At 43.9% G+C, this 58,824-nt stretch overlaps 1 protein-coding gene across 1 annotated transcript; it reads left to right on the forward strand.

Annotated features, from left to right (window-relative positions):
- Window positions 1-12,106: 12,106 nt before the first annotated feature.
- On the forward strand, window positions 12,107-24,137 carry kcna4 (potassium voltage-gated channel, shaker-related subfamily, member 4; the record flags this gene model as incomplete). Its single annotated transcript, XM_080730346.1, is given in 7 exon segments — window positions 12,107-12,507; window positions 12,634-12,733; window positions 12,735-12,770; window positions 12,772-12,864; window positions 12,866-13,421; window positions 19,593-19,987; window positions 23,547-24,137. Coding segments are annotated over 7 exon segments (2,172 nt in total).
- Between the last annotated feature and the right edge of the window lie 34,687 nt (window positions 24,138-58,824).

The following is a 58,824-nucleotide window of genomic DNA, read 5'->3' on the forward strand; positions in this document are numbered from 1 at the left end:
ATTTTGCGGATTGCAAAGCACTCTGCAAATGCAAATAAAAAAAAAACTTCAGATGGGCTGGCTATCTTGTTCCCTTGCCTTGTCAAGTTATGGCTCAAGCAGACACTCTATATTCAAACCACTGCAAAAAAGCCAGTCTACAAGCTCCTAAGATTACGCACGGCAACACGCCGTGAGCTTGTAGATCGGCTATATTCACGGAAGACATTTAGTGTAGAGCGAGCTCTGGGGGCTTCATGGTCAACTAAGTATAGGCTCTAAGACAAGTGGTCAAGTGCTAAATCAAAGTAAGTGGCATGAACCCCATAGTTTAACGACAGCGTAAACGGTCAAGTAAATAGAGTGAGAATAAATCAATTGGTATTGTTGACCATTCCGCTTAGAATTAATGATGATTGCTGAACACAGTCTGGCATCGTTAAAACAGGAGAGATTTCAATGGTCTTTTCATTCATGGTCACCCTGGAAATGATTGTGTGTCGTGAAGATCAGTGGACTGTCCAGGAGATGTAAGTATGAAGTCTCTTTTGCATCTAGCTTGATTTGGTGGTAAGACATCCACTGTGACTTTAATCTGTCTGTCTATGATCTAACTGTCTGTCTGTCTGTTTCAGTATCTGTCGGTCTCTCTCTCTGTGAGAAGGAGCCAGTACAGCGACCACGTAGTCGGGTCACAGCCTGAGGTTCTGTGACCATCCTTCCAGAAGGATGGTCACAGAACCTCAGGCTGTGACCCTACTAACGGTGTATTTATTCACCAACATATAAAAACATGACAAAAGTCGCACCGAGTCCCAGTGTGAAATGAGTGGTGCTTTTTATGAGTTCATTTCATTGAGAGTCCCAATGTGCTGCCTAGTGTGGGACAGACAAAGCCAGGTGTAGGAGCAGCTCAAAAAGCACATGAGCCTTCCACCCACAACAACACAGTCTCCATGCAGTCAACTGGCAACCCTTCATGCTCAGCTGAGCCCATAAGCCTGGAGCGGACCGTTCCCAGGGGTGTATTCTAGATCTAGATAAGTGTGTAATCATATTACACATCTCATTGAACTACCGGTGGTTAAGTAATGATTCTTCACACTACTAAAACCAGTGGTGGAATAAGTACTCAGTACTCACATTGTTTACTTAAGCAAAAATATCAATACGGCAATGTATTGATATCAAGTAAAAGTCTGGAATTCAAAATGTACTTGAGTAAAAGTACAAAAGTATTGGTATCAAAATGTAGGCCTACTTAAAGTAACAAATTAATTATGCAGAATGTCCCATTTCACAAGTTTTCAAATGTAAAACCTATGTATGAAAATCTTTTGAAAATAGAAGATTTACAAGCTCACAATGTGTCGCATCGCAGGGAAGCGGGACCGCCACAACCTTTCCATAGATTCCATATAGTTTCATTGTTTGACAGCACAATCATCAGTGTGTTTTGGATTTTCAGATATTTAACCACTTGAACCGTCAATACTTAATAAACTTGACCTTCACTCTGTACTTAGTCTGCTCTTTTTCCCCTCAACACCAAACCTCTTTGCCAAAAATAGCCAATCCACAAGAGCTTGTAGATCATCTATGTTTGGCTAAAGTTCTCAGAATATGGACGCTAGGGTTCAAGTGGTTAATACAGTATACTGTAAAAATGAGAAAAAAAGTTTCTATCATACAAAGATTTGGAGGACTCCCTGTAGTAACTCTGAGGACCCCCTGTTGAAGACCCTTAGTCAAATGTAATCCTGGGTGCTACACTCCCTCTGCCAACCTGGTGAGAGCGACGGACTGACCTCATGCTTCCTTCTATGCATGAGCAGTCCAAGCCGCTTCTTTTCACCTGACGGGGGGGGGGTTCCCCATTTGGAAGTAGTGCATGGAAGGAACATGTTATTCCAACCAGTTCCTTTCCCCTCCATAAGTGAGGGTACCTACCCTAGGAGACACGGGGAGAACATGCCGACTCCACACAGTTAGGCCCTTTAGCCAAACTTACCTATAGGGTATGGGCACTGATGACGCGGAGGAGAGAACACGCTCCCCAGCGCCCACAGTGTCCACAGCAGGAATCGAACCCAGGACCTATAGCTGTGAGGAGGCAGAGCGCTACGACTGCGCCACCGTGCCCCTACTAGCATTCAGTCATCACTTAACATGACTTATATTACACGTCTCATGGGCTACTTATTGCACTTACTATAGTCTCTGTTGCTCTCAAAACATATTACACATTATTGCACCTGTCCATCATGATTACCAACAAACATTTCTGTCTCCACAGGTGCAACTAGTTGGCTGAGTGGCCAGCTCCGCTTGGCAGGAAACACCTCAACATGTTTCCGTTAAAATGTGTTCAATAAACAATGAAATATTGACTGTGCATTTCTTTTACTGTGCAAAGTACAACTGTGCCAATTACACTGTGCAAATGCCTCAACGTGCCAACATGCTGTGCCAGTATCAATCCAATCAATCAGGTTTACAATATACATGTGCAAAGAGGGGTGTGCTCATAATTTCCGACATCCCATTATTCCGACCATTAGGTCAGTGTGAGCTGTGAGGTTAGGGTGAGGGCCGATTCATACTCCACTTTTAGAGCCTAATTTATTTCTGTTCGGTTTGGGTTGTATGCATCGGCCCTTAGGGTTAGGGCCGATGCATAATCCAGAGACAAATTTATTTCGGTTCGGCTCTGTCTTAACTACAATATGACATCATTCAGAGGTTCGGGTACCGTCCTTAATTTGGCTGTTCGGTGCTGCTGAGACTCCCCGAACCGAACCGAAATAGACTCGGCTCTAAAGGTGCATTGGCATTTGGCCCTTAGGGTTAGTTATAATGACTATTAGGTTAGTGTGAGGTTATAGGGCTAGACATAGTTATAATGACCATTAAGTCTGGCACCTGTCGGATTTGACATTTTATTTGATTTTCCTTTTCTGTCTCTTGAAAAAATGTCAACTTAATCTCAGAAGAGGAAATACATTATCGTCACTGTCGGGCAGAAACCTTGTATCTTCAAGTTTCAAATTTGCAGTAAAGCACTGCTTCATCATTCAAGGCCATCACACAAAAGTAGTGAAAACAGCCGATCTAGAACATGCTACAAGCACACAACGCCTCGCACCGCGAGGCGTTGTGTGCTTGTAGATCTGCTGTTTTCACTAGTTTAAATCAATTTAAAAAATGATAAATACAAAACAAACGGTTTTGGACATACAAGGTTTCCACCCGACAACGACAATATGGTTTCAGAAACAGCCTTTATGTCAACGTTTTATCGCTTGCAATAGATGATGGCTGTAGCCACTTGAGACCTAAATACAAGCGGTGCCCAAAACAAAGCAATAAGTGTATTTTGAACTGCTTCGGTAGTTTGTGATGAGCTGATTCTCTTACAATAAAAGTGGTGTTTAGTGATTTAGTGGTCCCAGTGTGTGCTTCCTAGAATGACTATGAGTAGAGCCTTTAAAGGAACACTTCACCCATTTTCAACTCACTTTTTGGGCTTATAATTCACCCTTTGTTAGCCTTCTGGTTGGTCCCTGACTGACCAACCAGCAGGCTCTATCTGCCTTGTCCCGCCCTGGTTCAGCCTTTTTTACGTTGAATTTGCTAAAACCTAACTTTTGGAGAAATAAAAACATTTAAAAACATGCCGAGTCACTATACTGCCACTGAGCAGCTCCATTTCACTGAAACCAAGTTTGAAATGAGAATGGACGAGTACCGGCTCCGCCCCCTCCAAAAGCTGCCTCCGCCACTATCACAGCGCGCCGCTATTGGCTTCATTCACTTCAATGGGAAATACGGCGGATTGTACACACATTTTACACATTAAATACTAATTCAGTGTTGGACCCAGAGCTTCGAAATCTCTTCCTGGCATGCGCTGGAGGAAGGTGTAGTAGCCTACACGGCTAATGGAACAAAACTATGGAACAAAACCGCAGAGGAATATTTGGGGAAAAAAAGGGAGGAAGCCCCTGTCTGTTGGACCACAGATCGCCGTTTTTTATATAAAAAAGCCGATTTAAATATGAATACACTGTGTTGGCTAAAAGGCCATTGACCATGACTACAACACCTTATTTGTTATGTAAAATAGCTGCTGATAAAGTAGCCTAATGATGAATGAACAACGCGAAGTGTATTTTTTCTGACATGCAACAGGATGCGTGCAGGTGCGTCACAAGAGGGGGGAGAGGGACTGAGTTACTAAGGCCCAAGGTGGAAGGGCCTTAATTATTTTATACGTTAGCTATTGAAAAATAGCAGATTATATAAACTCGAGAGTGCCGCGCTGCGAGCTTGTATATCTGCTATTTTTGAAATCCCCAGATGAAGAACATTCATGTGGGCCCGCAGTGAATCCTTGTACCCAGGGCCCAGAATTTGGTGCGACGACACCCTTGGCTGTATTTGCGACTCGCTGCGGCTAAAACTTTTCGGAATCGAGACGTTTTAACGCCAGAGATATCATTTATAAGCAATCGACATGATAAGAAACATGTAGGCCTAGCCTACATTTGATGCAGTTTATTCTGGTTGTTGTGAAATAAGGGAAATAGACAGAGTAGGATACTGCCTACCTCATTCGTCGCTATAGGCTGTTTAAACACCATCATCACAGATCAAATAAATACATTAACACGCCGCATCAAATTCACTGGTAGGTATATTTATTATATTTATTTGTTGTCTTTCTTACCTTATGTACACAACTGTCCAGTCCAGTCAGTGATAAGTTGCTTTATATCAGATGAAGTAGCCTATTCCTTGGTGCTTCTTCATATAAACACATAGAATGTTTGTGTTGGTATAAATGAGTAGCCTACACATATTTTCTCAGTTCATATGACTTGATGAAAGTAACTCATATTCCGCCCAGGTCAATAACACTAATCATTATAATGGCATGAATCGATCTAAACAAATAAAGTCTGTGCTGATAATGATGATGGTAGTATGCTTATGGTTTATGTTAGGCAGGCCACTTAATAGATATATAGATAGAGAGATATCTTTATTATCCCAAGGGGGATAATCAGTAGCTATTTAACATAACAAATAAGGTGTTGATGTTATAGTCATGAGCCATTTAGCCAATACAGTGTATTCATATTTAAATCTTTCCGAGTCAGTGTAAAACGGCTCTGAATCCAGCAGAGAACTTCTGTATTCTCTGCTGCTTTGTTTTAATAGGCCTACATATTTTTCTAATTTCATGCCAGGTCTTGTTGAAGGATTTGGAAGAGATTTCGAGGCTCTGGGTCCAAAACGCGACATGCAGTGTGTCTGTGTGTGACATTCTCCTCCATCGTGCTGACAGTGTTGTTGAATGACTGAGTGAGGAATGTCGGACTTCAAAGCAGTAACGTGGAGGGAAAGGTGGGGGCGGAGCTCCCGGTACTCGTCCATTGAACACACAGAATAACAATACGAAGCAACTGAATTACAATGGCAGTGGATGGAGTGTCCCACCAAATGTCCCACCAAGACACAGCAACCAATGGGTGTGAAGAGGAGCGGGACAACGGGCGGGACTTGACAAAGGGTGAATTGGGACTTTAACCCCTTTAACCGTTATTTTATGCTTTAACTATTAAAAAATAACAGATCTACAAGCTCACAGTGCTGCGCTGCGAGCTTGTAGATCTGCAATTTTTTTGAAAAATTGTGCACAAATTGTCATAATTTTTTTTTTAAATCTTTGAATATATCTTTTTTTAAGGCGAAAATTTGTAACTCAAAATATATGCTTCTTCCTGACATAATATTTTGAGATGGGGGTTGACATGAAAATGTTTGAGCACCACTGACATAGAAACATGCGTTTTTCAATGCCTTTAGAAGGATTTAGAAGACATTTATAGAATCAGGTCAAAAATAGCCTTGCGAAAATAGCAGATTTTAGACCCAGAGCAATAGCCCACCTATCTCCCCGACTCCTTCCCCAGTCAGAGTTCAGAGTTTTAATGAATGTCGAATTTTGTGCAAGATGTAATTTGCGATAAATGAGCTAACTTCATTTAATTGACCACGTTTAAAAAAAAAAGATTTGTTTTGAAAATAAAAGTCCTCTCTCTCACACTTCTGCCAGTGTGCCGATGAACACCTTCCCCTGTGCCAATGTTGACACCCGTGCCTAAGGTTGCCCACCCCTGGGTTAAAGTATGTGTAATAATGTGTTCCAGGTCTTAATCTAAAATAGCAGACCTTGGAGCTTGGAGGTCAGCAATTTTCTGTGCTTGATAACACACTGAACCAAGCATAATCAATTCATTACTAGAGGTGTGGCGTATGGCATGCAATTCTTTCAACATAAGACCCTGCGTTCAAGTTCAGGAGAGTTTGGATAAGGCAATTCTCTTGAATGCTGCCATTCATGGTCTGGAGAGGGTACTTTTTACAGAGGGATAAAGGGGCAGAGGCTCAAGCCCCCTTTGATATCTATGTGTGCACGTGCCTGACACTAACTTTCAGGAAGACATAGGGCCGTGGTTTCTATGAACTTGGAATCTCCATCGATTGTGTCATTGGTTTCTGAACCGTCCATAAACCCACCTCTGAGACACAGAGTGAGTAGACAGACATGTCGCCATCATCTTGTAATGTGCATGATTGAGGAAGACTACTGATAATGAAGATGAAGAACCTTCCTCACGTTTTGGTCCATGAGGTAGACACACCTCTCTCTGCGTTTTAGACTGGCCTACCTACACTTGTCTGGGACTATAGCCCTTATAGCTATGTATGCTGCTAACATTGCAGTGGGACTTCCCATGGCTCACCCAGGTCCTCTCCTCTCCTCTCCTCTCCTCTCCTCTCCTCTCCTCTCCTCTCCTCTCCTCTTCTCTCTCTCTCTCTCTCTCTCTGTAAGTATAGCTTGTCCTCCCTTCTCCTCTCCCTCTCCATGGTATGCAGAGACAGATTAAGACTCAAGGAAGGAAACCCCTGGGCCAATTCATTATCTTTAGATGTGTGATCCTCTGGCTGTGGATGGAAGGTTTCCATGGAATACAGGGGGTGTGCTGCAGTGGATTGTTATTACAGTTGACATCGTTGTTGTTGTTGTTGTTATTATAAGTGTTACTATTGTTTTGATTATAAAGGCCAGTCCATACGCTCACCGAAACCAAACCTTTCATCGGAGAGTTCCGACTTCCCGAAGTGCAGCTTTCCGAACTCTAATTCGGGGTAAAGGCTAGTACATACTCTCTCCGAAACACAAACCTTTCGTCGGAGAGAACTCTAATTCGGGGCAATGCGTTTCAGAAGTTCCGAGTGACGTCATTTTGAAGTTGAACCGGACCTTTCCGACGAAAAGTTCTGTTTCGGAGAGATTATGGACAGGCCTTCAGTGTTCATATTTGTGTCTCATCTCTCTCTCTCTCTCTCTCTCTCTCTCTCTCTCTCTCTTTCTCTCTCTCTCTCTCTCTCTCTCTCTTTCTCTCTCTCTCTCTCTCTCTCACTCCAACAACACCCTGCAAGCCAAAAGCCCATATGGAGATGATCTTGACGTCATTACCAGGACGTCATATGGACTATAGGATTATTGTTATTGTTTGTAATGTTAGTTTGAAATATGAGCATGTAAGGTTATATTCTGAGACATATCTGACTACTAGTTATGATATTTATCTGGCCTCGATCGGACCCTCTCTGATTAATCCAGGACGTCCGTTTTCGTGGGCAGGATTTATGTTGGTTGAAATCAGGTGATATTCTAGGCCAGATCTGATCTGGTTGAAGCGCTACAGGTGTCTCCCCGTTAAAGTGTTTTGTCGCCACGCTGTCGCCAAGCACGCCTCCTCCAAATTAATTTTGTCGTGATTTGTCATCATTACCATAAAATGGAGGTGAAAATTGAATTGAATTTATGTTCACCTCTGTAAAACAAAAAGGGGAATCTCAGCACACTGTGACTATATGCTGCCAAGCTGTGCCCATTGTGTCCCTGGCACACTCCATCACTCCTTATTACTGTACTCCGTTCCTGACCTTACAACTCCCCCTGGTGCTGAGAAGGAGTTTGCTGCTGCAGAAAATGCTAAGCAATGGGAGGGAGGAGAGGTCTGTGTGCAGCATGCAGTGGTGGAAAGTAACTACATAGTATAACATTTTACTCATGTACAGTGCATAGACTGTAGGAGGTACTGTACAATTCTGAGGTACTTCCATTTTTGTATATGTTTTACTTTTACTCCAATACATATCAGATCTAATCCAATATTGTACTTTTTACTTTTTCTTTTTTTCTTTTTTTTTAAGAAAAAAGATACAAACTTTAGAGTTACTTTGTAGATTTGGATTATTATTACAAAACATACATTAATCACTTCAGCCGTATTTAAACTTTGGCTATTTGAAAATAGACGATTTGCAAGCTCACAACTTGCTTATATGCTTGGTGTGATTGCGACCGCAGGTCGCGGTTTACTATCAGAACCGCCACACTTTCCGTGTCTGTCGTCCGGTCGTCCTGACGGGTAACACCTGACACTGTGCTCCCCTGACACATCACTGTGACATCACAGGTGACATCACAGTGATGTCAAATACTCAGAGCAGGGATCTCCACATATGGGCATAAAGGGGATTCTGTTAGGGATCTCCATATATGGGCATAAAGGGATCGTATCCCAGATGATGCCCTGTTAGGAGAACCACACTAGCAGATATCCATATATGGCCAAGACAGATGGCACGACCTCGCCCTTTAGGGCTTTTCTCCCTTAGGCGTCTTACTGGTGGATAGAGTTAGTAATATTTTATACTGTATACATGCTAGTGGCCAAGAAATAGGCTAATGTTTTAAAATGATTTGTATTCAGACAGTGTTTGCTTGCATAGGCTATGCATATGGCTATGCAGTCTGGGATGTCGGCAGCAGATAGACATTAAAAGTATACTGTAATATCTCATGTACTTATAGGGGGTCATATCATATTGTTATTTAGGTATTCAACAACATTATCAATAGAATGTTTTCCTAATATCGTGTAGCCATAGGGCATGGATTCTCAACCTTTACAAGTTTAAGGATCCCCAAGTTTGATATGCAATACGTACCCCATTTGATACTGTTATTACCAGTAAGTCGCCCTAAGGGCGTGGGCGCGTGCACATGGGCACGTGCACACATCCGCCTGGGTGACAGCAGACTGCCGGGCGAGCGCTGACGCTTTGGCATGGGATCAACTTTGACCAAAAAAATGCACCGACCTTGTTGGTTGTTTAAGTTGGCCAAAATGTGGGTCCAGGGGGTCCCCTGCAAAATGAGTCAGGAACCAATTGGACCCTACAGAGTACAGACGTGTAACCTCCATTGTGTCCTGTTTGTACACTCTTAATGGTTAATTTTGAGGATTTTACAGATTGGGGGGGTCCATGCTCAGGGGCAGCATAGCTCAGGGGTAGAGAAACCGTTATTAGAGCACGAAGGGTTCCCGAAGGGTTCCCAGTTCGAATCCGGGCTCCCCCTGATTCCCCTGTCGAAGAGTCCTTGGGCAAGACTCTGAACCCCTAATTGCTCCCGGTGAGTAGGTTGGTGCCTTGCATGGTTTCCTCTGCCACCGGTGTATGAATGTGTGCGTGAATGGGTGAATGTAATGCACAATCTATGTAAAGCGCTTTGGATAAAAGTGCTATATAAATGCACCATTTACCATTGCCAATATCAAACTGAGGGTCATTGATATGAAAAGGCTTGAGAATCAATGGATTCAAGAATCAATGGACTACATCGATGGATTACAATTAGATAGACATATAGTTTTATCAGGAACAGAGCTGTAGAGTTGTATCGCTATTAAAATGCATACACAGACGACTCCTATAGATAGACATATAGTAATATCAGGTAGGCCTACAGAGCTGTATAATATGCAGAATGCAGGCAGCCAGCAGGTGCTCTGCATTTTCCATTCAAGGGGAGCAGCAGCTATACTGTCTATCTTGGCTTCGGTTGAATCCTAGTGACATTATAGCTATATGAAGGACAAAATGATGCTGCTTTCTCAAAGTATGGGACTGCACCAGACACGGACGGACAGACAGACAGACAGACAGACAGACAGACAGACAGACAGACAGACAGACAGACAGACAGACAGACAGACAGACAGACAGACAGGGTGCGTAGTGGCCGCTTATATCCACTGGGGGATGATCGAGCACTGCCTTGCGCTGCGGTACCAGCTCTCTCTCTCTCTCTCTCTCTCTCTCTCTCTCTCTCTCAGAGAGAGAAAGAGAGAGAGAGCGCTCCAGCAGCGGCAGACAGATGTGTTGATGTGATGGCCAGACTCACCGTGCAGGGCTGATGATATCTCACATGTTGTTGTCACCAACTTTCATTCATCCCCGCATCTTTTAGTAAACTGGGCGGAGCTGCAGCTCGATGCACACCTGGCTTCTTTTTTAGGATGATGATGACAAGCCAGCTAGAGGAGGATCGATGCGGGATATCGATGCATCTTTCTTTTTGCGGTAAAAAAAAGGAGGGACGAACGGAACACGCAAGTGGTGTGATGGTGTGGTGATGGTGGGATCCTGTTGAATTGAGAGACAAGACAAAAACCGTCGACACTCAAACGCCCCCCCCCCCCCCCCCCCCCCTTCCCAAAACAAGTGTCACATCCTCGAGGAGTGCGTCAGACCATAGAGGAGAGACACACACGCACACATACACATTACACACACACACGCATCACACACACACATATACAGATCACACACACAGACAGCGCGGATGTATAGTTGATATGTTCGGTGGTTGGGTAGGATACGGCGATGGGATTTTGAGATTTCCCCCAAATAACAGGACGAGGATCTTTTGGGCAAAGCCAGGAGGAGGAACCGCAGCATCCATCCTCTCCTCCAGCTCGTTTTGGAGAAGCTCTCCTCCTCTCAGATCAGATGTAAGTAGACGAGGAGGATGTGTGTCAGTGTGTGGTCATTTTGGACACAATGAATGCTGTGCGTAATAGCCGTGCTGCACATCATGTGTCCGTCTTCCATGCGTCCGTCTCCTGTTACCCTGCTGTTCACATGGATCATCATGTATTAATAACAGACATATTAGGCTACTAACTATCTAGATTGCCTACTATTACTAGGCTACTACTACAACAACTAATAATAATAAGGGTAATAATAATAATAATAGGCCATCATTTGTATTATTCATATATTCTCATGTTAATAATACAGTAAATGCGTAGTGGACTAGCTATAGTTACACCCCGTCGCCAAAACAACGGGCATTAATGTTGAATATAGCCTCATTTTTCATCTTGTCCTTTTCTTTTCTCTCCCCTCCTTTTCTCTCCTATAGCTCTCGAGGGCGTCAAGGGAACCGAGTCACACTGCTTCAGCGGAGACGTAACAAAACACAATATGTCATTTTATTATTATTATTACTATCTCCATAAAATGGCAACCACGAGTGACCACCACCACCACATCATCATCATCAGAGACTAAAGAAAAAGCAACGCATTTTATTTGTGGCTGCAAGGCAAGCAGCCGCCGGCCTGGCGGAGACATCGTAACCACCTGATGGGCACATACATAGCAAGAACAGCTCTGGGATAAAAAAAAACATCGACCCGTTTGACGAAGAAGCGACTTATTGATCTATACGTGACTAAACATTAACACGGGAGACGCTACAAGTTGGACTGACATCAGAGTCACGGCAGAGGCTTTGAGGATCCATATGGCATAATTTTACGTTCGAGGCTATTCCACTCCTCACGGTGATGGTGTCATAAAGACTATATGGGGATATAAGCGAGAGGATATTAACATCCAGCACGTTATGGCGTGTGAGCATGGAGGAGAAGCCAGCATGGAGCTATCATCATCATCATAATAATAGCACGTTGTTTTCTACCCATGGCTGAGCAAGAAATGCCACCTGTCGATTACAACCCATAGCCCCCCCTGGACCAGTGTGCGCGCTGCGTGCCCCTTTTTAGCTTTGCGCGCGCGCGTACGCACACACATATACACGCACGCGCGCGCCAGCACCGTGGAGAGGGTGGGGAGGTGAAGAACACCAACACTCACACACGCACACCACCACCAACAACAGCACCTTAACATGGAGTTCGCCATGGTGGGCGCGGGGGACGGCTGCAACAGCCACCTGCCCTACGGCTACGCCGCCCAGGCGCGCGCGCGGGAGAGGGAGTGCGAGAAGGAGCGCCAGCAGCAGCAGCAGCAGCAGTCAGGTGGAGGAGGTGGAGGAGGGGAGGGTGGAGGAGGAGGAGGAGGAGGACACCTCCTCAACAACCAGAACCAGAACCAGAACCAGCATCAGGCAGCAGCAGCAGCAGCCTCTTCTCGCGCCGCCTCTTCGTCGTCCAATGCCAACAACAGTAGCGGCGGCTCGCGCCCCTCCTCCTCCAGTTCTTCCAACTCCTCCAACTCTTCTTCCTCCTCCTCCTCCTCCTCCTGCTCGCCACTCGAGCCTGACCAAGTTCTCAGAGAGCGGAAAAAGCTGCGAGAAGAAGAAGCAGGAGGAGGAGGAGGTGGAGGAGGAGGAGGAGGAGGAGGAGGAGGAGGCGGCGGCGGCTGGAGACGGAGCCACCACCACCACCGGCACCACCGCGGCCGCTCGTCGGGCAGCGGCGGCGGCGGCACGCTCGGCGGCGGCCACTCGGAGCTGGCGCTGCTCGGGTCCCAGGACGACATGATGATCGAGGAGGAAGAGGAGACCGAGGAGGAGGGAGGAGGAGGAGGAGGAGGAGGAGGAGGAGGATGCGAGGGAGAGGAGGAGGACCAGGAGGTGGTGGAGGAGGAGGCGGCGGCGGCGGCGGGGAGGAGGAGGAACAGCGGCGGAGCGAGAAGCCACAAGCGCCGCTCCAGCAACTCCTCGTTCCTCCTGCTCCACAGCACCATGTTGGAGGATCGGGAGGAGGAGACGCGCCGGCCTCGCTCCGGCTACGAGAGCGCGTACATCAGCGACTTCAGCTGCTGCGAGCGCGTCGTCATCAACGTGTCGGGGCTCAGGTTCGAGACGCAGCTCAAGACCCTCTCGCAGTTTCCCGACACGCTGCTCGGCGACCCCGACAAGCGCATCCGCTACTTCGACCCGCTGCGCAACGAGTACTTCTTCGACAGGAACCGGCCGAGCTTCGACGCCATCCTCTACTTCTACCAGTCCGGCGGCAGGCTCAAGAGACCCTCCAACGTGCCCTTCGACGTCTTCTCCGAGGAGGTGAAGTTCTACGAGCTGGGCGAGGAGCACATCCTGAAGTTCAGGGAGGACGAAGGCTTCGTGAAGGAGGAGGAGAAGCCGCTGCCGGAGGACGAGTTCAAGCGGCAGATCTGGCTGCTGTTCGAGTACCCGGAGAGCAGCCACCCGGCCAGGGGGATAGCCGTGGTGTCCGTGCTGGTCATAGTCATCTCTATAGGTATGTTCATGTTTAATATTATATTATTATATAGGCTAGTTATAGTCATCTCAATAGGTATGTTCATGTTTAATAATGTATCATTATTATATAGGCTAGTTATAGTCATCTCAATAGGTATGATCATGTTGTATAATGTATTATTATTATTATTATTTTCTCTTTCTTTACCAGTAAATTAAGGGTGTGTGTGTGTGTGGGGGGGGGGGGGATATAAAAACCTATGCTATGTACTGAAAAACATGCCATGTTCAATAAGTCATATCCAAGCTTAATAAAAATAACATTAAAAAAAAGGTATGATCATGTTTAATATGCTTTATTATATGGCTAGTTATAGACAGTCATCTCAATAGTTATGTTTAATAAGGCATTATTATATAGCCATAGTCATCTCTATATGTTTAATAAGGCATTATTATAGCCATAGTCATCTCTAGAGATGTTGATGTTTAATATGCATTATTATCGTCATAGTCATCCCTGTATGCCTGTGTTATGTATGCATTATTTTAATATGCATTATTATCTCTATAGGTATGTTAATGTTTAATAATGATTTATTATAGTCATAGTCATATTGTCATCTCTGTATGTTAGTAATATGCATTATTATAGTAGTCATCTATATTATGTTTAATTGTTGTTGCGACCGATGGTCGCAGTATACCATGAGAAATGTTGCAGCTTGTCCGTCCACCTCCTCCTCCTAACTGGCCCAAGAGCCTGTTTTACTCTGATTTACACCCTATCTTCCCCGGAAACGTTAATATTAAGTCCATATGGATATATAAAGGATAAAATAAATATACATACTTATACAGTATGGGCATTCCCAGATGATGCCCTGTTAGGGTATCCCCTTATGCCCATATATGGAGATCCCCAGGCACCAAAAGAAGGCCCTAACTTGCCAAGGCCCTGCTTGGCTTTATACGTTTTTTATGCCCATATATGTCCCTGCGTCCCAATGTCATCAATATCCCAAATATGGGAATGCCCATATTTGGTAATGCCCATATATGGGCATGTTTTGACATAACATTCTTGACTATCATGCAGGGGTCTCTCCATATATGGGTAACTGGTCCGATATACATCACTGGCCAGATGGCCAAGAATTGGCTCAACCTCGCCCTTTTCGCATGTCGCCCTGAGGCGTCTTACTAGTATTATAGTCATCTCTGTATGTTAATGATATATGCATTATTATAGTATAGTCCTCTCTATATGTTTAATATTATAGTCATCTCTATAGGTATTTCAATGTTTAATTACGCATTATTGCGACCGTTAACTATGAAAACTGGCACATCTTGTCCATATCTTGTATCTTGTCTGTGAGTAACACCTCAATGTCTATCGCTGCTGTTGATATTGTGATTTCACATTTGTGACATCACCTCATCAACGATCAAACCCTGGATATCCATACATGGAGACAACTGAATCATCACCTAGATCTCCATATATGGGGCTGACCTCTACATCTGATTCCCAGATGATGATGAACCACACTAATAGAATCCCTTTTATGCCATTAACATTAAGCCCATATCTGGGAATGCCCATATGTATTGTGTCAGTTTAACCAGTGTGGTTGCCACACCACAAGTCACACTCGCAAATGAATTACGTCCTTATCCCTTTTATGCCCATATATGGAGATCCCTGTCCTCTACATCTGATTCCCAGATGATGCCCCGTAAGGGCAACCACACTAATAGAATCCATTTTATGCCCATCAACATTAAGCCCATATCTGGGAATGGCCATACAATAGAATCCCTTTTATGCCATCGATATTAACCCATATCTGGGAATGCCCATATATGGACATATTGTATCAGTTTAACAGGAATTCGCAACCGTCCTGTGTGAATTCCGTCCTGTGCTTTTCGCCCTTAGGCGTCTTACTGGTTATAGTCATAGTCATCTCTATAGGGATGTTTCATATTATAGTCATAGATATGTTAATGTTTAATAAGGTATTATATATATATATATATATATATATATATATATACATACATACATACATACATACATACATACATGCATAGATACATACATACACATATATATATATATATATATATATATATATATATATATATATATATATATATATATATATATAGTCGTAGTCATCTCTATTTAAAGGACAACTTTGTTTTTTTACAACAAGGGTTCATATTTTAGATAGTCATTATTGTTTAAAAATACATATTTAGCCACTTTTCTGCATGCACTGAAATCACAATATTAAAATCGCAAAAGAAAACCCAAAAAAACAAACAAACAGAAAGCAGTAAATGAAAAGATTTTAACACTCATCTTTTCTTTTCTATAATTACAATCTAAAATATGAACCCTTGTTGTAAAAAACGAAGTCATCTTTATAGGTATGATTATAATGTCTCTAGGTATGTTAATGTTTAATATGCATTCATAGTCATCTCTATAGCAGTGGTTTTCAACCCTTTTCATATCAAGGTCCATTATTTATTAGGCATTTGAGCCATGGACCACCATTTGATGACATTTAGCCTCTCAGACCCCAAACTTTGTTATCATTACTTGCACCAGCAGAGTGCACAAGTACTATGTTCGGTGGCATATCTGTTTGCCCAGTGTTATTTATGTCAGGTCGCACTTGTTGATGGTGATGTCACCAAGAATGCTAGAATGTACCCTTACAGGCACAAGTACTGCGTTCAGACACTGCTCCTACAGATTTTGCCCTAAAATCACGAAAATCACTACACAGTATGTCTACACTCATGTCATCAACATGGATCAGGAAGATTTTGGAAAAACAAATTTTTGCCCTATTTGTGGAGATAAGTGACCTACGGTCGCTTATCTCCCGATTAGGGAGTCTTACTGGTAGTAGGTAGGTAGGTAGCTGTGTGTGTTTAAGCTCAATCTGTCGTAGCAGATCATGTCCGTCCGTCACGCCTCATGTGTAATGGAAGTTTTTGAAGTTACTATAAGTAAGTTAAACAAATCAGGAAGGTGCAGGACTGCATTGTCAGGAATCAGACTTCATACTTTATTGTAGATCTCATCACATCAGAGAGAGAGAGAGAGAGAGACTTGCGTCTCCCTCCAGAGCTTCCCCCGTCAGCCCCCAACACCCATGTCCCACACACATTTATACATAGGCAGGAGATGTACAGAAAGGTAACAACAGATGGTCACTCCTTACATGGTCTCTATTCTATAGTTACACACACACACACACACACACACACACACACACAGTCGGCATATTGTTGATAGATTTGTGTGAGTCGTCTGTTTGTAAGGGGTTTGTCAGGGAGGAACAGGTGATGATGTAAACCCTGCAGAGGGTTTAAATTGCATCTACTAATACATTTAATAAATCAATACCACAATGATTGTTATATGAATTTTGCTACCACATTTGTCACACCTCATGTCACGCTCCATATATGGCCAAGATCCCTGATGTCGTCAGTATGAAGCCCATTTGGTTCTAGTTGTACACTCTCAGAGTTACAGACCTGTAAGTGTCCATTTGGTTATATTTGTACACTCTCAGATTCTCAGGTAGGTTAATACATATGAGTTTGTATGAATCTACTGTACCGGTATGTACCTGGGACAGGTAGATTCCATTGGTACTCTTGAAGAGAATAGAATGTGTTTATTGCGACCGTAGGTCGCATTTACTATCAAACCCTGCACAAAGTGTAAGTCAGTCCGTCCCTCCCTCCGTCTGTCTGTCACACCCCCGGAGCTCCAGGGACCCCCATGTCCCTGGGGGACCCCCAGATGTAAAAAAAATCCAAAATGTGCAAAAATGACCAAATGACCACCCCAACCGGCCTGCTCACGGGGAATTCCCGGGGACCACCAACTCCTGCTGCTCCACAACGCATGCACAAGTGGTGGCGCCCCCAGTGGAGGACCCCCTACACTGCAGCTCACATAAAATGCCGTAACTCCGGCTAGGAGCGACCAGGACAGCCGGGGCCGGTACCTATTCGTCCGCCTTGCCGGCGCGGAGACCCCACCCCTCATTTCTCACATGGCCCTCTTCTAGCGCCACCATGAGGCCGATTCTTGCAAAACACATTTTTGGACACTGCTCCTACAATTTTTGCCCTAAAATCACACAAATCGGTACACAGTATGTCTACACTCATCCCATCAACATGAATCTCTCCCATATAGCGCCACCTCCAGGCCGATTTTTAAAAACACATTTTTGGACACTGCTCCTACAGATTTTGCCCTAAAATCACAAAAATCACTACACAGTATGTCATCAACATGGATCAGGAAGATTTTGGCAAAACACATTTTTGCCCTATTTGTGGAGATAAGTGACCTACGGTCGCTTATCTCCCGATTAGGGAGCCTTACTGGTTATGTGACTTGGAAGAAATTCAAAATTAAATGAAAAAAAAAAATGAAAAAAAAAAAAAAGATTGCTGTCGATTATATGAGGACATTTTAGTTGTAAAATGTTGTGTGTTGTTAGGACCGTCAGGGAGCAGACATTATGAAAATGTCCAGCTCATGTCCGTCACGTTCATGTCCGTGAGTCACGCTAATACACAACATTTCGTTACCTATCGACTTCAGTTCCTCCCTCCCTTTCCGTAACACATTTGGTGTAACACTCACTCACGTGGGTCTGTGGCGCGTCGCTGATTGACTATAGACCTTATTCACACCGCGGCCATCTTTAATCACATGACCACGTCGGGTGGCAAGCAGCCAATCAGAAGCTTCCACGGGTGGGTCTTGCCTTACCCAAAATGCTGATTTGAACTTCTAATTGGCTGCTTGATACCCGACGTGGTCATGTGATCAAAGATGGCCGTAGTGTGAATAAGGTCTATTGCTTTCACAGGCTTTAACACACTGTTTAACAGAACGCAGCTCTGACAACTGGGGCGCAGTGTGTGTGTGTTTGTGTGCGTACGTTGCCAGATTAATAGATTAACCAGTAAGGCTCCCTAATCGGGAGATAAGCGACCGTAGGTCACTTATCTCCACAAATAGGGCAAAAATGTGTTTTGCCAAAATCTTCCTGATCCATGTTGATGACATGAGTGTAGACATACTGTGTAGTGATTTTCGTGATTTTAGGGCAAAATCTGTAGGAGCAGTGTCCAAAAATGTGTTTTTAAAAATCGGCCTGGAGGTGGCGCTATATGGGACAGATTCATGTTGATGGGATGAGTGTAGACATACTGTGTACCGATTTGCGTGATTTTAGGGCGAAAATTGTAGGAGCAGTGTCCAAAAATGTGTTTTGCAAGAATCAGCCTCATGGTGGCGCTAGAAGAGGGCCATGTGAGAAATGAGGGGTGGGGTCTCCGCGCCGGCAAGGCGGACGAATAGGTACCGGCCCCGGCTGTCCCGGTCGCTCCTAGCCGGAGTTACGGCATTTTATGTGAGCTGCAGTGTAGGGGGTCCTCCACTGGGGGCGCCACCACTTTTGCATCCGTTCTGGAGCACCAGGAGTCGGTGGTCCCCGGGAATTCCCCGTGAGCAGCCCCGTTGGGGTGGTCATTTGGTCATGTTTGCGCATTTGGTCATTTTTTACATCTGGGGGTCCCCCAGGGACCTGGGGGTCCCTGGAGCTCCGGGGGTCCTTGGAGGTTGTAGTTTGGCAGCCAAGGAACGTGTGTGCAAAATTTGGCATGGATCGGGGCAACGGTTGCGGAGATATAAGCAGGGAAAAAGTGTGACGTGTGAGGTGTGACAGACAGACTGACAGACAGACGGAGGGACGGACGGACGGACGGACGGACGGAGTTACTTACACTTTGTGGTGGTTTTGATAGTAAAGTGCGACCTACGGTCGCAATAACTCCTGCTTCTTAAATGTGCCGTATTTAGAAGCTCTGTTGTTTCAGCGCGACCTGGTGGTCGCTTCTCGGCCTTAAGGAGTCTTACTTGTGTTAACCTTTTCTTGGTTAGATGGGAGGCACCGCCTAGAGAGCTTAGGAGAGCGAGTCGCCGTGTCGAACGTTGCGAAGTCCGCTTGAGCCGACTCCGAGTAACGGAGTCTATATATGATTTACACAATATGACTTTTCAGGGTTTTCTATATTGTACACCAATGATTTAGATGCTGTGGGCTGGGCATGACACATATAAATAAATCTATCTATCTTTCTGTCATAGTCATCTTCTGCTTGGAGACGCTGCCGGAGTTCCGGGACGAGAAGGAGTACCTGCAGCCGAGGACGGGCAACTCCTCCCTGGAGCCGGACCACGGCTTCACACCGTTCAACGACCCGTTCTTCATCGTGGAGACAGTCTGCATCATCTGGTTCTCCTTCGAGATCATCGTGCGCTTCTTCGCCAGTCCGAGCAAGACGGACTTCTTCAAGAACATCATGAACAGCATTGACATTGTGTCCATTCTGCCTTACTTCATCACGCTGGGCACGGACCTGGCGCAGCACCAGGGCGACACCAACGGGCAGCACGCCATGAGCTTCGCCATCCTGAGAATAATCCGCCTGGTCCGGGTGTTCCGCATCTTCAAGCTGTCCAGACACTCCAAAGGTCAGTTGGTGGAAAGCTACTACAGTTTGGCTACATTTTACTCTCAAGTTGCTGCACTTATAAGAACATTTTGATAAACCTTTACTTTAGACTTAAGCCCCTGATACACGTAGCAATGTTTTCATCAATATCAACCAGGAACGACCAGAGGCGTAATTGGGTTTGGCTAGGTATGGCAGATGCCATACATTGGCTAAAGGGGAAGAAAATAAAATGTACCACTAGAGTGCGCCATCGTAACACTAAAACCTTCAGAAGAAACCATCTTTAAACCATGATTAAAGGATGGGAAAGTGACGTCACTCCATTGACTCACAATGGGAGATCTGCGGCCCGCCATCTTTGCTCAATCCTGTTCAATTCGTGCTTGGTCGTCTAAAACCACCATCGGTCTGGGCAACGGAACGTATACAGACGCCACACAGAACGTTTCCGAATCAAAATCCGACCTAGTGAAGCTGCGTAAGGGTCGGATGGTTTGCATTGAGCCTAACTGCTAGCAGATGCTATTGTAAACAGGAAGGCCTGGTCATAATCGTATCCTTTTTTTTTTCACGGTCTCGTGACCAGAGGCGTAATTGGGTTTGGCTAGGTATGGCAGATGCCATACATTGGCTAAAGGGGAAGAAAATAAAATGTACTTCCTAATATAAATTCATGCCTGTTGATAAGGTATGGCAACATGACTGGTGTCTTGCACGCGTGAAGGCACAAAAAGATTAATCCAATGACGCTGCCAATGGCCATACCCAATTGACGCCTCTGGTCGTTGCTGGTTGATATTGATGAACAAAATGCTATGTGTATCTTTATACAGGCTTAGCCTTGCATAGCCAGACATTATCACCGCGTGGATATTAGTTTGGTTCTTCTCTTTGTTATTATTTTCTTTTTTCTTCACTTTCACAGAGACATTGAACAGCGTTAGTTAAGGCTACTAGTTTGCTTAGGATACTTTGTATATTTAAATTATTATTACAAAACGTATAGTAACAGATTAAGCCCTATTTCATACTTTGGCTATTAAAGAAAATAAGAATAATGGGACATTTTACTTTTAATTTTGGTAGTCCCAGTCCCACTTTATTTTTATGCCAAAACCTTTACTCAAGTGAAATGTTGCATATACAGGACCTTTACTTGATTTAAACAGAATATATCCACATTGCGGTACCATAATATGGTAAAGTAGCAATAGTATTGTAGTGGATCATAGCGTGGGGACAAGGATTATTTTCCAATACCAGGACACCCACTCGCATCTTATGAGGAAATCGGAGCAAATCAGAGCGACGCAGAATATTAGATGATTTTTCAAAGGTTAGTGAAAAACTCTCAGAAAGCGTGGGAGGGAACGACATAAAGCAAAAAACAATGTTAGCAGTCAATGAATTAAGAAGATAGGTTGAAAATGTGTAAAAATGGTCCCTTAAGTAAAAGTTTCTCAAAGTAGGGTCCGGGGAAGTGGGGTTCCAGGTCCTCAGCTTAATTATTGAAAGTAAGGAACCAAATGGACCCTTACAGGTCTGTAACTCAGAGAGTGTACAAATTGAACCAAATGGACCCTGCATGGGTGTAACTCTGAGAGTGTAGAGAGATCCGCGGCCCGCCATCTGTGCTCAATCCTGTTCACTTCGTGCTTGATCGTCTAAAACCACCATCGGTCTGGGCAACGGAACATATACAGACGCCACACAGAAAGTTTCCGAATCAAAATCTGACCTAGTGAAGCTGCGTAAGGGTCGGATGGTTTGCATTGAGCCTAACTGCTAGCAGATGCTATTGTAAACAGGAAGGCCTGGTTTAGCGGTGACGTCATAATCGTATCCTTTTTTTTCTCGTGTTATTACCAGCTGAAGGTAAGGAAACCGTTTTGCTCCGTCTATTAACCCAAATAAAAGCTTAAACAATGCTTTTTATATAAAAGTCGATTAAAGTCGATCGGCAGGGACGTCCATAATGACATAGTCGATCTAGGAGTCGACCGGCGCTATTGCATATTAAACTCGGGATCCTTGAAATGAAAAGGTTTAAGAACCACTGCTTTAAAGGCATAGGCCCCCATTTATCAAATTTACGCAATTGTCGCCATTTATCATCTTATTGTGACTTTGGCGTTGGTGTGCGGTAGGCTCAGATCTTACGTCAAGTTCTGAGGTGGTGTAGGATTCATCTACACGGTCCACTTTGTTTCATTGTAGACGTGCGGACGTCTAACTATCTGACAGGCAATGGACACATGTATCCACTCCAAAATGTATATCTAACACATTAATAAATATAATATAATAATAACATTTGTGTTTTTTTGTATTCAAATAATGTATGTTTTGACACAGAGTCATAATGTTTTATGGTCGCGATTCACCAGGTTCCTGGATAGCTTGATTCTAGTCTTAAAATAATTTATATAAATATTTTCAGAAATCTCTATGGAAAAAATGGACGGGAAATGGCTGCCACTTTTATTTTTAACTCTCAACTTTCAGTGTTTTTTCTCTGGGTTTCTCTGAATAAGTAGGCTCAGAGAAGTGTTGTGATCCCTCAACATCGACGCCCGCGGGCAAAGAGGTATTTTTCCGTTGCAACTCAAAAGGCCTCACTACGCAAAGAGGAAAAAAATACCTGCCATGGCTCACTGGAGTGGATTATTCAGTTAAAACCTTTATTACACGTTTGAAGGACCATGTTAAAAGATTATTGCAACCGTAGGGAGCAAGTTTACTAGAAACCTGCAGCAGTTGTGTCACGCTACCCTGAAACGCAGTTGTGTCACGCTACCCTGAAACGCAGTTGTGTCACGCTACCCTGAAACTCTCTTCATGTGGTGCTCTGGCGCCATCTGTTGGAGACCGCTGTCACAGCGCAACAAATTGTTTAACCTAACAGTGTCTGTGTAGGTGTTCGTGTTTTTGTGTGTGTTGGGGGAAATTGCTGCGTGACATGACGGTTGCTACTCGCGTTGGCGTGTTACTTGTTTAATCATTCAGTGCTAGCGATTTGCAGATATTTCTGTAGCCAGTGCCAGGGTTTTTCTTCGTTTTTACCTTATTTCCGAGGCTTCATGAACGCACCACCGGTCCAAATGCAATCTGATTACTTCCGGTTTGGTGCTACGGTCGTATTTTCTTTCACCCAGAAGAGAAGGCATCGGACGAGTTAATGTTTTGTAAAACCAGCATGTCAAGAAAACAAAATCTAAGTACTTGTTGTTGTTGCATCCACTGCCTCTCCACTAGGGATGGGACGATAGGAAATCATGTCATATCACGATTGGTGTGACAAAAGAAATCGCGATTTACGATATTATCGTAATTTTTTGGCAAAGACATTTGATAGTACCAAGTAAGTATATTATAAGTACCTTTCACCAATTTAGAAAGGGTTTAAGTGGTACTGGATATGCAGCTCGGCAAATAAAAGGTGAATTGATCCCATTGCATGATGGAGGACGATATCGCGACAAATCATGATACGATTATCGCAAGTGTTTCTTTTTTTTTATCACAATAAACGATAACATGGCTTATGGTCCCGTCCCTACTCTCCCCACCCGCAGGCCTGCAGATCCTGGGCCACACGCTGCGCGCCTCCATGCGGGAGCTGGCGCTGCTCATCTTCTTCCTGGTGATCGGCGTCATCCTCTTCTCCAGCGCCGTCTACTTCGCCGAGGCCGACGAGCCCACGTCGCAGTTCACCAGCATCCCGGACGCCTTCTGGTGGGCGGTGGTCACCATGACCACGGTGGGCTACGGCGACATGAAGCCCATCACCGTGGGCGGCAAGATCGTGGGCTCGCTCTGCGCCATAGCCGGCGTGCTCACCATCGCCCTCCCGGTGCCCGTCATCGTGTCCAACTTCAACTACTTCTACCACCGCGAGACGGACAACGCGGAGGCCGCACCGGCGCCGGCGGAGGTGCAGGGCCTGCCGCCGGGCACGTGCCCCTACTTCCCCGACTTCCTCCTGCGGAGGCTCAAGGGCTCGCCGACGGGCTCGTCGCTGGGCGACAAGGGCGAGTACATGGAGATGGAGGAGGGCGTGACGGAGTCCCTGTGCGGGCTGGACAAGAGCCCCAGCAAGGGCAACGGGACGGACGGAGGCATCATCAGCCGGAGGAACAGTAGCTCCAATAAGGCCGTGCAGACGGACGTGTGACGAACGGAGAAGAGGCGCGCGGGCGTTCATTTTTTGCCGCGCGGCTCATTTTAAAAAACCGCACACACACAAGAAGGTGGTCTCGGTCGCTCCCTCTAGCACACAACGTTCCCACGCACGCGTTACCACACGTTACTACGCGTGCGTACTCGCGCCGGCATGCGCACACGCACAGTCAAACGCACACACACAGGCATTATATATATGTATGTATGTGTGTGTGTGTGTGTATATACTGTATATATATATATATATATATATATATATATATATATATATATATATATATATATAATATATATCTATACACACACACACACACACACACACACAAATGCACACGCAGACGGACACGCACACACACACACACACACACACACACACACACACACACACAGACACACACACACACACACACACACACACACACACACACACACACACACACACACACACATTTTCCAAGTATGCACACAGTACAGTAGTACATTGAATTCCCCAAAATGTTGCATTTACCCTCGTGGCTGCTTTAGAACAAATAGAAACAGAAAGACAAAACGTAATAGTCTCACCAAAATTAGCTTCTCACAATTACCGACGTCTTGCCTGGGTGGGTTGAATCAGTTATTAGACTGACCCGTGTGGGCTTCCAAATCTAAACATTATGAAACCTTGAATATAGAGAAGATGGAGAGAAAGAAAGATAGACAGGCTAATGCATTCGCACTTTATGAGTTTCATTTGTCAATAACAGGACAGGAATAGAGAGAACATTTTTGCTGTTTATGCAATAAAGTCAAATTTGTTTGCACTAATTATTGTAAAACTCTGCTCGGGTTTCTGGCGGACTTCTTGGACGTGTGCAGTAGTTGAGACAGAATCTGTAGGCCATGGAAAGTGGCAATAATTTAGTTCAATCCCTCCAGGGACCGCTTTAGGTGAAGAATGTGGATATATCTCTTCTTTTTTTCACCTCGGAGGACGGCAAACCTGGTTTCCACGCGTTCGTCAGTAGTTCCAGGAATAGGCTAATAATAATAACAATATGTATGAAGTCACATCTTACTGTGTTATTATTAGCAAACGAAACAACGTTCAGTCAAGTCAGCAAAACTAGGGCTAGAAGTTAATTCTGTATACGTACAATGTTCCCCCCCTCCCCCACAACAGGCCAAACTAAGCCTTGTGTCCAACTAACCGTGACAAAGCGAAGCACATGGATTCGTCTCTTAAGTTTTTCATCGCTTTTGAGAGAGAAAAATGACTTGAACGGAGATGTTTTTCAAGGTCCGAGCCTCTCCTCCTCCTCCTCCTCCTCCTCAGTGTCATTATGATAAAAACCACCTCAATGTGACAATATCCCTTTACACGCGGATGCCGGCCGGCCGGAGTAGGGAGTAACGAGCGGTGAAAATGACTCCTATACTTTACAGAGGGGAAACTTCATACCAGGGGTTTGGCAGGCAGGCAAGCTTCTCTCTTATTGTTCTGCTGGAACCTCGTTGCACAAAACCTTGATTTTTCCACTCTAGGACTGTGGTGGTGGTTGTTGTTGTTGTCTCTCCGAAACTCGCATGGAGGACCCCACCCCCACCCCATCCTCCCCTCGCACCACGAGAATGTCTTCCAAGGTATGTACCCCCCCTTTATCTGTTTCTTTTTTTGGAGCGGTGCCTGTCGCTCCAACATTTGACCGTGTGTGTAAGTCTGTCCATGATGTACTGTATTATATGTCCATATATAGTATGAGTGCGGCCTCTACAGCTGCAATACACCGCGCTGGGTGACCTAGCTTTGAGTGGCGCTGTCGAGCAGCCTATGGCACCGCCAAAGTTGTATACATGTACAGAAATGTACATATACATGTACATAGACATGTACAGAAATGTACATAGACATGTACATAGACATGTATAGAAATGTACATAGACATGTACATAGACATGTACAGAAATGTACATAGACATGTACATAGACATGTACTGAAATGTACATAGACATGTACATAGACATGTACAGAAATGGTCATAGACATGTACATAGACATGTACAGAAATGTACATAGACATGTACATAGACATGTACATGTAAATGTGGTTGCATTTCCAGAGTTAAAGATAAGGGTAAGTGATATGTTTTGGTTAAAACAAAAATTTGTTTTTAAAGGTTAAATCACTTTATTCTGATAGTACTCATTACTATACAGTATTTGAGTCTCTCTGTCTCTCCAGCTCTTTAACAAACAGAACATACATTTTCAGGAGGGGAGCCAACATTTCAGCCAATCATTTTGATAGTGTTCCAGTTCCAATTTTGTCTGCTCATTTCTTTGTGTCGTCACTTCCAGTTTCACTCGTTTAATCTGCATTCTGACTGAGATTGGATAAAATCGGTATCCCGTCCTGATAATGCACCTTCTGTTTGATACAGAGACCTCTCTGTTACTGAACTAACACTCAGTGGCAACGGGTACCATCAGAATATCCAGAAATTTAACACTTATTTCAACTAAAGCAAATCACTTACCCTATACCTTTAACTCAGAGAGTGTACAAATGAAACCAAAAGGACCCTTATGGGTCCATTTGGTTTCATTCGTAGAGCGTCACCACTAATTCAAACACCATACAGCCTTTAATATCAGTCAAATTTAGTCCCTGTACGTATGGTCCTTTTACAATGCCACCCCCATTTGCATCATGAATTAAAAGCTCATAAATGAAAAGGCCCTCCGTGTGAATGGCGCGTGCATGCGTGCGTAATAGTGCATGCTTAAACGCAAGTCATCATGCAGGGCCACAAACGACACACCCTTTCACTCAGCGTCGTTGATAGTGTTCAATTATTCATGTTGAAAACAGTTTTTTGATTGACCGTTTTGTTGACATAAATGCATATTTACATGATAATGTTTTCTTTTATACATTTTTTATTAGACGCAATTGTGAACAATCGATACGTCGATAATGTATCCATTGGCCGACCATACGGTTCACGTCAGTGTGAGAGGTGGTCAGGAGATGTGATTCTGTCAAAGGGATTAAAAAAAATGCTTTGAGAGCTCATTTGCATTTTGTTCCTTTGAGTGTAAATGGTTGTGTAAACTGAGAGCCTTGTTGTGTTGGGCAGACGGAAAAATCAATGATCAAATAAATCAATATTGAAATCCATAGTAAGAAGTGCATTCATAGTATTTACAACGTACTACTACAATAGAAAACGACACAATGGGCATGCTGTGAATGGAACCTGCTACGACTCAAGAGATTGACGGTTATAATTAGGTATCTTTATGGAGGGCTTGGTGTCAGCTAACTGCTGAAGCCTCAACAGTGTTAGGGAACATTATAGATCAGTCATTATTGATGATCAGCCTGTTAAAAGCCTCAAGGCAAAGCGTTTAAAGGTGCACTGATCACATCGGTTGCTTCGCCTATGCAAAGGTTCAAATGCCATTTAGATGGCACGCTAGACAGATGCCAGGTTCATTTGTTTACCTGGCATGCTATAGTTTGTATAATCATGGTTCTTGGTTGGTTGGTTCTTGATCCTAGTTTACTGAGGCACTACGCTGTCTCTCTGCATTTGATGTGCGTATTTAACTTGCTTACTGTGAATCACTCTGGATAAAGAGAGCCTGCTAAATGTCATTGTAAATCGTAAATTCATTCAAGGGATTGCACTGGTCATGTGGTTCATTCACGGGACGACAAATGTACCTACGTAAGCCCAAGTTTTAGTTACACAGCCCTGTCCTGTGCTCATAAAATGTTACAGTTTATGTTGTCAGCTGACACCAGGTTCTTGTCTTGGCTTTGTCTTCATGTTAGTCTTGTTTAGTACTGTATTTATCTGTCCAACCTGGATTATTGCCAACAGTCTAGAACCTTGTTGACCTCTTTTGGAATATATTCGTTGAAATGAATCCAAATAAATAATCCTAATGCTTTCATGAACCCAAAGTATACATTTATATTTTACAATGATCTTTTTGCGTTAGAACTGAATGTGTGTCTAATGACAAACATAGGGCCCCTGATGTTTTCGAAAAGATCTTGACAAATGGATGGACAAATGTTCTCTTATGGGGGTCCAACGTCCAAAATAGTTTCAAGAGAGAGGTTTGCACACTCAGAGTTAAGGGGATTCTTGCAAATAAAACATTGAGAACCAATAGCACTAGTTGGACTCCCAATATTCCATAGTGTTGTAATAAATACACGTCACACATATTCTGAAGAAAACCTGGTGACATTCAGTAATTGGGTCTCATGATCAAAATAAGAACATAATAACGGTGTGTAAAAAAAAGAAATTTGCCACGGACAAGGACACGTCTTTGCCACGGACACATTCGTCTTCGTACGGACACATCGACGGCCCCTGCGTGGAAGTGCTTTGGAAATGAAAATGTTTGAGAAGCACTGAGAACTTCAGAGGTCAAACAAACCCCCCGCAGTGTAACTCTAATCTTATGAAGCAAGCAGAGCACCGAGACAAAGATAAACAGCAGTGCTGAGCCTGAATAGAACACTGCTTGACCTTGGAGGTCGCCGTGCGGCGAGTGTTGGTGTCAGGCGTCAGGAGATGTCATGTAGCTTACAGCCAGATTAATGCTCACGGAGGACCCCGGGCCAATTATCTTTTAAACCCCCTCCCCACCCTGACCTCACAATACCCACCATGGTCAGTCAGCAGTGGTGTAAAGTATAAGTACATGCCCCCAAGTACTTTACTTAAGAACAATTTTGAGGCATTTGTACTTTGCTGGAGTGTTTCTAATTTCCAATACTTTTTACTTCTACTCCACTACATCTCGGATCCAAAAATTGTACTTTTTATTACACTTATTTGAAAACTTTAGTTGCTTGTTACTTTGTCGATTTATTTTTATTTTTTTATTACAAACCGTACATTAACGTCTTCAGCCCTACGTCTTTGGCCAATTGACAATAGCCAATCTACAAGCTCACACTCATTGTGAGCTTGTAGATCGTCTATTTTCAAAAAGATTTGTGTACAATTTATGCATTTTGAAAACTTGAGAAATGGGACATTCTGCATAATGAGTATGTTTACTTTTGGTACTTTAAGTACTGTACATTTATTGCAACAATATTGCAGTATTGATACTTGATTTGATACAATATTGCAGTATGTGAGTACTTTTCCCACAACTGACAGTCAGTCCACTGGGCACGCAGGCTCACTAGCCCTTTTTACCCTTTTTCTTCAACCAATCTTTCTTTACGCCAATTAATTCCTCCCACTGCTGCACTGCTGTTGTATCCTACTGGTTGGCTTGCCAGTGAGGAGCCCCCACTGGGAGGATGTATTGTTGTATCCTACTGGTTGGCTTGCCAGTGAGGAGCCCCCTCCTAAAGGACGTACTGTTGTATCCTACTGGTTGGCTTGCCAGTGAGGAGCCCCCTCCTAGAGGACATACTGTTGTATCCTACTGGCTGGCTTGCCAGTGAGGAGTCCCCACCGAGAGGACGTACTGTTGTATCCTACTGGCTGGTTTGCCAGTGAGGAGCCCCCACTGGGAGGATGTACTGTTGTATCCTACTGGTTGGCTTGCCAGTGAGGAGCCCCCACCGATAGGACGTACTGTTGTATCCTACTGGCTGGTTTGCCAGTGAGGAGCGCCCACTGTGAAGACTCCCGACTCTGTCCTACACTCCTCCTGTTCCCTTTTGACAGGCACTGCCTAGTCAAGTTGTGAGATTGTAATGATGATCCATAATTTTCAGAAAAAAAAGTTGCCCCCCCTTCTGTGTTGCCTAGAACTGGAGGATTGATTTGGGGGTTTGTATTGCAAAGTACACCGGTGTGATGTCATCACGGTGTACTTTGCAGTACAAACCCCCAAAACCAATCCCTTTAACTTTATTCATTTTTATGCAACCGAGAACCATGAATGAGTTGGTCAGTGAGACCTTCTTCATGACATTTGCTTTGAATTAGTTTGAATTCATACATTCACGTGTCTTAGAGTCGTGACTCAAGATGTAGTTCAAGCTCATTGCAGGGCCAAGCATATTATTATTCTAAAAAGCCCTCCAGCCCAGAGCCCTATAAAACCAGAAGAGTCACTCTCGAGGGCTATATTATGATCCAGGTCTTATGCCTTATGCCTTAACTTCTTTGCCTTTTTTTACTATATATATATTTTTTAAAATATTTCAAATAGCTGATCTGCAAGCTCACAACGTGCAGATGTAGATCAGCATTTGAAGTATTTAAAAATGTTTTCAAAATAGTAAAAAAAAGGCAAAGAAGTTAAGGCATAAGGCATAAGACCTGGATCATAATATAGCCCAGATAGAGACCCGTACAGGACCCTTGGTGGTCCCCGGACCTGATGTTGAGAACCATGTGCCGTAGGGTGCATTGAGGTTGGACATTTTGGATCAGAGCATATAAAGTGTTCTGACTTTGTAGAGTTATTTTTAGGCTTTTCATCATTTTAGGCCCTAATATCAAAAAGGACATCAAAAAGGACATGAGAAGGAAACTCTCTGTGACGTCCGGAAAGTCTATATGCTACATTTGCGATAAAACCCTGACTGTTAATGTACACCAGGGGTCTTCAACGTTTTCAGGCCAAGGACCCCTTAGTTGAGAAATAGATGAAGCAGGGACCCCCACAACCGTGTCATAGATTCCATATAGTTTCATTGTTTGACAGCAAGATCATCAGTGTATTTTGGATTCATGTCAATTTGTGTTTTCAGATATTTAACCACTTGAACCGTCAATACTTCTCCCCTCTACACCAAACCTCTTTGCCGAAAATAGCCGATCTACAAGCTCACAACGCCTCGCAGCTGTGAGCTTGTAGATCTGCTATTTTTGGCTAAAGTTCTCAGAATCTGGTTAAGAATCTGGCTAAAAGGGAGATTTTCTATCACACAAAGATTTGGAGGACCCCCTGTAGTAACACTGATGTAGACGCTTGCACGCACGCAGTTGGTTAAAGATGCATGACTTCCACTTAAGCACTTAACCCTACTGTATGTTTAGTTGACCGGAGTGCCCCCAGGCTCCATACCAAGCCCCCCTCCTGTTCTTCTGCCCTACACTAAAACATCTTCCACGCAAATAGCCGACCCTGCATTGCAGCTCGTCGTGAGCCCGTCGTGAGCTTGTAGATCGGCTATTTCTAGCGCGGAATGTTCATCCCCGGAATAAGGACGCTATGGCGGATATTAGAGCACAAACGGTCACCACCACTCCATCATGTTTATCCAACGCAGAGTCAGTTTACGCGGTCACTTTACTCGCCGTTGTCGGGCAGAAACCTCTTATCTCTATATTCTGACTTATTTGTGTTTTTTTGTAAATTATCACCCATACTTGATCATACTACAACGAGTTACTAGGGCCAAGGTGGAGGGGCCTTAATTATTTTATACTTTAGCTATTGAAAAATAGCAGATATACAAGCTCACAGCACGGCACCGAGTGCTGTGCTGCAAGCTTGTAGATCTGCTATTTTTGATAAGTCGTGAAAATGTGTGTAAGTCTTTGAATATATGTATTTTTTAAGCGAACATTTGTAACTAAAATTTTGCCTCTGAGGGGGTCCCTGGAACTAAATATTTTGAGATGGGGGTCCGTGGCCAAATACATATCATTTTGGGGGTCCTTCACGTGAAAAGGTTTGAGCACCACTGACATAGAAACATAGGTTTTTCAAAAAACCTTAGAAGGAATTGAAATATTCAAAGACTTGCACACATTTTCAAAAATAGCAGATCTACAAGCTTGTAAATCTGCTATTTTTCAATATTTAAAGCAGAAAATAACGTGTAATAATGTGTCTAAATGGGTTAAAACCCCTCCCCCTATGAAGAACATTCATAGGGGGCCCGCAGTGAATCCTTGTGTGGCGGAGAGAGTCGCAGCCCCAGCCTGAAGCCTCAAAAGTCTAGTATCTGCCCTTGTTCCATAGGGATATCCCTTTGGAGTAATGGTTAAGATATTGGACTTCCACGCGGGAGACCCGGGTTCGAAACCGGGTGGGGAGGTTCGGATCACCTCCGTTACACTTACACTTGTACCAAGGGGCAGAATTTGGTGTAACACCCCTGCCAATAATAAGGGCTCTCATGTGGGTTAGTCTGCCATGACCAGCTGCTCTCTGATCTCCGTTGTCAGAAGAGATGCACATGAGTGACAAAGCTACTCACACCAACAAGCAGATGGTGGCACCATCCTAGCCTCGTAAACCAGTCTCTCTTCCTGATTCGAACAGAAGATGGGAGGAGTCAGTTTACTAGGCTAGCACCATCCTGGCCAGCACTTTGTTGTGAGACGGCTGGCACTTTATTCTAGCTCATTATTTCACTCGCACCCATACACCATCAAACATATAATTATCCAAATGTCTGTCTGTCCGAATGTCTGAGTGTCTGTCTGAGTGTCTGTCACAACGTTTCTCTTCGGTGGCTGGACCTATTGATCTGAATCCGCATGACCATATGAACAGACCTGACATAACTGCAAAGCCCGTTTGTCACTTTCACAAATCGTATACTGTATATTAGCATTTTTATGGTGTATCTATTCTGCATCTAGCATGAGGCATATCTATTCTGCATCTAGCATGAGGCAACATTTTTAACCAAAATCTTTGCTTCTGGGCCGGGTGTCCCCAGAAGAAAAAAATAAGATTGAGATGGGTTCTGCGGCCAAACACATATCTTTTTGGGGGTCCTCGACATGACACAGTTGGAACCACTGATATATAGCATATATTTTTCAGAAAACTGTTTTGGATTTACAAGACCTTTGTTGACTCAAGAATGTGTCTGCTGGGAGGAGTGTGTGTGTGTGTGTGTGTGTGTGTGTGTGTGTGTGTGTGTGTGTGTGTGTGTGTGTGCGTGCGCGCGTGTGCGTGCGCACACGCAAACTTTGAAAACATGGAAACGCTTATGACGGTTTTACAAAACAATTGCGATTATCTCAAATGATTGCTGTTTGGCAAATACCTAATAAGAAGCAGATTCACACCATTATCAAATCACCTGGAATTCAAAATGTTTAATCCCATATGCGAGTGGATTAGATTTAGATCTTGGGGTATTAAAGATATTATTTGATTTAATCACGCTTACATTTGTTATCCACATAATGTTTTTGCCGAGATAAGTGCTCCCAGACAGTCTAGTTTGTTTGCCTTTTGGCGGTGGGGTAGTTTTGAACCGTACCCAACATCCAAAACTAATCCACTTGGATGTAGGGATTAAAAGTTGCGAGCCCTTGGATATTTCCAGCACACGCTCGCACGCACACACACGCGGCCAAACCAAACCTCTGTGAACTGGGAATTCAGTGAATTGGCCAAGTCTGTCATGAAGCCAGACGGTCTGTCAGTACGGTCATCATCCATCAGACGCTGTGTGAGCCATGAAATGAATTAGTGTGTAGTGCAGCAGTGGATCTCTCTCTCTCTGTTTCAGCTCCACTTCCCCAGCTTCTCCCTGATTTCTCAAAGTGCCTCCTTTTGCTTTAGAAGAACTGCCTGGGAGAACCATTTGCCAGCCTGTGATTCTGTGAACGAAAGATAAGCCCACGTTGTTTGGAGGAATATAACGTTGCAAACATGAGAGATGCTGTGCAAGAGCTGCAATTAGTTGTTCGTTTTGATGTCGATTATGTTCAAAAACGGTGTAAATGTGAGTGTTCGTCTCTGTCGGCTCCAAAGCTGTTACTTTTCAGGATTCAAATTCCCAAAATGACAAAAGTGGCAAAATACCACAAGCTCAAAAGTTGTCGCTTCACGCTGCGTTTTGCATGCGTTTCGTCACCGCGCTTCGCACCACATTTTGAGCCTGCGGATCTGCTACTTTTGATGCTTTTGGGTGGGCGCATTGTGATGTTTCGATGTGCCGTTGTTTGGAGTGGCCAGTAGTCCGAATCGCGGGTGAACGCTAACCTGCCGTCGCGGGTGAACGCTAACCTGCCGACGGCGGCCAGTAGTCCGAATCGCAGGTGAGCGCTAACCTGCTGCCGCGGTTGAGCGCTAACCTGCCAACATTTAGAATACAGAGAGGTTTCTGTCCGACAGCAACGTATTGCTTTCTATTTAATTGCAGTCATGCTATATAATAATATAAAAAAAAGTAATAAGTCTGAATGAGTAGAGATTCATTGGGCACAGCTTTCTGTGATTGTACCGTAGCTAGTCATTATATTCCCCTAGTAGACACATAATATTCCTTTGTCTTTGTCAGTAGCTGTTAATATGGAACTATATCCTCCCTCAGGTATAACACTAGTCAAAAGAATGACTCCTACTGGGAAGGAAGTTACGCAATCAAATTAGAAAGCATCCAAATCCGACAGTAAAGTGTCCAAATTCTAAGTCTAATTGTACTAAGTGGTGGTAGGCGTATATACGTGGGAAGGATGGATGGAAGCCGCTAGCCGCGGCCGCGGCTGTGCCTCCAACGCTGTGCGTTGATGCGGCCACTTATTAATGAGAGAAACTTTGGATTATAGCCCTGGCGTGTAAGTTTAAACCGCCTTGCCGGGTTTCCATTTAACGGCGGGTTACATAATGTATCTCTATTGAAAGGACAGGCAACCTGAGTCGTCCTCGGAACCCCCCCCCCCCCACCCCCCCACCCCCCCCACGCACACTGGATCCATTCCTGGTAGATTATCTTTCCAGTGGATTGAATTAATGTGACTGTGTGCTGTGGCTTTATTATGCTGTCTTAATTCTAGACGTGTAGATTGTATTGCTAATTACACATATGCTTAAGGTCTCAGGTGTCTCTTCACTTGCGGTCAAGTCATTAATAGCGACTGGGTGGCAACGACTGCAAAGCGGTGAGTCATGCCGCGGTTATAGCTTCAGATAAATAATGATTCTAATGTGCTTTGATGATGGGATCAGAGTTTAGTATCCGGTTTCTTTATTAGTCAGACAGGACTGTGAAACGCCTCGGCCGGTACTAGGAATAGGAGTACTGGGAATAATGTTGTTGTTGGTGATTTATTTATAATTGAAAGTAACCAAACATATTAACCTTTGTGAATGGAGGAAAAGCAGCTGTTAAAATATCGTCGCTGTCAGGTGGAAACCTTGTATGTCCATAACAGTTACTTTTTTTATTATTATTATTTTAAAAACGAGTTGAAGTAGTGAAAATTGTGTGCTTGTAGATCTGCTTGTAGATCTGCTGTTTTCACTAGTCTTGTATGATGAAGCGGTGCTTCACTTTACGAAAAAACGTACAAATTTGAACCTTGGAGATACGAGTATCTGCCAGAGAGTGATGATACAGTATGTTACTTAAACACAGGGGTTTTCAAAGTGGGTGACGGGGCACCTTGGGGTGCCGTGGCCCGTGACGGAAGTCCAGGGGTGCCGTGAGATAATTTGTAATATTTGGAATTTATTTGGACACTTATTTAGTATCACTTTTAGTTATTTTCAGTCAGTTCAAACCAAAATGGCTATCATCTCAATGTTTTCCTCGCAACATAATCGCTAGAATGTGGCATAAATATAAGGTGTTGGGAGTGAAAATTATGAATATAATTTAGGAGTGCCTCGCATGAAAATAATATTTATAGGGGTGCCCCGAGCCAAACAAGTTTGGGAACCCCTGCTTTAACATATGTTACATTAAAGTTGTATTCAGTGATAATGAAAGTGGCCGGGGGTCATCTTGTCCCTTACTGGCCTTACAGCGTGGAAATGTTTATTTTTTTTTATAGATTTTTTACACCATTATAATGTTCTCGTTTTGATCATTAGACCCAATCCCTGAATATCGGTAGGGCTATGTTTCCAGCTTCAGGATATGTATGATACTGATTTATTACATGACTGTGGCATTTAATGAGTTCAGTAGTTTACAATCTAGGCATTTAGCATAACTACGGCCATACTCTACCCTGATTGGTCAAGGACTGGCTGGCCACCTCTGAAAACTGAATCTAGCTATGCTTGTAACACGGGCCAATGGTGGAAGTCCTTATATGGTCAGCACACATTCTAGTGAGGACAATGAATGGAAAATGTACCAATTATATTTTTATTTGAATGAAATACAATCACTGATTATACCTTTAACAAATTATGTGTGTTTAAATGTGTGAATACATTACGATACCCAGAAAAATACATTGTTAAAACATATATTTGAGTTTGTAGTCACACACAAAGACAACGTGGGGCAGTGGGGGGGGATTAGAGTTTTGGCAAAGGGGTTTTTGTTTACAGGATTCAAAATTCTAAAATACCCCAAAAAATACCAAAAGCAGCAGATCTGCAAGCTGAAACGCATCGTTTCGCACCACATCGCAAGCTTGTAGATCTGCTACTTTTGATGCTTTTGCGTGACACTGTAGTGTATGATCAAGTGTTTTTTGATTGAAGATTTATTGAAGAATTTATTAGAAGTTTGCAATAGAAAAAAGTACAGTTTCATGACAGCACAAATCACTGGTACAAGGTCAACTAAAAGGAGATACTAGAAAGCTCTACGGCTTCTTTCCACAGGAACCACACTTTATGTATCTCATATAACATCAAATACAAAGGCAGAAAAAAGGGGGGGAGCGTGGGGGCTTAGTCTATTTACAAGTCACGAGTAGCAGCCGCCTGAATGTGACTTTTCATACCAATTTTGAAGGAGGCTAGGGATTTGCTCTCCTTTAAGACTTGCGGGAGTTAATTTGCGAAAAAAATACAATTGTAATTTGGATAAAGGTACAGAGGCATTTTACACATTTGTCCGAGCAAGAAGCTGCAGTCTTTTTCTTCTTCTTTTTTACTTATTCTCCAGAGCTCCACTTAAAACCCCTGCAGCCATGCAGCCATTTATGAACGAGCTTGAGATCTGATTAAACGCGGTGGCTGCTCACCCATACATAGCTATGGTCTCTCTGTCTGTCTGTCTGTCTGTCTGTCCGTCTCTCTGTCTCTCTCTGTCTGTCTCTGTCTCTCTCTCTCTCTCTCTCTGTCTGTATCTCTCTCTCTCTCTGTCTCTGTATCGTTCTCTCTCTGTCTCTGTCTCTCTCGCTCATTGTGAAGACAGACAGACAGACAGACAGACAGACGGACGGACGGGTGCAGTGGCGGCACCAGCACATTTTTATTGTGGGTGCCGAGGGAGAGCTTGGACTATTAAATAATTGGGGAGCGCTACAGAACTGTGGATATGAAGATAATAAACCTACCAGCACGCACTACGCACCCATGACCAAATGCAGTCGCGCGTGACAGCAAGAAGTGCACATCGTCACTGTCGGCCAGAAACCTTGTATCTCCAAGTTTCATTTTTTACGCAAAGCAAAAGCCCTGCTTCATCGTACAAGGCCGTCGCACAAAAGTAGTGAAAACAGCCGATCTACAAGCCGATCTACTAGCACAACGCCTCGCGGTGCGAGGCGCTGTGTGCTTGTAGATCGGCTGTTCTCATCGGCTGCGTGCGTGCGTGCGTGCGTGCGTGCGTGCGTGCGTGCGTGCGTGCGTGCGTGCGTGCGTGCGTGCGTGCGTGCGTGCGTGTGTGTGTGCAGCCAGTGAAAATATGATTGTGCATAACTTAGCTCTGCTACACCAGGAATCAGTGGTGTGAACTAACTAAATATATTTAGTACAATTTTGAGGTATTTGTACTTTACTTGAGTATTTCCAATTTACAATACTTTTACTTCTACTCCACTACATCTCGGATCCAAACATCGTACTTTTACCCCACTACATTTATTTGAAACCTTTAGTTACTAGTTACTTTGTAGATTTTGATTATTATTACAAAGCATACATTAACCACTTCTGACCTATATTATATTTCGGCCATTTGAAAATAGCTGATCTACAAGCTCACAATGTGTCGCGATGATTGTGAGCTTGTAGATCTACTATTTTCAAAAGATAATACATTTGAAAACATGAAAAGGGACATTCTGCACAATGAGTACTTCTACTTTTGGTACTGTAAGTACATTATCATGCCAATGCTTTTGTACCTTTACTGAAGTACATATTGAATTCCGGAAATGTACTTGTAAGGGTGCCCTCACACCAAAATATGGTCGGCAGTGGATAAACTCTTCTGGTGTGTGGCTGGCAAAAAACGCAGAGAGCGTATTCCGTCCATAGACTGTAGGATTCCGTCCCAAAGCCAGTGACGCCCCTGTCACTCACTTCCCGCACCGCCCTCCCTCCCTGTAGCCTGTTACACTAGCGTAGCGATCCTCATCATATTTTACGTGTCAACTCTATAATGGACAGGCGAAGGGTACTCGCCCTTGCTTTATTGGAAGGGGAGATGCAACAAGCTAAAAAGAGAAGAGTTTGGGTGCATGAGACTCTTGATCAAAACAAAACATCTCCCAGTCCCTTCCTGATTCTCGGAATGTTACCCCTTCGACTCACCCGATTGGACAGAGGGGGGAAACCAGAATCTGCGTGGAGAATTTCTTTGCTCCAGCATAAACGCAAGGTCTGCGCGGAGCGCAGATATCCTCCACTGACATGAAACCGCCGCCTTCTCATTGAAATGCATTGGCGGAACGCGGATTCCACTCTCGTAGGTATTTTGGTCTGAGGGCAGCCTAAGGGTGCCCTCACACCAAAATACCTATGAGAGTGGAATCCGCGTTCCGCCAATGCATTTCAATGAGAAGGGAGCGTTTTTTGCAGAAATCCTCTGCTGGCATGAAACCGCTTCACTCTCATTGAAATGCATTGGCGGAACACGGATTCCACTCTCATAGGTACTTTGGTGTGAGGGCACCCTAACAGAATATTATTTTCTACGTTGCTGTATTGATACTTTTACTTAAGTAACACATGTGAGTACTGTTTCCCACCACTGATTGTGCATGAGAGATAATGTTGTCAGGACAGGAGAATCAGAGAGCGTACAGGAACATGAGCTGGTATGTTGCATACATGTGTTCATATATACAGTATGTAATGCGCTTTAAGCGTGTGACAACCGGCACGCTGCAGTGTCTGCACTGCAGTATATAGCTTTTCACTTTTTTTTCTTTACAGAATCAGGTTTGCATGGATTAAAGTTCATTGGATACCATAGAAGTCTTCTATGTAAGCATGTATGCACTGAAAGAATTGCAGATCTACAAGCTCACAACACGTCGCCGTGTTTGTAGATCAGCATTTTTCAGTTATTGATTATTTTACGATCAAAGAGTATTTTAATTGGTGACCAAACTAGCATAAACATCGTCATGACACTCTCAAGTCAGTTGATTTCATTTTGCTTCATTCCATGGTTTTGTACGGATCAACAGTTAAAGACAATTCATCTGAAGTAGCCTACTGCAGTGGCAGCCTACATCAAAAACTTTATGTAATCTGAATCTGTTACGTAAACATCCCAAGCAATCCCAAAACAATTATTGTCATCGTGTGTATTATTGCCTCTGGAACGCCCGAGAGAGAGAGAGAGAGAGAGAGAGAGAGAGAGAGAGAGAGAGAGAGAGAGAGAGAGAGAGAGAGAGAGAGAGACACACAGAGTCACACATTATACACTCACTTGCAGTATAGGCAATGCACTCATTTCTGGAGAAAGAAAGCAATGATTGTTCATTCTTTGAGACACACACACATACAATACAGGCTGCCATGTTTTGATTGTTTGATTGATTGAAGACTTTATCAGAAGTTTGCATAGGAAAAGGTACAGTTTCATGACGGTACAGTTCACTGGTACAAGGTCAACTAAAAGGAGATCCTAGAAAAGACTAAGCTTATTTCCATAGGAAACCATTGAAGTATCTCATATAACATTGAATGACAGACGGATAGAACACAGTACTATGCAGTAGATATAGTAAAAAAGTAAATAAAAATAAAATAAACAGTGCAAAAAATATATACAAGATTTCTTTGGGTGTACAACACACTGCTTAGGGAACGTACAAGTTGTTTAATTTTAAGGGTCTATTTCGTCATAGCGCCACATATGTTGAAGTATTGTAGTGCAGGTGATTGCAACAACCCCCAATGTCGTGAACAGTGACGGGACCGCCAAAGATTCTAAACCTTCCACGACTCTGCCAATAAATACTACATCCTTTGAGACACACACAGTCGCAAAGTTTCTTTCCAGGCCAAACAAGGTTGCCCTATTGGCTCATACTGGGACATGACATGATGTGTAGGCAGAGGAATATATATGACTGACAGGTGAAGAGATGACGCCTGCACGCCTGATGCAGCAGAAACAACTAGGAAAACGTGCTCCTCAGAGCACAGGTCTGCGCCAGGTCAGTGGGCCAGCAATGTTTGGAATTCACCAATCAGGATGGAATATGGAAAATGTGACGGATCCGTCTTGATCACTTGACTATAGAGGGTATGCGCATGCATCAAGTCAATGGCAAATCGAGTGGCAAATCGAGTGGCAAAGTGAGTGGCTAAGTCAAGGTCAGAAAGTAGTTTTTGTACACGTTCCCGCTCAACTCTGATGATGATGTCACGTGCATACCCTCTATACAGATAATGAGATTATTTATTAAGTAGCCTCGCTATTGATGGGTCAGTGGTTCTTATCAATAAATAACTCCCGACAGGATGATCAGGCACCTCTGCGTGTTATTCCTTTACGTGGTGAATTTCCCATGCTCTGACATCACTGTGATGTCAGGGGAACCCCACTAACAGAACGGAATCCCTTTTATGCCCATATATGGAAATCCCTGATGTCATCAATATTAAGCCCATATTCAACCAGGACTTCATATGGGAATGCCCATATATGGAGGCCACATACCACACTAACAGAATACATATATGGCCAAGACAGATGGCCAGGACAGCCCATATCTGTGTGGCTGGTTCTACAGAAAGGGATCTCCATATGTGGGCATAAAAGGGATTTTTGACCCCTCTCCCCATGCACGTCAGAACGCATGTATATAAAAATTACGGTAGACCATAAAAAGCCTGAAGGGCCTGTTAGTGTGCATAAGTGTGAATGCGCTGTAAGTATGAATATTTTTACACAATGGTTGTTCCCGTGAAGCATGTGTGTAGTTATTTGTGAAGTATGTACAAAGATAGTTCTTCCCATGTGGCAGAGAGGAGTCAGACTGTGAACAAACGCCCACCATGAGAGCTGTGTGAAAACATTAGACACAGCTGAGAATCACACCTTATTTATTAAATACTGTTTACCACTCGTATCGCAGGGCATCCAGAGGGCTTAATACAGAGGCCGTTAATATTTCATAAAAAATAAAGGGTGGCAAACGAAAGTGACCACCTAATAAGTCAGATGTAAAAAAAGACAAACAAAACAACACATCAGATCTGTTTTAGCTATTTTGTTATCCCTTTTTAATACCATTAAGACTCCCTAATAGGGAGATAAGCGACCGTCAGGTCGCAGCGTGATTTTAGGTCCAAAAATGTGTGTGTAGACATCTCTTTGTCTGTGGCAGAGCAACGCGATGAGCAGCCGATTTGGGGGCGTCATTTGGTCGTTTTGTAGCTTTTTTTGGGGGGGTTAATAAAGTGATTAATGAATGTATGGTTGAAAACAAGAGTCTATAAGTTTCGATCTAAAATCATATTAATTTGCAATAAAAGGTGTAGTAAATATTGATAAAAAAAACTGAATTTTGAGAAAGCTATGGAGTGGCACATGCTGTCCCCTAGATCAATGGTTCTCAACCTTTTCAGGCTGTGACGGTGACCCCCAAAATAATCATATTTGAACTGGGGACCCCCCCAACCTGACAAGCACTAAGAGTTGAGGCATTACATTTTGTATAACACTATTGTTCTATTGGGAAAATAGCAGATCTACAACGCGAGGCGTTGTGAGCATCAGCCTCTAATATTTGACAATTTGGCCAATGTTTAATTTGTCATTTTAGAGGTATTAAAAGTCCTTAAATTGTCACTTTAGAAATGTGCAGATACCCTCGATACACTTAAACTTTATGTTGGTTTGTTTACTGTTGAGAGAGAAAATAATGTTGCACATTAAGTCAATAACCTGGGGGTCCCGACCCACAGGTTGAGAACCACTGCCCTAGATGCCCAAATGATGCCCATGGCTTATTATGCAAACATCTGGAAAAAAGGGAGTCCCAAAACCAAACACCCATAACATTTCCATGTCTCCGTACAACATCAACGCTGATTGGCTGTCAGGATGCGATGGGTGGAGTCGGGGGGGAAGTGAAGGTTGCTTCACTTGGATTTTTCCAACTGGGGGGCGAATCACATCAGCACTGCCAGCGACGCGAGCAACGCAACGCGACGTGAAATCTCATAAAAATACATTTGTTTCAATCAGACCGTCCTGACGTTTCGCATCAATGTCCACTATTATTTATTCGATTGGTTCAGGCTATGTCGCAATGCAATGGCCCATGCTCCATATGAGGACAGTATTTTTCGCGCAACATCGCCACCGGAATGCTCGCTTGCTGGCAGTGCGGATGAGCTGTCAGGCATCGCTCACTCACACCTTTTTTTTTACTTACATTTTTTATAGTAGTCAATTATCCTGCATTTTAGATGTTTTGCCAAGAAACGCTCTTTACAACACCTGCCAGTTAGGCTGCCCCGTATCCTACTGTTCAAATTGCTTTAACATACATCATAGAACAAAAATGTTTAACTCTCCAAGGCTTTAATAACCATAGATCTTATATTCTGCTTAACAAAGTGAAATCTGGCTGAAGAAGAAGAACCCATGACTCATAAAATAAAATAAATCGACAAGTGACAAAGTACAAAGTACAAAGTGTAACAGTGTATTATTGAGTTTGGACTTCTTGAACAGACAGCTGAAATAGACTCTCATCAGGTAGTGTTAGCAGAGCCTGCCAGGCTCCACAGCAAATCTGATAGCTGAGCATTGCTGCACTGCAGGGTTTATGCCTAGCTCTGGTCAACAACAGCATTAGAAGGACTTCCCTTAACGCTATGGGACTTTCGAGCCCTTAAGCTCACACCCCAGGCTGCGCAGCTTCTCCTCTGTAGGAAAAACAAAACAAACAAAAAAACACTTTTGCTACTCACCAAAACAAAGAGGGTTTTAGGGAGTTGAAAATCCCCGTTCCCTAATCTGCAGGGGTTTTCAAAGTGGGTGACGGGGCACCCTGGGGTGCCGCGAGGTAGTCCAGGGGTGCCGCGAGATAATTTGATAATATTTGGACACTTGAAGAAATGTTTAGTATAATTTTAAACTTGAAGTACAAAGTTATTTTCAGTCAGTTCTAACCAAAATGGCTATTATCTCAACGTTTTCCTCGCAACATAATCACTAAAATATCGTCACTGTCAGGCAGAAACCTCTGATGCGAGGCGTTGTGTGCTTGTAGATCTGCTGTTTTCACTACTTTAGTACATTTTATAGATGATGAATACAAAACGAACGCTATTGGACATAGGCCTACAAGGTTTCCACCCGACAACGACGATATGCTATAAATATAAGGTGCTGGGAGTGAAATTTATAATGTAGGGGTGCCTCGGATTAAAACAATATTTATGGGGTGCCCTGAGACAAAAAAGTTTGGGAACCCCTGCCCTAGTGGGAACACTCTGAGCCCCCCACAAAATACACGTTTTGACCAAAATGTAAAATAATCCACTGGATGGAAAACTTTTTTTTTTTGATACTCCACTCTACAAATCCAGTCAATGGAATTTTTCTATTGACAGGAAGTTATCTTTTACTGAAACCATTAAGAGGTGTTTAATCATCCTGTCAGGGGATATTTTTCAACAATGACGAGCACGCTGTCAATTATCCCTTGAATATTATAAGTCTATGGCTGGGAACTGCTGCCCTAAATACTTCATTGTCATCCCTCAGGGATCCCTCATAGGCCCTCCTCCTGTTTTTTTGCTGCTAAAATATCTTTGCCCCAAACATAGCCACACCGTTCTACAATCTGGCTTGTAGATCTGTTTTTTGGAGTGGTGAAACTGGCTCCCTATAAACAGCTATGTCCGTGGCCGGCTATGTGGGTGGGTGGCCGGCGGGCGGGCGGACTATGTCTGTAGCCTGGCAATACCTCTGCTGACCACACACACACACACACACACACACACACACACACACACACACACACACACACACACACACACACACACACACACACGTTAAAGGAGGGGCGCTGTTGAGCAGGCCAGGCACACTCAACACTCTCACACACACACGCGCACGCACACATGCTTACTTTCTTTTCTACAAGCTCACAATGTGTCGCATCGCGACGAATTGTGAGCTCTTAGATCTGCTATTTTTATAAGATTTGTATACATTTTGAACTTGTGAAATGGGACAATCTGCGCAATGCTTATTTTCTACTTTTGGTACTTTAGGTACATTATGATACCAATACTTTGGTACTTTTACTACTTTTACTTTAGTACATTTTGAATGGCGTACTTTTACTTGTAACAGAGTGAGTATACAGTACATTGCAGCAATGATACTTTTTCCACCACTGCTCTTAACAGAGACAATATGGATGTCTCCTCTATGTCAGCATGATAACAGACAGATAGCAGGTTTTCCCTCTGTCATGTCTCTTCTCTATCAGTCTCATAACAGATGGTCTGGCTGCACAGCAGACAGAGCTGGAGCGTCCACGCCCCGTCGACTCACCCAATTAGCTGTAATTGGACGTGGGAACATTTCATACTCACCAGTTTGAGACGAGTCATTTCTCAATGAGATTCCTTCCTGCAGGCTGTCTGGGAGGAAATAAAACAACGCCGTAAAACACGCAATGTAATACGTACATAACACTACAGGTTCAATGTAATACATACATAACACTACAGGTTCAATGTAATACATACATAACACTACAGGTTCAATGTAATACATACATAATAATACACTACAGGTTCAATGTAATACATAAATAACACTACAGGTTCAATGTAATACATAAATAACACTACAGGTTCAATGTAATACATACATAACACTACAGGTTCAACTGACTGTGAAAAAGTTCTTGAAAATGTAGAAAAATGTAGATTTGGGGGGGAAGTAGACAATTTGGGGGCGTTTACAATTATGTGTTGATTATCCGTGAGGCTTGCTTCAGTGACAGCTACGTTCCTTAAACCCCCTTCCCCTATGAAGAACATTCATGGGGGGCCCCGCAGTGAATCCTTGTACCCAGGGCCCAGAATTTGGTGCGACACCCCTGGGCCCACCCATGCAGCGCTTGGTGCCAGATGGTGGCTAGCTTCTCTCTCTTGATTGGATGAAATTGGAACAGGGGTCTTCAACTGGGGGCCCAGGACCCCAATGAGGTCCTCAGAGTAACTAGAGGGGGTCCGCCAAATCTTTGTGTGATGGGGAACATTGGCCGAAAATACATGAACATGAATCCAAGAAAACATAAAAATGGGTTTCGAACAAGAAGCTATCCATGAAATCTATGAAAACTCTTAAGGCCTTATCATAGTCCGAGGTGAAGAGCATCTGATGGGGAGATGTCTGAAGGTAAAAACAGAGGAGAGTCGGGGTTCACGGTGATAGCCCTTCACTGCTGGCCAGTGACGTAACGTTGTACGTTTTCTGACTTTAAAAGACTACACCGCGGTGATCGCTTATCACCCCACCTTGGACTATGACTGGGTCTTTAAAGAATCCCACCCAGCGGGAGTGAGCGTGGCGCCTAAAGCCTCTATCAGAGTCCAGGGTGAAGTGCTATTCACTTCACCGCGGTGTAGTTTTCTAGCTATCACCTAAAAATACATAACAAAGCCTATAGGTGATAGCTAGGAAACTACAACGCGGTGAAGTGAATAGCTCTACACCCTGGACTCTGTTAGAGCCTTTAGGCTGCACAATGGCGCCACTTGACGCGTAGGTCACCCAGTGGTATTGCAGCTGTCGAGGCCGTGCTCACACATACATATGGACAGACATATAGACAGACAGATGTAAACTCGCAATCAGTTGTCGGAGGGGCTGGCCCCGCTCCAAGCCGCTCCTACAAAACGTTGAAGACCGCTGTACGGCTGTAGTAAAAAAGATGTTATTTTCCTGTATATATGCAGTGCTTTGAAGGTGCAGTGTGGTGGGTGGATGGATGGATGGCTGGGTGCTGCCTGTACTGTACTGTAGTTATGATGAATGTTATGGGTGTTATGTATTTAGCCCGCTCCTCCGTCATCGTGATCGCTGTGTGGAAGCTTTTTCTGTCCCAGAAAAAAAAAACAGCCGGCGTGTGCAGAGTGTTTTAAGACCTCACCTCACTACTCGTCACTGTCGGGCAGAAACTGTGTATCTCCAGGTGTCAAATTTGTACGTTTTTCGTAAAGTAAATCCCTGCTTCATCATACAAGACTGTCGCACAAAACTAGTGAAAATAGCAGATCTACAAGCAACACATCGCCTCACATCGTTGTGTGCTTGTAGATCAGCTATTTTCACTATTTTAAATAGTTTTTAAAATAATAACAAACAAAATGAAGGTTTTTGGACATACAAGGTTTCCACCCGACAACGATGTACCACATGTTCAACCTCTCACTCACTAGAGGCTGTCTTTCAAGTACAGTGACTAATGCTCACACAGTCAGTCAGAGGGCTGACTGACTGTGTTTGTGTGTTTGTGTGTTTGTGTGTGTGTGTGTGTGTGCGTGCATGCGTGCGTGCGTGCGTGCGTGCGTGCGTGCGTGCGTGCGTGTGCGTGTACACTTGTGTCACTATACTTGTGAGGACTATATATATGCCGACAAGAGAATCGGTTAGTTTTTACGGTTAGGATTGGATTCAGAGTTAAGGTGATAGGCTGATCTACGAGCTCACAACAACAGGCCGCTCTGTTGAGACGCGTTGTGGTGAAACTTGTAGATCTGCCTTTTGTCGGCACGAGGGTGAGTTATAGGGTTACTTACTGTAAATATTAAAAACAAACAAACGAGCAAACACTCAAAACAGCATTCATAAAATCACAACTTCGAAAATGTTGATGTCCACACAATTATAGTAAAACAGACATGCCGCAAACATATTGCCTCAAGGAGGCACACAGAGTGTGTTTGTGTGTGTGTGTGTGTGTGTGTGTGTTTGTGTGTGGGTGTGTGTGTGTGTGTGCGTGTGTGTGTGCGTGCGTGCGTTAGTGATGCGCGGGGCGGCCCGCGACCGCGGTCCCCCGCAGTCAGCCCGCAGGCCGCAGTCAGCCCGCAGGCCGGGTTGAGCTGGGCCAAGAAATGTACACTTTATTGGCGGGCGGGTTGAGGCGGTCTCGTTCAAATACTACAGGTCTATAATGCGCACCAAGTGTCCTTTCCTATGCTCGTCAGCCAAACTGGTCCGTGTCATGTAATTCTAATTAAGTCCATTACTTCCTGTAAGTAGACTTGAAAATAAAACCAGTTGCCTAATCATATTACGGGAGTATACCGATCTTATTTTGAAATCCACCGCTTGAGAGGAAGTGTTCTGCTTGTTAGTTATTGGCCACTTGCCACAGCCTATCTGCAGCTCAATGTAAACAGAACTCGCGTGTGGACCAGTGTGGATTGTACAAGCTTTTGACTAAACTAAAGTTCATATTATGATATGAAAACAATGCTCCTTTGACTTAAACAACATACACCCTTTGAAAGTTTGATAAACTTTGCACCTCCGCAGCAGATTAGGTAAGGAGCTGGTTAATTACCTTCTGCTGGTTGGATGCTGTCGTGATGCAGTGAGAGCATAGATTGTAGAAAATAATATTTTCTCAACATACTGTATTAGGTTGAGAGGCATAGAGCTGTTGCTTTGGTGTCTCAGCGCGGTGCGCCAGTGACTAGGCTTGTGACTCGATCCTCATCTCTCTGTGATACAGTAGTTGTGTTCCGTGTGTATAGTCATACAGGAGTGTTATCAATTAAAATAAGCATGCATGTCGTCACTCGTCATGTAGCTAATTAACGGTTCATTGCTTTTAAATGTTCGAACGATATTTTTGTATGGCTCTGTTGCACTGCACTGTTAGGCTATGTGCTCTAAATCAGTGCTGAAAGTTTCTCCGTTCTGTTTTTGCACAGTTGAAATTGGCTTCCTTAAAAATCCACATTCAAAGACGTATTTGACATGTAGGCCTACTTAATGACGGCGGGCCGGGCTGAGCTGGGCTGTGAACATTGATGCGTTGTTGCGGGGCGGGCTGGGCTGGGTTAGATAATTAAAATTGCGGGGGCCTGCGGTCCATAAAAAACCCTAACCCGCGCATCACTAGCGTGCGTGCGTGCGTGCGTGCATGCGATGGTATGATGAGTCAGAATTATCGACTACAAAGGCAGAGTTGTGTCACCCTGCAACACTTGTCATCATAGTAAAGGATAGTGTTGCTTCACTCTCATGTGATTTAGTAATTATCCATAGTGTTATTATGGTTCACTCACGTGTAAGAATCACTATGAGTTGTTTATGGGATTAATGTGTTACTGGTCCAACATAATTGTTTTGTGGGTTCAATTATGTATATATATATATATATATATATATATATATATATATATATATAAATATATATTACTCATAAATGACCAAGCATTATAGCTACTGTATAGGGAAATAGAGCTGATAACCAGTTATTACAATTATTACAATAACTTAATTATATAATTCTCAATTTAATTGACATCTTAGACTTTAGCGGTTATTCACTATGGGTGGAAACCTCATGTCGAAAACTGGTCAAAACACATTTCCTGCTTGCAGATCTGCTATGTACTTTTGATGCTTGTGTGTGACGCTTTAGTGTTATCAAATAGGGCGTTAATTTAGGAAAACAACACAACAAGTTAGAATAAGGAGATAAGAGGTTTCTGCCCGACAACAACGATGAAGCCTGGAGCAGTCAGATCTCTCTCCTGACATCAGGTGGGACCTGGTAGCCATGACAACCAACAGCAAAACATGGTGGCAGAAGCTTAGTCACTAGAGCGGTCGCTTTGGGAGAGGGAAGATTCCCTGTTCCATCCAGGGGCATAGTTCCGCCGATTTAAAATGATTCCAATACGGAACTAAAACTTCCTATGATTGGCCGCTAGTTCCGCTGTTTTCCCCCCCGGCCGATTGCAAAAAGAATTGTTCTCCATTGGACCCCATTCATTTTCCCCTTTCGTTTTCTAACCTTAATTAACACTTTCATACATACTTTATGGTTCCTATCGCTAGTTAAGAATTGCCTTTCAATCACGATGATATGCGTTTTGTGAAAATAAGGTCCCAATTATGTTAAAATTGATGATAAAGTTGCGGGGGCGTGGCCAACTAAACTGATACCAGCCGGCTGTGTTCTTCTTCGTGTGCTGTATTTCGGGAGGCTCCGACCACATTCTCCCATGTATCTCTGCGGTTGTACGTGACCGTTGGCAGCCAAAAGCATCCTCTGGTGCTTTTACAATCTATGATGGCGACACCCATGCCAAGGACTCAAAATGCGTCATTTGCGCTGCATAGAAACCAATGGCTTCGCTTTGTCCATATATTTTATAGTCTATGGTTCCATCCCTGGGCTCATCAAGAACTATAGTGTTGAAGTGTCCTTGAGCAAGACGCTGCTGAAACCCCTTATTGGTAGCGCGAGTCAGGCACCAAAAGGTCTTGTGGCGGCCCTGCCTACACTGGTCATATTGAGGACCAACACAGGTGTTCTGATTGGCGTAGATTAGAACATTAGTTCTATGCCAATCAGGGAAAATTTAAACACCTGCGTTGGTCCTCAACATGGCCGCGTGGGACTACAAACATAACCCATGAACAGACAAGCACGGTGAGTACTTTAATTGTACGCAGTGTTCAGAGAAAATAGTGCTGAGCAGGAACAGAAGACAAACACAGCTTGTCTACTTACAGTGGCTTACATCATAAGCATGCATAATGGTTTGTTTACTCGTGCGGTGCTTCTGTGGAGGATGTGATAGGAGTTAATTGACACGGTAGGGTGGAAGCGCCAGCTGTATGTCTTGAGTGGCAGCCGCGCCTTTCCCCTTCGCTATCAACCCATTTCATGCCTGGAATTATTTAACGGTTTAACTATTGAAAAATAGCAGATATACAAGCTCACAGTGCGTCACCGAGTGCCGCGCTGCGAGCTTGTAGATCTGCTATTTTTTAAATAGACTTTCATGTAGATCGGCTATTTTCACAATGGAATAGATCGAGTCAAACTAAAAGTGCTTGTGCTTGTGGGTGGGGGGTCCCCAGTTCAAATATGATTATTTTGGGGGTCGCGGCCTAAAAAGGTTGAGAACCACTGCTTTAAGGAACGTAGCTGTCACCAGTGTTGGGTTTAGTGGGATCGATCGTTACCAGTTACATTTCCCAAAAAATAACGGCGTTAATTAAGTATTTAAGACCTATAATTCCCTGTTCTTTCTGTTGCCACAAAGGCGGTCTTTTGAAGAGGACGCATGAGCTAAAAAGGAGGCTGCACTCTTTTGTCTTTTTTATGTTTACCAAACTTCCACGCAGGTGCAGAGCCGTTTCTGGGCCCATGGGGGCCCTAAGCATGATTCTGCTATGGGGCCTTCCTGCGGGCGCGAGCGTAGCAAGCGCACGCGAAAAAATAATAGGCCTAAAAAAATGTATCGTTTTTTAATCCATTTTATAATGGAAATATATATATATATATAAAAGTATATATAAATGAATAAATAAAAAACGACAACAACAGGCAATGTATTTTTGCTATGTTTGATTTGTTCTTTTCTTATTTAAATAAAAAATGAAAACTTCCCCATAGGGGTGCTGGAACACCTGCAGCACCCCTAGTTCCCATGCTGTTCCCACGCTCCTGCACAGTGGCCACTGTGCCAAAACATCACATTCACTTTCTCTTTCAGCGGTGTGGAGATGCGCGGAAGCAAAGAAAGTCACCACAGTTTGATTTGATCATTGCTTTAGTCAATTATGAAGGGATTTTAAAAATTAAAACGTCTCCATATTGCTTGGGAAGTCTACTTCGCAGAGAAACCGTGGCCTTTGCGATTCGCTAATCGCGGGATTTCACATCGCGATTTCGGTTTGAAAACGATTAACCATGCAGTACTAGTTCTTTTCTGCTGAGGAGGGGGGCGGTGGGGGGCCTTTTTGGTCGGCGGGGCCCTACGCAGAGTGCGTAGTCTGCATCTACGGCCCGCCGGCGCTGCGTTTTAATGGTCGGTAACGGAAAAAGTAGCTCGTTACTTTACTTTTGTCATTGGGTAGCGGAGTAACGTAACGGATTAGTTTTTCAAGTCAGTAACTCAAGTAACCTAACGAGTTACTTCAAAATGTAACGATACCCAACACTGGCTGTCACTGAAAAAGACTTTGAATATATCTTTTTAAAAGCACACATTTGCTTCTAGGAGGTCCTTAGCTTGTAGATCAGCTATTTGAGCTTGTAGATCAGGTATTTATGCTACTTTTGGAATTGGGATCCTGAAACGTAATGTTTTAATTCAATTTCAAATGCATAGTTATACTTATGTGAACTTTATGAACTTAAACACAAATAAATTGGACATAAAAAAGACGTCTTAGACGATAAAGAAAACGTTACATACAGTACAGTAGGCTCATGGATTAAAGTTCTCGGTCACCACGACTGATTTCAGTTATCTGGATTCCATAGAAGCCAAATGTGTCTTCTATGTTGCTGCTGCCCAAGAGAAACTAGCTGATCTACAATGTCACAAGTACAAGAGTCATAAAACGGAAATACTCAAGTAAGGTAAAAGTACCTGAGAATTTTATACTCAAGTACAGTACATGAGTAAATGTACTCGGTCACTCACACACACACACACACACACACACACACACACACACACACACACACACACACACACACACACACACACACACACACACACACACACACACTGACTGCATGTAGATTGAGTATCGTGAATCATCAGATTGGGAGGGCCTCCCGTTTACACAGTAATTAGCCTTATCTCGCATCGTTTTGTTATGTTTTGATCGAGCCAAAAGACACATTTCTGTTGGGCGCGGGTCGCGCGTAACCCGTGGCAACGGTTTGTTGACGAACGCAACAATTAGCATGCAGCGGCGTGAGCGAGGTGGGGCCTTTTGAAAACAAAAATATCTCCCTGCCTGGCGGAAAAAGGCAGGAAACTTTGCCGCGTCTATTTTTAGACACAAAACGTGCTTCTTCTCTGTCGGTGCTGGATGGAGTCGCAGGAGGGGCTCGGCGCTCCAATTAGCGCGTTGGAAAGCACGACGGAACATTGAGATTATAATGAATACGTCTCTCCTCCTCGCATGCTGACATGACAGCTAACAATCTGCAATCTTCATCGCTCGCAAAAAATAACATAAATCACAGTTTTGCAGCTAAAGATTTATTTTTACGTTGATTAACAATTCTTGTTGCTGTTTCAAAAATGGACCTAAACACTTATTAGCCTATGTACCTTGTGAGCTTGTAGATCTGCAATTTATTTTTTTATTTTTTGAATAAAATTACCCACATCTTTTCAGATGGGGGTCCGTGGCCAAATTCATTTCAATTTGGGGGTCCTTGGGGTACATGGCATACATTAACGACCCATTAAGACCTGAGGCATTCTACAAATGCCTTGTAAATCAGTAGTTCTTTCACGATTAAAAAAAACAAAAAATAGCAGATGTACAAGCTCACAGTGTGGCACGAGGTGACCCGCTGTGAGCTTGTACATTTGCTATTTTTGTATAGCCAATGCTAAAATCTAAAATGACACAAGCACTTTCCCCTTTTTTTTTTTTACCACAATTTTGTAACCCATTTTTCACCCAGTGCCAATTGCCTATGTAATCCTGGGCTCTGCTCTCCCTCTGCCGCGCCTGGGGAGACAACAGACTGACCTCATGCTTCCTTCTATGCACGAGGAGTCCAAGTTGCTTCTTTTCACCTGACAGTGGGGATTTCCCTGGTTTGGACGTAGCGCGTGGAAGGAACACGTTATTCCAACCAGTTCCTTTCCACTCCATCAGGCGCCCCGGCTGGCCAGGGGAAGGCAGTATAGAGACCAGGATTACTGCATGTTTTTGTGAGGGTATCAACCCTAGCGGACACGCGGAGAACATGCAAACTCCACACAGAAAGGCCCTATCGCCAACCACACCTAGGGTGTGGGCGCTGATGATGCGGAGGGAGGAACACGCCCCCAGTGCCCATAGCGTCCACCGGCAGGAATTGAACCCAGGACCTTCTAGCTGTGAGGCGAAGCGCTAACCACTGCGCCGCCGTTCCCTCCCGGTTTGTAATAGTGGGTGTATCTCGTTCCCGTGGCAAGAGCTGGATTGTGGTCATCTTTGTAAATATCGCCCGGCCTTCTAACTCGCGGAGTGATTGTGTTTGTAGCCATTTTTCCATAAACGTATTCGAATCAGGGAGGCGAATTATCAGAAATGCGTATTTAGCCTGTTTCCATTAATCTGATGAAATGTGATTCTTTGGAGATCCTGCCTGGGTCCGTCTGACCGACGTGCTACTTCCCACGGGCTTGCACACAGTGCACAGAGCTGGGATGGGGCTGCACACTCATCCCGACCCAGAGCCGGTCGCGACGCACCGCCGCAGAGAAAGTCCGCCCGGCGGGGGCACAGAGCAAGCGACCCGGCCGTGGCGCCCCGAGGGACGTCCCCGATCCGAGGCGGCCGGCTGGCGCCGGGTTGAGTCCTCCGGGCAGACTGCATCCTGCAGCGTCGCAGATGCGAGCTGCTGTAAGCTTGTAGATCGGGCACTTTTGGCACTCGCAACACGGTGTGATGACGAAGGGTCACTCCGTGTGTAACAACCGGTTTGTTTTGTAGGCTAACGCTATACAATGGACGTTAATTAAGCGGCGGGGGAAAGTGTTATAAGATTTGCATTTATTGTCTGATCCGTTTTCCATTCACAAATGAGCATTTAGTTTATTCGATAAAGCCTCAAAATCCACCTCCTCCAAACGGATACTTTTTTTTGCGGATAATGAAAGTTTATTCGCATTTTGAAGTGTTTCCATAAAAAGATTTTGCAAATAAGCCTTAAATGCACATTAAGAAGCTTTATGGAAACGCCACTTGTGTCTCCACCGCGGAGCGATCATACGATCCCCACTGATCCAAGCGAGAACGCCCGCGGCGTCAACCGCAGTCCGTGTGAAAGGCGCTTTAAATCTGAGACCATTCTCATAAAGATATAGAGTACAGTGTATTTATTTATGGGACTCACAATGGAGATTGCGTTGCATGTGTGTGGGGCAAAGAAAAAAAAATCAACCTTAAGTGAATTATAAAAATTGGAAGTGTAATAATTTTCCATAAGGACATGCCAGCGGTACAGTAACAGTACAGTCTGTCTAACTAACACAGTGTTTTCAACCAGTGGTCCGGGGACCACCAGTGGACCTTGAGGGGATTCAGGTGGTCCCCCAGCTAAATGACGGAGAGTAGTGTAAATGAAGCCAAATGGATCCTCATTGATCTTTAAGGCCTAGAATTATTGAATGCTTTAACCAGTGAAAAAGAGTGCCGCGCTGCGAGCTTGTAGATCTGCTATTTTTGAAAAAGTTGTGAAAATGTGTGCAAATCTTTGAATATATGTATTTTCAAAGCGAACGTTTGTAACTCAAATTTTGCTTCTGGGTGGTCCCTGGAACTAAATATTTTGAGATGGGGGTCCGTGGCCAAATAAATATCATTTTGGGGGTCCTTCACATGAAAAAGTTTGAGCACCACTGACATAGTATTAGATTGCTGACATAGAAACATAGGTTTTTCAAAAAACCTTAGAAAGATTCAAAAGACACTTATAGAAAGTTCACATTTTCAAGATTTTTCTAAAATTGCAGATCTACGAGCGTTGTTGCGACCGTAAGGTCGCAGTTTAGTATGAAAACCTCCACCGGCCGTCCGTCCGTCCGTCCGTCCGTCCGTCACACACGTCACACCTTTGCCCTGCTCAATGTATACGTGTAACGCCTGATACTGAGGTGATGTGTCACTGTGACATCACAGATACTGAGGTGATGTGTCACTGTGACATCACAGGTGAGATCGCAGTGATGTCAGATACTCAGAGCAGGGATCTCCATATTTAGGCATAAACAGGTGACATCACAGTGATGTCAGATACTCAGAGCAGGTATCTCCATATATGGGCATAAAATGGATTCTGTTAGGGATCTCCATACTGTATATGGGCATAAAAGGGATTCGTGATGTCAGATACTCAGAGCAGGGATCTCCATATATGGGCATAAAAGGGATTAGTGATGTCAGATACTCAGAGCAGGGATCTCCATATATGGGCATAAAAGGGATTCAGATGGAGATTCAACTTCAATGAGTAACAATGGCAAACTGTCAACTGCCCGTATGTCTTGATAATTGGTAAAACAAACTTTTGGCCTATTTGTGGCTTATCATCACATCCAACCATCTTAAGATACTCAGCTAGTGGGGAATGCTCTCTTCCCTGGTGAGAATTGCCCTTTATATAGGGCTTGTTTGTGTATTGTATGACATCACGCCACATCATCAGCTGTGGACTCTGTGATGTCATCGTATCTCCATATATGGCCATCTCCGTATATGGAGATATAAGTCGTCCATGCCCAGGTATGGGCTGGTGAGGTCAGACTTTGTGTGATGGGTAGGTTATCTCCATATATGGAGATTCAACATTCCAGGTGTAACTATGGCTGCCCGTATGACGTGAGAGGTGGAGGCTGTGATATTTGTGGAGATAAGCGACCCAACGGTCGCTTATCTCCCGATTAGGGAGTCTTACTGGTATATCTGCTATTTTTCAATAGTTAAAGCATAAAATAATGATACACAATACAGTGTACCCGTTCTAAATGGGTTAACTCTTGAGAGTGTAAAATGAACCAAAATGACCCAAATGGGTCCATTTGGTTTCATTGTACACTCTCAAGCTCTCCGCTGCAGCTAAAGACCTCAGACCGTCTGTCTGTCAGTCTGTCTCAGACACGGCGCGCACGCGCACACACACGGATCATGTTGGCTCCGTGTCATGTTATTCCAGCGTTGCGTTCCCATGCTGCCACTATGGTGGAAACACACTGCCGCTAAGGATGCTGGGAGGGAGGAGAGGGAGGGAGGGGAGGGCATCATAAGTCATACAAAAAGAAAACCAAAAGTGTGTTTGTGGTAAATGCTATCATCGTCATAGCAACGAGGAAGCTGGGAGCTCTGATAGGGTCTCTGTGTGTGTGTGTGTGTGTGTGTGTGTGTGTGTGTGTGTGTGTGTGTGTGTGTGTGTGTTGTGTGTGTGTGTGTGTGTGTGTGTGTGTGTGTGTGTGTGTGTCTGACAGAGTCAGACCCCTGGCTCATACAAATCTTAGCTCTGGAACTTGACAATGAAAATAATTAATGTTTCGCTCCCTCCTTCTCTCCCTCCTGCTTTTTCTCTTTTTTCACTTTCCATCCCTCTGCATGTTACCTCTTCAAATGCAAAAACACACTCTCATGTGACAGCCGAGTTTGGCACTTCATGCTGAAAAAGATTTACATTATGTATTTCTGGATTCATGTGGAGCTTAATGTGTTCTTCATACATTATTGATTTAGCGGTAAATGACTCCAGTATACTTGACTTTACTGCCACCGACCATTTTCCAAAGCTTCCTTCCGATTTCGGCAATCCAACACAGTGAATTTTATTATGTTTACCCCTAAGGTTATGCTGTCTCAAGTTTCAATACATTTTAAAGCACAGATTCAAAGTATTTTAAATGCCTGGGCGAAAATAGTCCTTGGAGAAAAAAGACTGTCACTCTCACACACACACACACACACACACACACACACACACACACACACACACACACACACACACACACACACACACACACACACACACACACACACACACACACACACACACACACACACACACACACACACACACACAAAAACTGCAAGGGTTAGCACTTGTTTAGACGCACACACATAAACAAACACACACAACCACACAAACACGCATCCGCCTCCAGGGACATGCTAAGTGCTGGCAAAAGCCATTTCCTTAGTCAGCAGGCGCCCTAAGAGTACTGCCATTTTCAAACAAATACTTTGCCACAGGCCTGCCAACTGTCTGGAAGACCTTCATCCCATCATATCTCAAATTGCCACTATTGTTTAATATTTCCCATTTCCCTATTTTCCATTCTCATTGTGCACTGCAGTCATTTCCCCGCTCCGTTTGGCAGCACTGAGGGAGTGAGAGCCACAAAACCAACTGACACACTTGACGGCGGGATCCTGCGTGCTAGGGGGTAATTGACAACCAATGATGGACCGCCGCCAGGCAGGCAAATAGCAAATGAAAGTGGAGGATTGGAGCCCCTTATTACTGGTCCTTAGCTCCACTCTCTCTCAATGTAGGCCTGTCATCAGATGAGATGAGCTGTGCAACGTTATGAGTCTCTCTGGTGTCGTGGAACTACAATACGAGTGAAAATCACAATACGTAAATGACGACTGCCACAGGGGCGACAGTGGTGTCGAAGTGTCCTTGAGCAAGACGCTGAATCCCTAATAGCTCCCGATGAGCAGGTTGGTGCCTTGCATGGTTTCCTCTGTCATCTATGTGTGAACGGGTGAATGTGATGCACAATTTCTAAAAAGTGTGATATAAATGCACCATTTACCATTTACAACCTCAGGGCTGGTAAGGCTTTTATAGCTGCAGGAGGATCTGACGCCTGCTTTTTGTTGTTCTATTCCAAGTAACCATGCATTCACACAAATAACAGCTTGAGTCTAGACACAATTCATGAAAGAAAGTAGTTCAACTCTTGACCCGATCTGCTGATTCTCATTCGAGCAGTCTAATTGTGGTCTTACTTAGACGTGGTACAGGAAGTAAATGCAATTAACTCTCCCAGAAGAAGAGGGAACTGTCAAGTTGAGTACTAATTCAGTAAGAGCTGGTCGAACTGGGAAACTTAAACCAATGAGAACCACTGGCGTAAGTGGTTCTAGGAGATAACGCGAAAGCCTTTCATTCCAATGTGAGTCCCTTAGTTGAAAGTACCATAGGAAAAAGGAGGAGTATTCCAACGCAGACGCTGACTGACAAGCTCTGCTGGACTGGTGCTGTGCAGACAAATGGCAATATAAAAGGTAGGAGACAGCCCACCAGGCCCATTACGCTCCGTAATACCACTCTGGGTGTCACTAATTTATCCCGTCTGTCTCTCTGTCAATCACACATGCAGTAAGACCTCCGGACTGTGGTCTCTGTGTGTGTGGGAAGGAGAGAAAGGGAGGGTGTGAGGGATAGGCAGAGAGAGAGAGTGATCTGACAGACAGACAGACAGACAGACAGACAGACAGACAGACAGACAGACAGACAGACAGACAGACAGAGAGACAAAGACAGAGAGAGAGAGAGAGAGAGAGAGAGAGAGAGAGAGAGAGAGAGAGAATAAAGATAGATTATTCATGACTGATTTATTTAGTCATAAACATTTGTGTATTTTCTATACCTATTAGGCCACAAACCATTTCCACCTCATCCAGTCAAGTGATTCCATCACTAGAACTACTGTTCCCTGTGGCACGGAGATTAAAACGTAGCAGCAAAGCCCTCAGTGTTTAACTCTTAAGAGTGCAAAAGAAATTCTTTACAACAATTTTATGCTCTGAGGATTTTGCTGTGCAGGGGCATAATTATGTTAGGAATAATACATGGT

Source organism: Nannobrachium achirus (genome assembly GCF_963921795.1).
Source record: "Nannobrachium achirus genome assembly, chromosome: 7".
NCBI lineage: Eukaryota > Metazoa > Chordata > Actinopteri > Myctophiformes > Myctophidae > Nannobrachium > Nannobrachium achirus.